The sequence below is a fragment of the Rhineura floridana genome, chromosome 3 (genome assembly GCF_030035675.1).
Source record: "Rhineura floridana isolate rRhiFlo1 chromosome 3, rRhiFlo1.hap2, whole genome shotgun sequence".
Classification (NCBI taxonomy): domain Eukaryota; kingdom Metazoa; phylum Chordata; class Lepidosauria; order Squamata; family Rhineuridae; genus Rhineura; species Rhineura floridana.
In genome coordinates this window covers 68467432-68539520 of record NC_084482.1, presented here as the reverse complement: position 1 = coordinate 68539520, position 72089 = coordinate 68467432, and the positions used below count along the sequence as shown (strand labels likewise).

At 43.6% G+C, this 72089-nt stretch overlaps 1 long non-coding RNA gene and 1 pseudogene across 1 annotated transcript; both read left to right on the top strand.

The window, feature by feature from the left end:
• Window positions 1-11884: 11884 nt before the first annotated feature.
• Window positions 11885-39258, top strand: LOC133382168 (uncharacterized). Its single transcript, XR_009761827.1, has 3 exons — window positions 11885-12085; window positions 38624-38684; window positions 38800-39258. It is a non-coding gene; the product is annotated as an uncharacterized LOC133382168 (long non-coding RNA).
• LOC133382624 (U1 spliceosomal RNA) lies at window positions 29985-30115 on the top strand (annotated as a pseudogene).
• Window positions 39259-72089: the final 32831 nt, after the last annotated feature.

Below are 72089 nucleotides of genomic sequence, written 5' to 3'. Positions count from 1 at the left end.
GCTCAATCTCTTTCTCTGGGGCTAAACTTTGCCAGAAAGATTTTGATTTTAAGAATTCTGAAATGAAGCCAATGGATTTGGGAAACCAAGGTACTTTGCCATGAAGCTCACTTCTGACTTACCATAGGAGTCAATCGGCATGAAAGGGGAAATGTGTGTTAGCGACTGACAAGGGTCTTCTCACTGACTGACTCACCTCCTTTCACTCAGATTGCCTCCAATCAACATAAGATGATGAGGAAGCATGTTGTTAGCCATGTGAGAAGACTCTTCTCAGTGGCCAACATGCTCCCATTTTATGCTGATTAGTTGGTACATAGGGACCCTGTAGGGACCCTGCCTCCAAAAAAGTAAGGAGTCTATGACCTCTCATGACCCTGGCTGACTACGACCCTGTCTAAGAATCCACACAGAAGCAAGGAGCCCTGGGAAATGTAGCCTGTAGGACCCCTGAATATTTAGTAGAACCATCAGGTGCCCTGAAAACTATGTGTCCCACATTGTGCATGAGACATTGTATTGAGCATGCTCAGCAGCATCCAGCTGCAAAAAGTCCTGGGGCATGTAATTTGCAAGGTGCCTGGCTTCCATGCTATGTACTTAGACACCCTAAAATATAACATTCCCAGTGCTGTTTCAGCGTTCAAGCACCAGAGAGAAATGGAGCAGCCTTGTGCTTAAGTTACACCTGCAGGGCAGGATAGAACAGCTCTGAAATCCTCCGGTGCTAAAGGAGCACAGTGGTGTATTAGAGGAAAAAATTAATGACTGCATAGTGATTCCCATGCAGTGGCAGAATGCTACTGCTTACAGAACACTGCCAGTGCATGGAGCAAAAAGTGGATAGAGCAACAGTGTGCCAGAGAGGAAGCAGAGCTATGGAGAAATCCTGTGTTCACCCAGGGCTTGCCCCCACCCCTTAAGACAGCATATCATAACATGTGCAAAAATGGAAGCCAAAGTTAAATGACTTCTATGGCAGTCATAAGATAACTTCAGATGTCTGGTCTCCTACCTGCTTCCTCTCTGCCCCCACAGCAGAATGGAAGATGGGGATATGACCTACTTGAAGGGTGGACACAACCCAGCCAGTGAACCATGATCTCATATATGAAGTACAGGCATGAGGCTACATTGCTTTGTCTGCATATCCATAGAACTTCAACCACACAAGTGGCAACTTGGTGAAAGCACATGCAAAAGGGCATTTTGCACCAATAGTGGTTTACTGCACTTATAGGTTTACTGTTTCAATATAAACACACACCAGGAACCACAATTCCTCAGCGACAATTGCAGCTGCAAGGACAAGGCACTCTATAAGTCAAGGAGGGGGTGGCCAGACCTCAAAGTGGGGCTGCTAAACACCCTCCTGACACCAGTGCGAGCCTCCCAATATCAGTATCGCTGCAATTACCTGGATGGGGATGGGGTGAAGTAGGGTGGCAGTAGGGATGGAAGGATCTGTCCATTTTGGTTTGCTCAGTTTCCCATTTTTCTAGTCTTAAATTCAGTTCTCCACATTTCTGCAGCAATTTGCAATTTCTTTTAAAAAAATCCTCATGAAAATTCTCCAGCATTTTAGTGGAAATTTCTCCTAATAAACACATTTTTGTAGGCAGTTTTGACTAACGTTCACATTTTTGAAAGCCATTTCTCATCATATAATGCATTTTTGCATGTTATTTTCACTCATATATTCATTTTTTGGCACACTTTCCTGTAACACATGCATTTTTGTAAATATTTTTAGGTTGGCGAACTGCATCACAAAATTTGAATAAGTGTGAATTTTGAAGGATGCCTGTGTTTTGGTTCATGTTTTGTCTCGGAAAGTGTGAATTTGATCAATTTGGCTTGAAATGTGAACTGAATTGAAATTCTGGCCCATCCCTAGGTAGCAGTGATATTGGGGCTGTGCAGACACACCAACAGAAGCACCAGACTGGTTCTGCCAGTGCATGTGTGCACCCCAACTTTGTCACCACCCTGCTGCGCCCTGTCCCTGTCCACATCAGCTGCAGTGATACCAGTGTCAGAAGGACAGCTCCATGGCTGTCCCCCACCACATTGGTCACTATTGACCAGTGTGTTACATCTCTTGGAATCCCCTCATACGTAGGACATATGGTGGTTGCACATGGTGATACCATCATGCATCACGGTAAAGCACAGAGTCTCAAACCAAGGACTCTAACAGTTAGACTCAGATGCCTTATCCTTTGCTGAAGGGGCTCTTAGCCTGATCTCTAGTGATTGTGCTGACAACCATAGCCCAGTGTATCTGGTTCAGCAGTTGTCAGGTGTTGGAAAGGGGGAACTAGAGTTCCAGCTAGTCCTATAAAGTCTCAAACTGCAGATGGTAATTGTTCCTCAGTAGGTAGAACAGTGATGTTCAAACGAGGTGGAGTTGGGAGGGTCACAGATGTGGCCTCAGAACTTCCTATACAAATTCAAAAAATGTGTCTCAGCGGCCACATTTGGTAAACCACAAGTTACAACATCCTTTCAGCTGGGAACTATTACCGTAATTCAAAAAATTACCATAAATGTTTGAGGGGACCTCAAATAATTTCAGATACTGCTTTTGCTTAGTTTGTTTTCTTTCATTTTATTTCATTCCAAAGAAAAAATCATCTTCTGGGAGTGTTTAAATCAGTGGAAAACTTGGCTTGGACAAGTTACCTGTATGATAACTTAAAAACAGAGAGAGAGAGAGATTTGATTTGATTTGAGCTGGAATCTACTAGAATAGTGTATTTTACAGAGTAGCCCTCCTGGTAGGTACTGGCCACTGTATCTAATGCACTACATCAAAAGATTTGAATAAGGCCAATAGTTGTGTAATGCCCTTGAGGTAAACATCATCCTGGAAAATATCTAATTTACACAGACAACTCATATTTCAGGCATTTCACAGTATTAACAGGCTCTAGGAGGTAACTTTCACTGTGCCAATAATAAGGGAGTGTAATATAATCTCAAAGAGGCCCAAATAATTTGGGGAAATGATTTGTTCACACTCTCTAACCCCCCCACTCACAATTGTCTTTTATGTGGGTTTGGGATACCATGCAAAATTAAGAAGCTGACCCAGCTGAGGCCTACTCTGAAAAGTGTTGAATCCTCCAGTGCTTTATTCTTGATCGTTCAGCATGAAGCAATCTTCTTCTTTTATGAACAACCCCCCCCCCATCAGAGCTGTGTTAGAGTGCTGTGTGATAAAATTGTGCAAGAGCTACTTGGGAATTCTGCAACAGTTACAAAATTCCAACATGGAAAGCCCTTGTATAGAAATTTCACAACAATTGTCACGATTTAGCCCAGAATTGGAACTGGAGGTTTCCTCAGAGGAAGAGCAGGGGAAGCAGGAGCTTCAGGCAGAAGTGGCCAATGGGAAGGGACAGCAGCACTTACCTGGTCTCCTAGCACTGGCATCACTGCAGCTTAACAGGAGGGGGGGCAGGGTAGTGGAGATGTCAGTGGAAGTGCCAGATTGGCTCCACTGGGATACTCATACCTCCCCACTGCCTCACCCTTCCCCCTCCTAGTAAATTGCAGTGTCACAGCGCAGGGATACCAGGTAAGCATTGCCACACATGCACACACCACCAGTTGCTCCTGGGTTCAGTACCACTGCTGAAGTGCTCAACTAACTGCATGTGAAGCTGCTTCAGAATGCATAAAGTGCCTGCCTGGATCAGGGCTTGGCTGTGAGCCAGGAAGAGGTGGGATCTCCAGTTCCTATATAAGCTCCTAGTCTGAACTGCTTTCCAGCTGAAGCAAGAGCTCCCAGCTCTAGCCTTCCTGGCTCAAGGACCAAGGCAGTTGCATAGTTCAGCACAGCAGCTATATCCATGACTGAGCAATCCTATTCAGGATCCACTCTGCTCGCCCAGTATGGGGAGGGGGCAAGAAAAGGTGCCCTAAACATAGTCTGCCTCATCTCTCTCTCTCACTGGATTACCGTGTGCAGTGGGGTCACCACTTAGCGGTTGCAAAAGACAATTGAATTTTGGAACATGGAATATACGGACATTGCCGGACAATACAGATAGTGAAGGTCCAGAATGCAGGACTGACATCATCACAAGGGAGTTGAGACATTTTCATATTGACATAGCAGCACTCCAAGAAACTCGAAGAGCAGGAGAAGGACAACTGAAGGAATAAAAAGGTTATACCTTCTTCTGGAAAGGACTGCCTGAACAAGAATGATGAATACATGGAGTAGGCTTTGCTATTAAAAATAATCTTGTGAAGCTCTTGTCAGAACTTCCTATTGGAATTAATGAATGACTCTCAACTTTCCGGTTAAAACTTGCCAAAAACCAGCAGGTAACTATTCTAAGTGCTTATGCACCAACATTAGATGCTGATGAAGACATCAAGGAAAAATTTATAACCAGCTGGACACCATCTTATCAGAGATACCTAAGGAGGATAAAATTGTCCTCTTGGGTGATTTCAATGCAAGAGTTGGGTGTGATTTCAATTTATGGCCAGAAACCATTGGGAAAGAAGGAGTTGGCAATAGCAACCTGAATGGAATTCTACTTCTGACTAAATGTGCAGAGCATAATCTTGTTATTACAAACACACTCTTTCACCAGAAAAATAAATTTGAACATCATGGAAGCACCCTCGGTCAAAACGCTGGCATCTCCTGGATTACATAATTGTATGTGCCAGAGATAGTCGTGATGTACTCCTCACTAGGGCCATGATGAGTGCCAATTACTGCTGGACAGATCACCGATTAATTCGATCCACTATGGCCATTAATATTGTTCCTCAATGTAGGCTTCAAGGAAGAAAACCAAGGCGTAAAATGAACATCCATGCCGTTCAAGATCCTATTAAGCGAGCCTGCTTTCAAACAACTCTCAAGAAACATCTACCGACAGAACTTCCTGAAAATGTCAAAGAACACTGGATTAAACTGAAGACATCCATTATTGCAGCATGTGAACAAACTATTGCATACCAAACTAAGAAACATCAGGGTTGGTTTGATGAGAATGATAGTGAGATTGAACATATCATCAACAAGAAAAGGAAAGCCTTCCAGATATGGCAGAAAGACATTAACTGTGCTGCTAAGGAAAAAAATCTATGCCAGTGCAAAGGCTGAGGTCCAAAGAAGAAATAGAGAACTTAAGGACGCCTGGTGGTTAAAGAAAGCTCAAGAAATCCAGCACTTTGCAGATGCTCATGATGCTTTTTTAATACCACAAAACCCATCTATGGACCAACAAATTACGGTACAAATCCCTTACGTTCAATGGATGGTAGCAAACTTCTTAAGGATAAACAGTCTATTGCACTGCCCTGGAAAGAGCATTACCACAACCTCCTTAATTGTAACTCTATTTGGCTGGTGAGGTCTTCTCGCAAATTCCACAACAACAAACTAGAGACGAGCTTGCAGTATCCCCTAATTTGGATGAAGTCAGTAGAGCCATCAATCAAATGAAGAACAACAAAGCTAGTGGACCTGATGGGATTCCTGCTGAAGTCTTTAAAGAAGCCGGGCCTGAATTTACACAACAACTTCATAAGCTCATTGAAAAAATCTGGATGAGGGAGGAGATCCTGGAAGTCTTTAGGGATGCCATAATTATCACCCCTTTTAGGAAGGGTGATAGAACAGATAGTGGGAACTATCGAGGTATCTCTCTTCTTGCTACTGCAGGTAAAATCCTTGTAAGGATCCTTACAAATTGCCTCCTACTGATCTCAGAGGATGTCCTCCCTGAATCTCAAAATGGTTTCCGCCCTTCCAGGGGGACAGTGGACATGATCTTCACTGCACAACAGCTTCAAGAAAAATGTCGGGTGCAGAATCAACCTTTATATATGGTGTTTATTGATCTGACTAAGGCCTTTGATACTGTGAATTGAACCGCTCTCTGGACCATCCTTCTGAAAACGGGATGCGCTGATAAATTGGTGAATATTTTGCGACTCCTTCATGACAACATGACAGCAGCAATTTTGGATAACAATGGCTTTCAGAGCGATCCATTCAGAGTCGGATCAGGCGTAAAACAGAGAAGTGTCATTGCTCCTACCTTATTTGCTATCTTCATTGCTATGATTCTACACCTTATTGAGGGGAAACTTCCTACTGGTGTGGAAATCATATATTGAACAGATGGAAAGCTTTTTAATCTCAGTAGGCTGAAAGCAAAAAGTAAGGTAATGTCAACCTTGTAGAACTTCAATATGCCAATGATAATGTAGTCTCCGCACATTCAGAGAAAGATCTTAAGAACATAAGAACATAAGAAGAGCCTGCTGGATCAGGCCAGTGGCCCATCTAGTCCAGCATCCTGTTCTCACAGAGGCCAACCAGGTGCCTGGGGGAAGCCCGCAAGCAGGACCCAAGTGCAAGAACACTCTCCCCTCCTGAGGCTTCCGGCAACTGGTTTTCAGAAGCATGCTGCCTCTGACTAGGGTGGCACAGCACAGCCATCACGGCTAGTAACCATTGATAGCCCTGTCCTCCATGAATTTGTCTAATCTTCTTTTAAAGCCGTCCAAGCTGGTGGCCATTACTGCATCTTGTGGGAGCAAATTCCATAGTTTAACTATGCGCTGAGTAAAGAAGGACTTTCTTTTGTCTGTCCTGAATCTTCCAACATTCAGCTTCTTGGAATGTCCACGAGTTCTAGTATTATGAGAGAGGGAGAAGAACTTTTCTCTATCCACTTTCTCAATGCCATGCATAATTTTATACACTTCTATCATGTCTCCTCTGACCCGCCTTTTCTCTAAACTAAAAAGCCCCAAATGCTGCAACCTTTCCTCGTAAGGGAGTCGCTCCATCCCCTTGATCATTCTGGTTGCCCTCTTCTGAACCTTTTCCAACTCTAGAATATCCTTTTTGAGATGAGGCGACCAGAACTGTACACAGTATTCCAAATGCGGCCGCACCATAGATTTATACAACGGCATTATGGTATCGGCTGTTTTATTTTCAATACCTTTCCTAATTATCGCTAGCATGGAATTTGCCTTTTTCACAGCTGCCGCACACTGGGTCGACATTTTCATCGTGCTGTCCACTACAACCCCGAGGTCTCTCTCCTGGTAGGTCACCGCCAGTTCAGACCCCATGAGCGTATATGTGAAATTCAGATTTTTTGCTCCCTGCCGGTACCTTTTCTGATCTGCGGTATGCACTCCAGTTGAGCTTCTAATATAGTGTTTTTAAACAACTTCCAAGCATTTTCGAGTGATGTGACCCTCCGGACTTTGTTTTTCAGCTTTCTTTTTACCAATCCCCTCATTTTTGTGAAGTTTCCTCTTTTGAAGTCAAATGTGACTGTGTTGGATTTTCTTGGCAATTGGCCATTTACATGTATGTTTAATTTAATAGCACTGTGGTCACTGCTCCCAATCAGTTCAACAACACTTACATCTCGCACCAGGTCCCGGTCCCCACTGTCTTTGCTCTCACTTAATATTAAAAAAACCAAAGTGCTTCATCAACAGGTGCGAACTAGTCCCTCTGTAGCACCATCAATCCAGCTTAATGGTGTGATGCTGGAGAATGTTGATCACTTCCCCTATCCTGGCAGCCATCTCTGTAAAAGCTGACATCGATGCTGAAATTCAACGTTGTTTGAGCTCTGCTAGTGCCACATTCTCCCGAATGAAGCGTAGCGTGTTCGAGGATCAGGATATTCACAGGGAGACCAAAATGCTTATTTACAAAGCCATTGTACTATCGACCTTACTGTACGCCTGTGAAAGATGGGCCATTTATAAATGCCACTCCCAATTTCTTGAAAGATTCCACCAACGCTGCCTCTGGAAAATTCTGCAAATTTCTTGGGAAAACAGACGGACTAATGTTAGCATTTTGGAAGAAGCCACGACTACCAGTGTTGAAACAATGATCCTTCAACATCAACTTCACTGAACTGGCCATGTTGTTCGAATGTCTGATCACCGTCTTCCAAAGCAGCTACTTTACTCCCAACTTAAGGATGGAAAATGGAATATCAGTGGACAGCAAAAGAGGTTTAAAGATGTTCTCAAAGCTAATCTAAAAAAATGTAACATAAGCATTGAGAACTGGGAAGCCTTGACCCATGAGCGTCCCAATTGGAGATTGGCCATTATCAAAAGTGCTATGGACTTTGAAGAAGCACGAGTACAGGGCGAAAGGGACAAACAAGCTAAGTGGAAGGCACGTCAAGCAAATCCTCATCGTGACCATCTTCCATCTGGAAACCTATGTCCTCACTGTGGGAGGTTGTGTGGATCCAGAATTGGCCTCCACATGATTGAAATGCTGCTGAAGCAAGAGCTCCCAGCTCTAGCCTTCCTGAACCAGAGAAACAGACATCCATATTCAGATCACCACATCTGTGTAGTTAGAGAGTAGGTTTGCTGGAAAGCTGTGACAAATAAGAGCTTTCTGGTGCACATACGGACATTGCAATACAGACATTTACATTTATCACCTGTGTTCTACACGTAGGTTGCACCATAACATGACTTCTTTGTCTTTACTCTTTATTCTCAAATTTCAATATCTGCTTGAGAGGCCCATAAAAGCTAAGGCAAAAACAAAAAATACGACACTTTCAAGGTCCAATGATAGATAGTGCAAGGTAATACATGAAGCTGTAGGAACATGCCTTCCCAGATCAATACACTGGAACTTGTAGTTCAATATTGTCTGCAATGATTAGCAGCAACTCTCTGGGATTTCAGGCAACATCTTTCTCAGCGCTACCTGGAGAGGGACTGAGCCTGAGACATTTTACACACAAAGCATGTACTCTCCCACTGAGGCAAGAGTGGGAAACCTATGGCTAGTGATGGAGGAAAAATACAATTCAGTTCACATTTAAAACCGATTCTATCAAATTCGTACTCACCAAAACAATATGAAAAGCCTAATACAGCCATCTTTCGAAATTCACACTAATCTGAATTTTCCGATGCAGTTCTCCAAATAAAGATTGGTTGCAAAAATGAATATATTATAAAAATGAATATATTCAAGAAAACAACATACAAAAATGGGTTTATTGGGAGAAATTCGGTCTATAATGCTGAAGAATTTTCATGAGGATTGTAAAAAATAGCAAATTACTGCAGAAATGTAGAGACCTGGATTTCAGACTGGGGAAATGAGCATGACCAATACTCAGGGACAGGACTGGCTAGCTGGAGCAGCAGAAGGGTGCTCTGTTGCCATCCTCCCAGCAACGGTGTCACTCCCAAAATGGGGTGGGGCATGGCAACAGAGAGGCCAGGGCTGCATGGGCGCATCAGTGTGCTCACACAGCCCCAATCTCAATTGGGACCTTAAATTGGGCTCCCAGTTGTTCCTTTGGGTGGAGCGAGATACAGTAGCAACTGCTGCTGGGGTAAGCATGGCTTGCTCAAGGAGGGGGAAGCACTTAGTGCAGCAGTGGCAGTAGTGATGGGAAGGGGAGAAATAATTATCTGCTTCCTCACCCCTCCTTCTGCTGCTGCCTCCGCTTTTCCTGTCACTCCTGGGGTGGTGGCAGCAGCAGCAGAGGATGGAATGGAACAAAGGGGAGAAAGAACTCTTCATCCCGTAGTCACTTCCGCCACTGTGGTAAGTGGTGACAGCGGCAGCAGTAAAGAGGGCAGGAACCAGAGAATTATTTCTCCCCTCCTCATTGCCACCAGCGCTGCTGCTGGAGTAAGTGAACTGGGAGGGAGAAGCAGTTTCCATTAAATGGAAACTGCTTTCCCTCCTTAAACAAGGCACGCTCCTACCACCCGACAGCTGATGGGTGATTAGGAACGTGCCTTTGCCCTCATCCCTGTCAAACCACTTGTCAATCATGTGATGTCATAATGATGCTATGTGACTGACAGGTGAACCACCCCTCTCATCTATCAAATATGGCCCATGGGGCCAATCCTGATTTGGATCTGGCCCATGGAGGCAAAAAGGTTCCCCGCCCCCAGCTTACTGGGATGGGAAGGGGAGAGGCAGCTGCAAGGTCAAGAGTGCACAGGTGCAAGGGCAGATTTGGCTCCACTGCTGCATCCACATAGCTCTGACCTCACTGCTGCCTAGCCCTTCTCCTCCTGGTTAGCAGCAATGGTACTGCTGCTGTGAGAGAGTGCTTTGGCTCTTCCTCACTGGGCTAGACCCTGCCAGCACGCATGCTATTGAATCTACTCACACACTGCGCCAACTGAGATGAAGATTGGCAGGGGAGAGATGGAGAGAGACAGAGTGGCATTGCCTTAGAGTTCAACCAAAAAAACCCACAGAAGAATGAAGGGAACCAGGAAGAAACGTTCACCTTTAACAGCTACCTGCATTTCGGTCCAGAGCCCTGCCTTGCACTCTGGCAGAAAGTCACACACTGGCAACACCTTCAGAATTTTCTTATGTTCAAACGCAACCAGCTAGAATTGCGAATGGTCTTTTCTTTCTAGAATAGAACCTAGAAACATTTTTAATATGGCTTCTGCTATAGTATGTACCTGTTTAATTCATCAGTTAGACAGTGGTTAAGGCATGTCTCCAAAGGGAGGGTTGTGTCCATTTCCTCGGAAGTTAACTTCATCTGCCAAAGTTTTTTCATACTTATATCTTCACTTCCCAAGGATACTTCAGAGCAGGCAGGAAGTCTGACATCCCAAAACAGCCTCTCTTAGTTTGACCTCACGCCCTGACATAACCAGAAATCCCATGGTAGTGATATAATTTCCTGTCTAAACAAGCCTCATCATAGGGCGAAAGCACCTGTTTGGAGAGTTGGAACAATTTTGTAATCCACACAATTGTCTCTCACTGATATTAGACATGGGCTGTGACAGAGGAAGAAAACCAGTTGGGGAGGGTATTTGAAAATAAAATTCTAAACAAATTTCAGGGACAATGGTCATACAAATTATAACAATATAAATATCTTCTTAAAAAAGAACTCCAGAAGTCAGCCAGTAATCACCAGCTTTGTGCTATAAAGGTAAAGGTGTCCCTGCACTTGTAGTGCGAGTCATTTCCGACTCTTAGGGTGACGTCTTGCGACGTTTACAAGGCAGAACGTATATATGGGGTGGGATTGCCAGTTCCTTCCCCGGCCTTTCTTTACCCCCCAGCATATTCCGGGTACTCAATTTACCGACCACGGATGGATGGACTTCGACCCCTTTTACCGGAGATTCGACTTCCTCCTTCCGTTGGAATCGAACTCCGGCCGTGAGCAGAGCTTCAGCTGCGTTACCGCCGCTTACCACTCTGCGCCACGGAGGATCTTTGTGCTATATTTGTACAAATTCTAAGGTCCCATAACAACAGAAGCAGAGGTAAAAAGCTTAAATACACATCAAATAAAATCACATTGTGTACCTGACTTCCTTGCCCAATCATGGCTCCCAGTCATATGTTACCTCACATGTTCATACACAGAACAAGCACAGCTGACACATTATTATAGGGTTCAGCTGATGTGATGCCTCCCAGTGGGCTTCCACTTCTCTGGATTGGGGCCATCATGGTTTATTGCTTTTCCACTAGTACTTGAAAAACCTGAAGACTTCATACCAAGCTGGAGGTTTGATACAGCTCTTTATTAAATTCTCATACATAAAAACATAGCCCTGTTGGATCAGCCCCAGGGTCCATCACATCCAGCATCCTCTTCACACAGTGGCTAACCAGATGCCTCTGGGCAGCCCACAAGCAGCACATGAGCACAATAGCACTCTGCCCCTCATGGTCACCATCAACTGGTGTACAGAGACATACCACCTCAAATGCTGGAGGTCAAATACATGGCCATCGTGACAAGTTAACCATTGATAGCTTTATCATCCATGAATTTGTCTAAACCCCTTTTAAAGCCGTTTGGGTTTTTGTTGTGCCACAAGAGGAAAGCTCTGTTGTGGAAGGAGAAGCTGAGCTGTGTGGACCTAAGAAGACATGAAGAACCCTGCTGGATCAGACCGAAGGACTATTTAAGTCCAGCATCCAGTTCTCACTGTGGCCAGCCAGACATCTCTCAGAATGCAACAGTCCTCTCCCCACTTGTGCTCCCCAGTATACTCAGAGGCACTGCCCCTGACAGTGGAGGTATGACATAGCCAATGTACCTAGTAGCCATTGATTGCCTTATCCTCTATAAGTTTGTCTAACCCCCTTTTAAAGTTATCCAAGTTGGTGACCATCGCCAAATCTTGTGGTAGCAAACTATGCACCAGGTGAAGTACTATCTTGTGTCTCTTTTGAATTTTCGAACATTCAGCTTCATTGAATGACCCCTGAGTTCTAGCATTATGAGAGAGGGAGAAAAATGTATAATGAACATCAACCTCCAGCACGGACAAATTCAGTTTCTGCTGAAGTTACTCTGGAAGTTGCTCTGGAATGCTCTTCCTCCTATGATCAGGCAGGTTCAACTAAGAAAGGTGGAGGGGGGTGCATGATTGCATGTGAAATAGTAAGGACCCTCCAGACATCCTTTTTATTGTCCATTCATGATGATTTGTGCTCATGACGGAATTGGGTGTTACACGCAATCCCACTTCCAATATTGTTTGTGTTTGCAAATGTTTTGGGGCAAACACAATGCTTTCTTTCCAATCAGTGCATGTCCCATCCCTTCCTGTTGAAACCTTGTAACTTTTTATACCACAAATGTTCCTGTTTATTTTATTTTTTTGGTCCCACTTTTGTTGCATTGTGCAAGAGTGACCCTCCAGACAGCAATAATGCAATAACATTGAAGATGTATCTCAGAATAACTAATTCAGTAGAATGATTTGTGGACAGTTCAGTATAAATCCTCCGCTGATGCACTTTTATTGAGTCAATGACATGCAGAATACACCGACAAAATGAAAATTAAAAAACAGTCTCAAGGGGTTCTGAGTAACAACGAATGCCAAAAAAATTATTTCATGTATAAAGGTTCCTCCCTTCCCCTCACCCAAAAAAAGTCAAGACATAGGGAGAAGAAAATAATCACTCATCTTTTCCTGCATTTCTCCTCAGCTCCCTTCTCTCTTCTGATGGAGTCAGTCATGGAAGAAGGTAGCCCCTCTAAGCTTCACATCAGAAGAAGAACTGACAGTTCATACAAAGACCTTGATAAATATAAGGCTTGGTGGGATGGGCTGAGTGGCAGATCAGCCTCAAGCCCCCTGCCTCATTGATCAAGCTCTTTGAACTGGGAACTGAAATTAGTTTGACTTGCAAAAGAACCCTGCCCTAGTATTCAGTGCTGCCTCCCCAGGAGGATAATTACCCAGCATTCAGAGGGTTAACACTCTCTCCTTAGCCCCATTAAGCCAGCCCCACAATAACACAGACTGCCACTGAATTAGCCCATAATCGGATTAGGATAAATTGCTTTAAACTGACATTCAGAAGCAAAGGCTCCTGTCATCTTTCTACAGATGTGAGGTGAGACTTCCCAGCTTACCTTTCTCTCCCTTGCATCAAGCTTCTTTTTTAAGAAGACTTTTTCTAACTAGCAGTATTATTCTCTTAATCATGAGGATGGGAGGTAGCATCAGGTTTGTAATTCCTAGTGGAGAAGCCCATTAGGTAAGAAAGATGGCCATGACTAGCTTAGGTTTATTAATTTCAGTGAGATTACTCTGAGTAGGATTTAGCTGAATCCAACCCCCAGGAAAAAAACCATGACCTCCGACTGCATGGAGGGAGCCTATTTATGAACAAATTTCACACCTACAGGCTCAATGCACAAAGGTTAAAGAGGGGCCAAGGACGTGCTCCCACACTCCCTTTATCTATTCAGCGCTAGAAAACCATGTTCGTGTTCGTTTATTATTTCTTTAAAATATTTATATTTGCTTTTCTATCCTTATGTCCAAAGCAGTTTACAATCAATTCGTCATAAAAGAAAAATAAGAACATAGCAGCATAAGAATCTGTCTGCTGGATCAGGCCCAGGGCCCTCCTAGTCCAACATCCTGTTCTCACAGTGGCCAGCCAGTTGCCCGTGGGAAGCCCACAAGCAGGACTGGAGTGCAACAGCATTCTTCCCACCGGTGATTCCCAGCAACTGGTCTGCAGAGGCAGTGGAGATAGAACGTAGTTATAAGCAGCAGTAAATTATAAGCAGCAATAGTTATTAGCAACAATAAGAAGCGGTCTAAGATGAAGATAACATTTGAGTGTGGAGAGGAGGGGAATAGGCCAATAAACGCAACAGCCGTTGATTACCTATTTAAAAATTTGGGGAATGCAAAGGTTTTAACCTGTTTAAACAATAGAAAAACTGTTGTCTTCTGAGCCTGTCATTTGCATCAGTCATCAAGGGCAGCCCTACAGTGACTTCCTCCACCATTTGATATGTGTCAAGTGGGCATGTAAGACAGGGGCTTTTCTGCACCCAGACTGTGGGGCTCTTTTCCTAGGGAGACCCATCTTGGACCCATCTTTGCCTTTAGAAGATTAAAACTATGTGGTTAAAATGTAGTTTGCAGTAAAGGAGAAATGTCTGTATTTGCTTTAGGATTTTTCATTTTTTGAAAAACATTTTTTTATTTGTTTCTGTTTATTTTTCAACTTTTGGCTGCAGTTAGTTTTTTTTACTTTTGCTTTCATTGCTGTATTGGAATTTTGCTTTTTTATGATTGTTGTTCACCATCCCATTGAAGATTCTGCGGGGAACAAAAAGCTGAGAGATTAACAACTGTAATACATTGTAATACCAGAGATTGATGATTGCTATGTTAGAAGTACATTAACAGAAAATGACAATTTGAGAGATTCCCTTTTGGACTGAACAGGACACAGAATGGTTGTTGGTCTCTTATTGCCAATGTCACCTTCGCAGACAAGTGGGGGAGGCAAAATACTTGTGTAATGTGTATATTATGGGGGTGCATATTATGCTCTCTTTCAAGCATGAGCAGATAACAGTATCCCCAGTGGTATGGGATCAAGATGTTATGACTACCTACAAAGGCTTGTGTCAATGGATCATTACAGGAAGGGGTCAAGGGTTGCTTCCCTGAACATGATCTCTCCTTTTGGAATTAGAAGGTTTATTTGTTCTAAGATAAAGGAGAGTGCCCTGCCTCCTCCTGCTTAGATCAACCTGACGTCTGGTTCAGAAATGTTATGAAACACTCTGTGAAGCTGCCAAGCCTTTGAATGTTATGATATTTGAACCAAGATGCGTTCCCAGTGACCTTCCACCTCAATATGAAAGCCTGAGGGTCAAAAAGTGAAAGGCAGATCACGCCAGCGAGCCTTTCATTGGGTCAGGCCTTTCCCTGACACTGGCTGCTGAAGAATGATTGCAGATGGCATTACTGGAGATAGGAAAGGGAGGAAGGAGGGAAGGAAGGAAGAATATCACCTGTCATGAAATTTCACCCCCTAGTGAACATTCATTTGTTAGAAGATCATAAATCATTCTGCTTTGATGAAGCCACTGAACGGTTTCTGATTTTAAGATGGAGGAAAGTTTGCACTTGATAGACAACTATACACAGTGCTGTGTGGCTTCTTGTTTTTAAAACTACAGGTGATTATGGCATTTGGTCCAGAATGTGGGGTGGCACACAGCCATCTACCCGACAATACTCACTCACTGACTCTTATCCACAGCCACAGAACTGCAAGGGCAAAGAGCTGAGCTGTATGCCCAAGAGAATCACATGGTGCGTCTCCTGCAGGAAGGTGCTACTTTCATTCTTTTCCCCTGAGAAAATGTCCTGCACATGGACAATGTGCATGGTCACTAGCCTATCTTTCTAGGGTAGCCTTCAAACACTGACGCGGCTCACTGGGTTGATTCTGTAACATGGGGATCTGTAGGCTTCTTTCAATTTGGTATACATGGACTGAGCCAGAATAGGGAACAAATTTCCAATATGAAAACTTCCTTCGGTGGACTGTGTGACATTGTGAACACTCAGGTGCCACCAGCAAGCAAGGCACAATAAGGTATGAAGGAGAAGTTGCTAAATCCCTGACACAGGAATAACAGTTTTCCCCCACCATTTCATAGATTAGCTGTGTGAGGGCCACCAGCTGAAAAGCTTGCTCCAGTGCCTGCCAGTACCTACCCACAGCATGAAAGGCAATTGGCCTGAGTGTCTTAGGAAGCTGATTTATCCCAGCTCAGACTTTTTGTCCATTAAGCCCAACATCGTCTGTTTTGACTGATATGAGCACTCCAAAGTCCTGCCAATCCGAGTAGAGAATAACAGCCTTTTGGAGCTAGCCATGTCTATTAACTTCATTGGGTCTGTTCTGAGTAGAGCTAGCATCTACCTCTAAGCCATGGTCCCTCACCTGCACATAGCAAGGTGAGCTCCACAGGGGCATCCAGTGCCAAGGTCATACAGCTCTGTGCAGTTACTCCCACTGGGCTACATATTTTGCCCTGGGCCTCTCCGAATGTCTGGGTGGCCCAGCCCACAAACACAGAAGCTGCAAATACCAGATGAGGCTAAGTAATAAGAACTGTACCACTAAACTGAGTAGGGCACCAGATGTATATAGCAAGGATCTAAAACACATTCTCAACAAAACTCTGTGGGCATGCAGTCACTAGCAAAGTGGGATGTCTAAGACAATTATAGGTTTCTTATTGAAAGTGCCCAAGAATGTTTTTTATAGAATACTTGGTGCTTCCAGCCACTACAATGAAGATGGTCTGCCCCCAGAGATTAATGGAATCTGCTGAATTCCTGAATGACCAATGGGGGGGTCCAGTAGATAGAGCAGGCGATCCTATTGAAGCCCTTGTCACACTGTGGAAAGGTGAAATGTGTCGGGCTCTTGACACAGTTGCCCTTGAGCGCCCTCTCCAGCATTGCAGAGTCCGTTTCACACCTTGGTACACCAGTGAACTAAAGGCGATGAAACAGGCTGGATGACGACTAAAGGGCAAGTGGCGAAAGACGTGCTGTGAGGCTGACTGGGCATGAGTGAAACAATATAATCATGCCTACTGTGTGAGTTGAGGGCGGTGAAGAAGGCCCACTATTCTGCTTCCATTTCATCTTCAAGTAGCCGTTCAGTGGAGCTTTTTTGTATTGTCTGGGGTCTGTTAACATCTACTCCAGAAAATGGCGTTTTAGGCCCTTCAGAGGCCCACTGTGAATTGTTTGCAAGGCACTTTGAGGGTAAAGTTGCTCACCCCCATAGCAATCTTGATGCCCCATACTTATCTACTGTTGTCCCCATTGAGGTGTCCAGTGCAATGTCTGCTGCAAATTCTGGGGATCAATCTCAGTTAATGTGGCCTGATGACATGGATAAAGTGCTTGCAGCTATATGGCCAGCAACATGTCTTCTCAACACTTCCTTGGCTTATTAAAGCTTGCCAAGGGGGTATGATTGAGTGGACCTAGGGTGTGGCCAATGCAGGAGGGAGTCATCCCAGCTGCCCTGAAAGAGGCAGTGATCCAACCGCTCCTGAAAAAGCCCACTCTGGACCCATTGATTTGTGACAACTACTACCCTGTCACAAATACCTCATTTCTAGGAAGGTGTTCAAGAGGGTTGTGGTGCAGCAATTGAAAGTACTCTTGGATGAAACAGATTATCTTGATCCATTCCAATCTGGGTTCAGGCCTGGTTATGGGACTGAATCGGTCTTGGTTGCCCTGATGGTTGACCTTTACCAGGAGGACAGGAGGAGTGTGACCCTGTTCTTGTTCTATCAGCAGCTTTTGATACCATTGACCATGGTACCCTTCTGAGCTGACTTGGTGAGATGGGTATTGGAGGAACTGTTTTACAGTGGTTCTGATCCTATCTCCAGGGTCAGTTTCAGAGACCAGCATTGGGTGATTGTCTTTCAGTTCCCTGGCAGTTGTGCTGTGGGGTGCCACAGGCTACTATCTTGTTCCCAATGTTGTTTAACATCTATATGAAGCCATTGGGAGTGGTCATTAGGAGATTTGGGGCGAGTGGTCAGCAGTATGCTGATAATACCCAGCTCAATTGCACATAACATCTGAATTGGGAGAAGCTGTGCAAGCCCTGGATCAGTGACTGGACTCATTAGTGGGCTGGATGAGGGCCAATAAATTGACTCTGAATCCTAGTAAGAGAGAGGCACTGTAGGTAGGTGATTCCCAAGTCCAGATAACTGGTCAATTGCCTGCTTTTGATGGGGTCATCCTCCCTCTGAAAGACCAGATTCATAGCCTGGGGATGTTCCTAGATCCATCTTTCTCAATAGAGGCCCTGGTGATGTCAGCGGCGAGGAGCTCCTTTTACCAGCTTTAGCTGGTAAAACAGTTGCAGCCATTTTTGGATTGAGATAGCCTGTCCGTGCATTGGTAATCTCCAGGCTGGATTACTGTAATGTGCTTTATGTGGGTCTGCCCTTGAGATTGGTCCAGAAGCTGCAGCTGGTACAAAATGCAGCAATGCAACTGCTCACTAGGGCATGACATAGCCAGCATGTTACCCTGCTGCTGAAAGAATTGCAATGGCTGCTCATTAGCTGCCAGGCCAAGTTCAAGGTCCTGGTTTTAGTGTACCATCTCCTATACAACTTGGGATCAAGATATTTGAAAGATTGTCTGACCCCTTATATACCCAGTTGGTCACTGCACTCTGCAAGTAAGTGCCTCCTGCAGGTACGATCTTAGCAGGAGGTCTGTTCTGCATAACAAAAGAAGTGGAACTTAGTGTTGTGGCACCAGCACTTTGGAATTCCCTCCCCTTAAATATTAAATGGGCAACACCTCTGTTGTCTTTTCGGTGCCTACTGAAGGCCTTCCTCTTTCAACAAGCCTTTTAAGTAGAGACCGTATCCCAATCTGCGTCTGTGTTGGAATTGCTTTTTAAGATATTTTAAAGATTTTCTTTTTAAAAAATGTTTTTAAGATGTTTTGTTTTAAAGATGTTTTTAGTGTTTTACTGCTTTCTTGCTGCTCTGAGGTCCTTTTAGGAGGAAGGGTGGAATATAAATTTAATAAATAAATAAATAAAATTAGACCTCCACTTCTACCTGATGTCTACATTTTTTAAAAGTTGCCCTTCTTTTGGGGAGATACATATAAGCCCAATAGGTAGAGGAGAAAAAGGTGACTCCTATAAATGTTTTATGACTTGTTGCACTTTAAGAAACCACCTGATTAATGTCTCCATAAATGCATGCAACCAATTTTTTTTTTAAATTAAGATTCACAGGGTATGTGGGTCTTTTTTTAAAAAAAAATGAAAACAACTACAGTATAATGTGTTCATTCATTCCAGCACAGCCTTCTCCAGCCCTCTAATCTCTAAAATGCAATAACAACTTTTCTGTTCACCCTGCTTCTTCCACTGGGAAGCAGGGGGTACCAAGTCACTTTTTAAAACCTCAGTCATGTAAGCAAATGCATAGAAAGGACTATTCTTTGACTTTCAGATATTGTCCTTCTGGTGGAGTCACCAGGAAAACGTGCACAGTGTGAAAGTCTGCAAACAGATGTCCCCAAAGAGGTTTTAATATGCAACCATGTCTCCCCCTCATGTTTATCTGGTGTTATTTTTAATGAACAAGGCACCCAGCATGTGCTCTGGGGAAACTGGAGTGCATGTAAATTACAAGGGCAACAGAGTGTGTTTTTCTTCTGCAAGCTGTAAAATAAATGCTGGCGCTTGACTTCTCTTTCCATTGCTTCCTAAATGTTAAGGGTGAAGGGATGATTCTGAGAAGGATTAACAGTTCAGCTTCATTAGAGAGCTAAAGCTGCAAAACAGTTTGAGATCCAACTTCACTCTGCGGAAAATGTGCACAGCATTTCTACCTGCTGACCCTTGTCCTAAGTATGTGGCATGGAAGCAAGGCCTCATTTGCCACTGGTGACTTCTTTCTTCACACATGATTTTCCTGAACATAAAGAAAAGTTAGATGAAAGGTAGTTTACCCCTCAGCACCCTTAAAAAACTATAATTCCCAGGATTCTTTGGGGGAAATAACATACTTTCAATGCACTTTAAATATATGGTGTGTACCCAGCCTAAGTGTGAAGCCCACCTGCAGTTCCTTTGAAATCAATGGCAAGTATTACTGTTTTAGGATCCGAGTATAAAATACACATTGAGGTCTCTCTCCCAGATTTCCTTTTCCGAAAAGAGGACATTCCTACAATAATTGTGCTCCTGCCTTCCACAATATAATCAAAGTTTTATGCTATCCTGGACCACCAACACCCTGCCAGTCACTCATACCACTGAATCACACTGCAAACCCCTCTCATAAAAGAAGTTAATACAAGGGAATAGAACGCACAAAACATTGTCTGAAAAAAGACTGTGCACTTTCTGCCTCCTGTTGCAGTGTAAAAAGAAAAGGCTACAATAATTCTTAACGCTGGCTGACCTTTGACAGTTGATTATATGCACACTTAAAATATTTGTGATAACTGCAAAAGCATCATGGAAGTATCAGAGCCATGATTTTCGTGACGAGGTACTGTTATCTTTTCGGTGCCAGGTCAAGACTTTCCTCTTCTCCCAGGCATTTTAGCATGTGTTTTAAATTGTTTTAAATTTTTAAATTGTGTTTTAAATTGTTTTTAAAAGATGTGTTTTTAAATTTGTATATTTGTTTTAATGTTTTTAGTTACTGTAAACCACCCAGAGAGCTTCGGCTATGGGGTGGTATATAAGTACAATGAATGAATGAATGAATGAATGAATGTTTAGCATGGGAGAAGACAAAATCTCCTTTAAAGACAACTAACAACATGATCCTGTGCATGTCTGCTCAGAAATAAGTGCCAGTGACTTCAACAGGACTTACTTCCAAGTAAGTGGGTATAAGATCACAACCTAAGGCTGCAGTCCTAACCACCTTTACAAAGCAGCAGGGATGTAAGCTGACACTGTTTTCCATGCTGCCCTGTATTCATCACATGCAGCACTGTCTCCATCCCATTGCAGTTCATCTTCCGCCAAACTGGGTTATTTGTCTCACTATCTGCTGTGGCAAAATTATGTAATTTACATAATTTGTCATGTTGTCATTTATGTTATTCCACCTCATTCATTTTAGTGCAAAGGAAACACAATGCAAAGTGTGTGTGTGCACACATAAGTGTAAATGTAATCATTTACGCATCAGTTGCAGATTGAAAGCTACAGTGAATACCAATCATATGTGCTGGTTTGATTTATGTTCCAAATGGATGAATAAGCAAACATCGACAATTTCCACTGGCTGCATATTTCTAAGTGGCTACTTTCCAGGAATATGCATAGCAAGAGTAAACAGGAAATTAGGTCCAAAGCTGCTAGGGCCCCAGTGCCCCCAGAAGAATCCATTGCTGATGCCAGCCCTGCTCCTTCTCACTCTCATTTTAAACCATTTTTCCAGTGATTACTGCTTGTCAGCTATCAGTTTCACTTCCAAGGTATCTGCCTGCTGCGGATACTATCTTATCAGGAGGTCCACTCTGCACAATATAGGAAGCCAACCTTTAGTGCTGTGGCATCTACCCTTTGGAATTCCCTTCCCTTAAATATTAGGCAGGCACCATCTCTGTTATCTTTTTCATGCCTCCTGAAGACCTTCCTCTTTCAACAAGCCTTTTAAGTAGAGACCTTATCCCAGTCTGCTTCTGTGTTGGATTTGCTTTTTAAGATGTTTTTAATTCCGTTTTTTAAAAAGTTTTTAGATATGTTCTGTTTTAATATGTTTTAAAGTTTTTTGTTTTTAAGGTGTTTTAGAGTTTTTTTAGTGCGTTTGATTGCCACCCTGGGCTCCTTCTGGGAGGAGGGGCAGGATAGATAGATAGACAGACAGACAGACAGACAGACAGACAAGATTAGATTAGATTAGATTAGATAGAATGCCCTTGAACGATGCTACATCAGAGGCATTGGTGGAAATTAAAATGGTGGTCTCCCCACATCACCAACTGGGAGAACACCAGTGCCAGGTGAAGGGTAGGGAGGGATGAATCTTGAACCACCACCCTGTCTATTTCTGGACCATTTCACTTTCACACATATTCATTCATAGTCCATTTCTACATTATTCTGCCTCTTTTTTCTAAACCTGCATGAATATTTGCAATTAAATATATATATTTAAATTTATTTTCTCTCAAAACACACATACCTAGACATGTTTTCTCTCAAAATACACATTTTAAAATGCATTTTCATATATACATATATATGCCAAGAACTTTATCACAACATTCAGAGATGTGCAAAATTCAGTGGATAGCTACGTTATGATACAAACCTTAGTCCTGGAGGTGAAGATCATAAGAACATAGAAAGGGCCCTTGTGGATCACACCAAAGGACAATCTGGTCCAGTACTCTGTTCTCACAAGGCTAACCAGATGCCTATTGGAAGCTAGAGTACCACAGCACTCTTTCTACTTGTGATTCCCAGCAGCTGGTATTCAAAGGCATACTGCTTCCAACAGTGGAAAGAGAACATAACCATTGTGGCTAGTAGCCACTGATAGCCTCGTCCTCCACGAATTTGTGGGGGGCACAAAAAATCCTAATTAGTCATCATGCCATATTTAAATATGTGCTGTCAAGAAGTACTTCCTTTTCTGTCCTGAATCTCCCACCATTTAGCTTCAGGTTCTAGTATTATGAGAGGGAGAAAAATGTCTCTCTATCCACTTTCTCCATGCCATGCATACTTTTATATATCTCTATCATGTCCCCACCCCTGTTACTTGCCTTCCCCCTCCCAAACTAGGAAGCCCCAGAAGTGCTCAGGGCAGTTCATACCAGAATTCTCAAAACTCAAATTCCTCAAGAATCTCTGGTAGAGGAAGAGCCACAGGAGCATTATGCCAACAGCCCAATGAAGGCTGGAGCCAGTCCTGGAGGAAGTGAAGTACGAAAGAGATACCAACATTAGGCCTCTTTTGTCACTCCTTTTTTGTGCCATCCACTCTGATGCTGCCAGTCTGCCCATACAAGCAACTGTCAACATGAATAGCCCCTGTACTGCATGCAGGTCTCAGGCATCACATTTCAAAATAGAAAATATGGGTTTTAAGGCCAAAGTTCGTCTTTTTGGGGAGAGGGGGGACCCTCATGTGTAAAATCCAGTTATGAAAATAGGTATTTGACTAGAAGATGATGTCACCAATACTGGCTCACTGAAGTTTCTCTGGAGCCACATTATTTATTATCGACGGTATTGATATAGCCTGAGCTGGAACAGGTTTCTCAGAGAGTCTCATACCACTATCTGACAATAAAGATTCTGAGGTGGTTTTGAAATATATACATTAAAGCTGGAGCCAAATAAAAGGAGGAAAATCTCTGAGGCATGAAAAAGGACACTTTGAGATTATGTTCTGGTTATTTAACAATTGGCAGGCTTCCAGTGCTACATTCACTACTTTTATTCATGCTTCTGGTGAAATATCAGGATTCTAAACCTGGGGATATGAAGCTCTTTATCAAAACTTAAATAAGGGAGGAGGGAGGGGAAATATGTGAAAGTCTCCTGCAGGTGTGATTTGTGTAAAGGAAGCCAAGCAAGAGGAAAGAAAAGTTGTGTGTGCAGCCAAGTTGAACACCACATCACAAAGTCCAGGGCAGGCTCTGTTGGGATCCATAAACCCACATTTGGGAGCTGTGAGGGACACATTAAATCCTAATTGTGTCTTGTTTAACTGGCTACTTAAATAGCTAAGTGTATAAAGAAAAAAAATACTTGGCTGGTTTTGAGAATCTTACACCTTAATGATGTTAGCTGCCCCCACCCGTCCCACAAAAACTCCTGGGAAGCTTTCTTATTGGGGCATATTGACCAACCTTAATCAAAACGGTCATATTGCTGTAGTTGTTTTATGTAAATAAATGTGACACAGAGCAATCCTATTCCCCGATCTGCACAGCTGTAAGGGTTAGGATTTTGCAGAACTATCTTTTCACTGACAGGGAGGCTCTGCCAATGTGCAGGCCTCACTGCATTCACTGAAAATGTGGCAGAGCACACACCACCACTGGTGGTGAGGAGTCTATCAGCAGTAGCTGGTGTAAGGACTGAAAATACTCTGGGGCAGGGTATGGTAGAAGCAAGGCTGTGATCTATCCAGCGGTGATGGATCTGCTGGATCCAAACCATAAGAACACAAGAGCAGCTTGGCTTCATCAGGCCAAGGGCCCATCTAGTCTAGGATCCTGTTTTCACAATAGCCAACCAGATGCCTATGGGAAGCCTGCAAGCAGGACCTGAGTGCAATAACACTCTCCCCACTTGCGATTCCCAACAACTGGTATTCAGAGACTAGTGGCCATTGATAGCCTTATCTTCCATGAATTTGTCTAACCCTCTTCTAAAGCCATCCAAGTTGGTGGCCATCCAGTCTGTTTACTGGAGAGGGATCCATTCTGGGCCTCTATGCTTTGCCAGCCTGGAGTTGGTGCAGCAAAATAGTTTGCAAAACTGCTCCCTCCGTAGCCAGCAGGAGCTGGCAGACTGCAGATGCAGCTGAGATCCTACCGCTACATCCGAGCTCAGTTAGGATTGCTCTATTAGGGACACTATGATGGTAGGGAAACACACTGGATGTTCTTGGAGAAGATGCTTGATCCCATGCCTTGGGTTGTGGTGCATGGGTGCAAGTATCCATTTGTGCCATATTGCCTTCTACGAGTCAGACCACTGGTCCATTTAGCCCAGTGTTGTCTATTCTGATTTCCAATGGATCTCCAAGTTTTCAGTTCTGCTACTGGAGATCTTTTAACTGAAAGCACAGCGTATTGAACACAGGACCTTAAAACAGAAAGTGTATGCTCTGTCACTGAGCTATAGCCCCACTCTGCAATCCAGAGTGTGAAGCCAGTATAGCAGAGTCACACTCTCATGTTATCTTCTATAGGTCCTGCAGATCCAAACATCCCACAGGAGAACAGATAGCATTTCTATGGCAATTAATTCCTACACAATGTACTTGTGTTGCAGCTAGCAGAGGCCAGGGCAAGAGTGAGGACCAAAACAGGAGTCCTCACTGGTTCCTACTGCCTGCTGCCCCAGTAGTGCAGCTTGTAATCTGTCAGGCTGGAAGTCACCCCTTCTGACCTCTTTTACAACTTTCTTTCCTTTTGGCCTTGCTATGATATTCATTCGCCTCCATTCATCTCTGCTTCATGCTGCATTCCTCCCTGTGCTTTTGAATCTCTACCTTCCAGCTCGCCATTCACTTACATCAGGGTTCCTGCCCCCAAGGAGGGATGGGGGAGAAATGCTATTCAGTTTGCTTTTAAAACCAACTCTATCAACTTTGCACTTTCCGAAACAATATGAGAACCAAACCATAGTCATCCTTCCAAATTCGCTCTTATCCGAATTTTGTGATGCAGTTCTGAGACCAACCTATGTTTACATAAATGCATATATTAAGGGAAAGTGTGCATTAAAATGAATATATTAGTGAAAATAAGATATAAAATGCATTATATTAAGAGAAATTGCTTGCAAAACTGTGAACATCAGTCAAAACGTCATACAAAATGTGTTTATCAGGAGAAATTCACACAGAAATGCTGAAGAACTTACATGAGGATTTTTTTTAAAAAAAATCACAAACTGTTGCAGAAATGTAGAGAACTGAATTTAAGATTTAAAAAATAAGAAAGTTAGAGAACCGAAATAGAAAGATCTTTTCCATCCCTATCCCCAAATCTATACTCCTTGCACTTTTTTGCACATATAATTAATATGACCTTTCCTTTCTGTTTCTATCAGCTAATCAGAACCTGAATGAGACTAAGGCAGCTTTCACACTTAGGGCTGATTGCATTAGTTTAACGGATTAAAAAGGTAGCACTTCTGAACACAGCGACGTATAATGCTACCCCCTTTTACTCCAAAATTTCAGAAGTTGCAGCCTGAGCATGTTTTACCTTGAAATCAGCTTCACACAGACTTCAAAACTGATTGGCCATCAGCCCCGTTGCCACTCCAGGTGTGTCCAATGAAAATGCTTTGCTGTAGGCTCAGGCACACACAGTAATTGACACAATGTTTTCCTATGGGCAGTCCTAATCAGCAGTGGGGAAGGGAGATGTGTCCAGCTATGGCCAGAGTTTATTTCAAAATTCAGTCAGGGAAAACGGTCTGGCTACTTTTGAAGCAACTTGTGTGTCTGCAACCCATATTATCAAGATGGTAGCTGATGACAGTTAACTTTAAGACCCAGTTGTGAAGCACATTGCAGAAGCGTCCATGTAGCATCCTATTATAGGAAATTGTGTCTTACTGTGAAGTGTATTAAACCAGATTCAACTGTCTCTTTCAAGCTATTAAGCAGAGCTTGGAAAAGTTACTTTTTTGAACTACAACTCCCATCAGCCCAATCCAGTGGTCATGCTGGCTGGGGCTGATGGGAGTTGTAGTTCAAAAAAGTAACTTTTCCAAGCTCTGCTATTAAGATACACAAAGTAGCAAATCGTTTGGAAACTTGAGAGAAAATGGACAAGCCACCAATAGTAATTCTATAACAGCTTCCTGTTGTTAAAAGGAGAAAAAACAGATACCACTTTTTATTTTGGCACAGGAGCTATCTTGAAGCAGTTCTGTATTCATACAGGGCCTATGCTATTCGTTATTTATCATTTCAGTAACTCGGGGGGGAGCATATTTTCTACATTCTCAACAAAATCCTGTGAAATTGGTTGCACTGTTTGTTCCTAGTTTGCAGATGTGGGAACGGATGCTAAAAGACAGTTGCTCAAGTGAGTCATACAATGAATAAGCTCATAGCTGAGCAGGGATTTGGATCCTAGACTGCCCCAGATGAGTGAAATAGCAATCTACAGGGCCATCTATTGCTTTTTCAGGACTACAGAAAAACATTGTCTCCCTGATTGGTGAGTTGGTGTCAACAACGCTGTGGAAAATTCAACCTTGCACCCCCAACTTCAGCAGCTAGATGCTTACCAACTAACAGTGCAATCCTAACAATGTTTTCTCAGAAATAAGTCCTAATAAATTCAGTGGGGTTTACTTCAAGGTAAGTAGGGCTAGGATTGCAGCCTGAGCCATCAGATCTTACAAGTTCTCAAACAAGAGGCTTCATTTTCTCTTGGCTTTCCCTGTTTGTGGCCCTCCTAATTGGCTACAGGGGACCTCGCTCAAAAGAAAAGTTTGGAGATCACCCTTGTGCTCAAACTCTTCCCAGTGCATGTTCCCATCCTACCTGCCGCTGGCCTTAGACTACTCTTTAGCCTTGGACTACCCTTTATTCCCCAGTCCCTTCTTCCCGCTTCTTTGGACAGGCTCTCCAGCTGTAATCTTGGTTCACTTCAACTCTGAGTCTGATTCGCCCTTCCTTTGTTTACAGTGATTGGATGGTCCTTCAGGCTCCCAAACCTTCCCCTTGATGATAACGCACATGTCCTATGGCCATCCTCCTCTTCTAGCTGGAACCTTCCAGATTCGTGGCCATGTGTCATATTAGAATGTAACCCTTCTGCAACACTCAGGAGCTCACAGTGCATAGGGCTGGGAGACTTGGAAGGTGGGAAGAATTGTCCACTGACTCTAATGTTAAATATCTACCAACCACAGATACATAACAATGTGCCTATTTTCTCTGGCTCCACTTGCCGTTCTTTAACTTTTTACCTTGCTTTTAACACTCTCTCTCTCACACTCTCTCTCTTAGGTAGCTGTCATTGTGCTACTTCTTCTGACAAACCTATAGATCTGTGGAAACAAATGAATGTTGTTTACATTTCACTAAGACCATGAGGAACCCACCGATTCATAGCTATTATCACTTAGCCTTCCATGCTTGACTCAGCATCTCACTCAAATATTAGCCTTGGCTTCACTCCAAAATTAAAATTCTGGCCTGGGGGGAGAAGGAGCGGAATAATCCCTAAGAAGCACCCCTTGGGTGGGCAAAGCTCTTTCTTGTGTTTATTTCCCCTGTCCCTTCTTTTTTGAAGCTTGTTGTTTGGAAGATGGGGAGAACTTTTTCCAGGCTGTGTTTTTATTCTCTGTTTCTTCTTCACAAAAGCCAAGAGGCCAAGGCAAGCATGCCTCAAAGAATGATCATCATCATTACTAACGCTCTCTTAAAATGGCAAATATCTACACTGCTCTCTGCATAGGGTTACTGTGTTGTGAATCTGTGCACAGGGAACCCACAGAAAGTATAGACACCAGGATATGGGAGTTCTAAAGAAGGATACAAGAATAGTATTCCGAGAGTGTCTTCTGACCAGGCAACCAAGTAGAAGGTATAGGGTACACTTACCTACAAATAGATCTTCTTGAATCCTGCCTAGGGTCAAGGAATGAATGCATCATTAAAACACTAGTATAAATGGCTGGGCATGAGAGCTATTTCATTTTGACCATCCACACTTTCCTCTCATCAACAATGCGATGTTCCTGCCACTGTGATTCCACCATTTGGGGACTTTAAAGCCCATGCATCCATATATACAGCTGCCAAAACAGGTGTCTTATAAACACACACACACACAATCCAAGTAAAGAATGGAATGATACATATACAGCAATGAAATGAAGACACAGTCATTGACACTAGGGGGACTCTTAAATTCCAAAGGATTAAAACTGAAATGGCAAAGCACTTAACAAACATTAAGTGCATACATTTGGGAAAGGACCATAGCTCAGTGTAGAGCATCTGCCTTGCATGCAAAAGGTCCCAGGTTCAATTCCTGGTGTTTCCAGATAAGGCAGGGAAAAGCTCCTTACTGAAACCTTGGAGACCCACTGCCGGTCACAGTAGACAATAGTTGGGGCAATGACTTGACTCAATATAAGATAGCTTCTTATGTGCGTTGGAACAGGAGTGGGTACTTGGACCATCTGAGGGGGGACACTCTTCCCTTTGTCTGACGTACGGAAATAAGATCAGAAGACTCAGAGGCTCTTTTAATCTTAACTTCCCTTGAAATATCTTCAAAGGACATGCCAGCCCATGCCGCAATCCCTTTTTCAAAGCCCTCACTATCTAACAGAAGAAAATATGCACACTTGTTTCCCACTTCAAGCACAAGGAATTTATAAAGAGTGAGCCCTTTCTTTCACAAAGTCTGGAGGAATTTTCCACCAAATAATGTTGGGAAATGTTCACTTTTTAAAAAACTCCTTAAAGCCTAGAAGGCACAACTGTGTGTATCACAAACCTTACTTCAAAAATATTCCAAGTTTCAAAATACAGTCTCACTAGTAAGGTGGGGAGATGCTGTTTGCATGATGCTGTATGCCAATCAAAAGAAAATGTAGAATTGCCCAGACTACTCCAATATTCCAAAATAGGTACAAATCCAGTACATGGCAGCAACTTATTCATTTATATTTATATATAAACATATTTAGAATCATAGAATAGCAGAGTTGGATACCGCTATTTCATTTCAAAAAACATCAAAGCGGCTTACAACAAATTAAAACCATATAATAAAAACCATTAGAAATACAGTAAAAACAAGGCCAGCTATTGCCAGCTTGTACATATAAGGGGAAAACAGAAGCGCTGTGTCCATTAAATGGGCACTGTGTGCTTTTGGAGTGAAGGAGGGCAGTGCCTGCTCCACTTATTTGGGGGATTAAGGCAGGATGACAATCTCTCTGCCATTGAGCTACAAGCATTTATGCCCTCCCCTGCGTATCCTTCCTCTGTGTATGTGCCTAAAGGTCTAATAGAGAGGAGGAGGGAACTTGACATGATTAAGTTGCCAGCTCTAAGCTAAGCGCTTTCAAGTGGGACCCCTGCTGAGCAAAAACACTTGAAACCTTCCTGGGCATACTGACCACATGAGCAGCCATCATCAGCTTTTGTGAATGGAAAGGGAAATTGTCGGAGCATTTGTCAGGAGGCGCACTCAACCCACTGGAAATAAGGTGTTTAGTGGAAGCAGTGGAGGAAGAAGAGCCTCAGGGAAGATTTTTATTCTGGCCAGGAAAGAGCTGGTGAGCCTTTATTGCAGGACAGCTATTAGAAAGAGTCCAGGAGATGATGTGGCCACTCTGTAAAAGTAGTGTGATATTCTGGCAATTTGCCCAAACAATGGGCTGGCAGGAGAGATACCTTGATCACAAAAGAGGTTTTCCCAGGGTGAGGCTCATCCATTGCACTCTGGGTGTGCTGACCACTGCGATTTCCCCAAATGTGGGAAACTCAACTGCATAATTCCCCAAATGCAGGAAACTTGACTGCATAATGAAAGAATTTTGTCTATTAATATATGCATACCCCTCTGGTTTAATCTCTGACCATCTCTTTTTAGGTGGCAATCTCTCTCAGGGCTGCTTCCCATTGTATGTGTATAAGTGTACACCTAACATGTTTTAAGCATACACCTAAATAAGGGAGTATGGATGTAAGTCACACTCAGGGGCAAAGTGCATGTAACATAGAAATATGTGCAATGGTGGCCTGATGGACTCCTGTTAAGAAAAGCAGCTTCGGGAGTCTGTGAAGCATAATACTAATACTTACTACTACTACTACTACTACTACTAATAATAATAATAATATAATGAAGCACCATCATTGTGCACGAGTACAAGAAAACAGGTCCCTGGCCCACAGTCTAAAATTCAGCACAGGGAAAACGACAGAAGGTAAGGGAAATGAAGGCAGGAGAAGACTGGCAAAGAATATGTGATTTTGTCAGTGACATACTTTGGCTTGTTTACAGGATTAGTTGTAACAGGGCATGGGAAATAAGAAATTCAAGGAAGATTATTAATTGTTGTTGTTGCTGCTGCTGCTATTGTAATATTATTACCCAAAGGGGCCTGAAGTGGTGAACAGCATATGAAAACAATATTAAACAATATGTTAAACAGTGTATTATTAATAATATTGTTGTTGTTGTTGTTGTTTAAATGTATCACCCGCCCTTCACCCAAAGGTCCCAGGATGGGTTACAACAGTTTTAAAATACAGCATTAAAAACAGTTAAAAACAGTCTAAAATCACATCACAAAAAAATCCAGTGGGTTCAGTATTTATATACTTCTTTTCAGCCCAAAGCAGTGGATATCATATTAAAACAAAACATACAACCGAGTACATGAAAATGCTATGGATCAAGCAGCAAAACAGTAACACCCAACAAAAGCACAGCATGGGAGGGCCAGAGAAAAGCTTTCCCAAGCTAGGAGACTAACAAGTGCTCTCACCAACCCTATACTCCACATCCACACACTTAGGGACTAGAAACCTGAACAGACAATGAGAAATACTTTTTTTAGAAAAAGGTAAGCTGACACCAACTAGAAGAATTAAGGGTGCTTCTCTCTATGCCTATCAATAGCTTTTAGCCATGCTAGCTAAATAGAGCCTCCATGTTCATACGCTGTCTGCTTATGAATATCAGTTACTTGGGGAGCACACAAAGGGGAGAAGCTGTATTCTTCATCCCCTGCACCATGCTTTCGCTGTGAGAAGTAGGATGCTGGATTAAATGGACTTTGGGTCAGATCCTGCAAGGGTCTTCTTATTTAATGAATTACCTGCATCTAGATAAATGGATGTAGCTTTAAAAAAGTATCACCTACGTATATGGCACCGATGAAAGAAGCCTTGTAGTTCACTGCACCTGACTTTTGGAACTCTCAACAGCTAAGCCATGCCTCATCTTTCTACGTGTTGTGTTATGTTTGTGCACATGGCTGCTGTCACGCCTGCCAGTCAGTGGAGGCTGTTCCATTAGGGCAAGTGGGGCGCTGCTCCACCAACCTCAGCTGCACTCACTTGCCTGCCTTTCTACTTACAACAGTCCAGGGGGTGGCACAGCCTCCCAGCTTCCTCATCCGCAGTCTCAGTGTTGCCCTTGTAGAACTCAGCCGGGAGGAGGATGGGGACAAAACTAGAATGAGTTGACTCTGCCTGCCATTGGCTCTGGCTCCATCGGCTGCTCGGCTCCCTGCCTTCCGCCTTACCAGTCCCAATGGGCACCAGTCACCACTGCTGCCACTAACTTCATACTACTCTTTATTCTCTAACCTCATTTTCTCACATCCCTGGACAGACTTGCCACCTGTATACTTGGTTCCCCTCAACTCTGGCTTTGATTCACCCTTCTTACTTTAACTATGATTGGATAGTTTTCCAAGCTCCCAAAACCACAGGAAGGAGAAACACAGGCTCTATATGTTGTCTTACATTTGTTGGAAGTGGGGGGAGAGCAACTCCTGTTTTGTTATTTTGTTTATGCTCCAGAAGGGAGATAGAGCTAGGGTCCTGCAGATGGATAGGCTTGTTTACCTTTACCTGTGATGCTCTGACTGACTTCCTTCTGTTGCTAGACTGTGACGTCTTTAGGGAAGCTTACCTGCCCCTCCTCCTCCTGCCCTTTCCACTTCTCTTCTTCTCCAACTGTCCAGGAGAAAGGAGACATCCCTTTGTCTCTGCTCTCTCCAAGCCATGAGGCTAACTCCTACACCTGGGTGTTACACCTCCAACTTAGTTAGTTAGAACTAGGTTTGTCTTTCTATCTACTATGTATTTCTATAAATAAAGTAGCTTTTCTTATTTTACTAAGTCTCAAGTCTCAGTGATCCTGATGCAGGGTAAAAGCCTGCTTTCTTAGGCAAAACGCACGCACATGCTGGCACACTCGCATTTCAACATCTGCTGTTACTCTGCTGCTGTGGTGCTGCATTAAATGAAATTAAGCAACACAAATTACACACAGCCAACAACATTCGTGCATCATGTCATACCTGTTCAAAACGCTGAATGGAAGAGGCAAGGAGAGACACGAAACAGGAGGTAATTTCTGTACAACGCGTCGATAAAGTCTCCACACTGCAGAGAAATGCATCTTGCGCTGGTGCATAGCAGATTCTGTGTAATCATTCACAACAGTCCTATGATGGGTGGATTTTTGTGGCTTTCTCCACTCCGCACACCACCAAGGGAGTGTTGTGTGGGCCCCTATAGCAATTCCATCTGTTTTTGAGGAATTTGCGAGTAGGTAATATAGTTCCAGACTAAAGCAAAGCAGACTTTGCTGGAACTGGGCTAGGTAAAGGCACATCTCAGTGCCGAATCCACAAATTGGATGTGTGCCCAGATTGGCACCTACCTGAAGTAAATGCATAGCACAGATGCAGCCTGAGGGGCCTTCCTCTGCCAGACAGTATCAGTTGTGAACCCCTGGAAAATTCAATACTCAATTTAGGCTACATTCTTTATTGAAAATCCAGACCATTTGTCGACCTGTGTCCTCCTCGCTGTTAACCGTGGCAAAAGCACGTTTTCCATATTAAAGACTAACTATCAGAAGCATCTCGAGACAGATGCAGTCTTAGGTGGACTGTTCATTTTTATGAAGTGTTTAGTATCCTCTGACAATAGCCTGTCTGCTCCAGACGTGGACAGGCCCAGGTGCCTGATCTCTGTAACAGATACTCCTTCCTGTACGGCCCTCTCCCTGCTGGAAATAAGCTTCCAGACAGTTAATTATTCAGCTGAGGAAGAAAAAATAACAATGAAATAGGGAGAAAGACTGCTACTACAAATAGATCCTGGTATGGGTGATCCCGAATGCCAAGCACTCTGCCTCTAAATGCAGAAGTGTTACAGACATCTTGAGGTTGCATTGTTATTTAAACAAACATAGTAATGGGCCAGGGGATTTCATTTAGGATCAGATGATGTATATCAGGAATTGCCAATGTGGCACCCATGGGTGCCAGTGTACCTGCCAGTGCCTCTTATGGCACCCACAAAAGGTCTCAGTAAATATCCTAAAAATCCATAATACATGAGAAACTGTTTGTTCTTCCTGCTGAGTTCCTATGTGCACTGGCTCAGCCTCTCCTATCTTGAACATACCCTCTTAAACATGGCCACATTTCATTGGATGCCAGGATTGGACACCCACCCACCCTCCCATCTGTTTTGAACAGAGAAAAAGGTGCAAAGAGGTTCTCTCTCTGAGAAAGCATGGCAGTTAACTGAGGTAGGTGCCTTCCCCCCATTGATAGAGAGGCTTGCTGGCACTGCTGCGTGAGCCCATCCTGTTGTTGTGGATGTGGCAGCCATTATGGCACAACCCCACAGCAACCATTTTGTGTTCCGCGATGCCCCCCAGCAGCCATTTGTTTTGGTGTGCTAATGCTGCTCATGTACAAACCCACAATCTGGTGTAAATATTGTTGCGCGCCTCCCCAATCTCAGAGCGGTGAGATCTCAGTGGTCCCTGCACTCATCCAGGGTTTGGTTTCCTTTGGGAAGAAGGTCACCGGAGACTGTGGTGTCTTTATGAAATATGGTTTATTTATTTACACACATTCCAACCTGAGCTTAGGATAGAGGGGTTCAAGGCATCAGCAGTCCAATATCCAGCTTTTTCATCTGGGTTGCAGGAGGCATCCTAAAGCCATTGTGCGGAGGGATAGCCTCTCTTCCTGCCTGCAGCCCCAGCCATTCTCTAGACCAGCCTTTCCCAACCTTTCGGTTCCCAGATGTTGCTGGACTAGAGTTTCCAAAATTCCTGACCATTGACCATGTTGGCTGGGGCTGATGGGAGTTGCAGAGCAGCAACATCTGGGGACCCAAAGGTTGGGAAAGACTGCTCTAGACCATTCTCAAAACACTCCAAACACAAACCTCTGCTAGCGGCCAGGAAGGGGGGGAAGGCTCTCCTGAAGAGTTTCAATGACAAAAGGATCTTCCTGGCCCATTCATCAGTTGCTGGGCAACTGAAAGATCCATTGTTCTACCTGGCCACTCTATTTGTTTAACAAAAGAAATTCATCTGGCCAGCAGAGCCAGCCCCAAGGCACAGGATTCCAAATCAGAGGCTGGAAAGGGGACCCACAGGAATCATCCATTCCAACCCCCATGCTCATAACACTATGATGCTGAGCACATAGTGTGTCATAGAAGGAAGGGTTTTTGTTCAGTTTTGTTTTTATACAGTATATCCATCCCATCTTTAAATCAGCCCTTAAAGAGAAGCAAACTGGTGGCAAAGACCACACATGACAGAGCAAATATTGTGCAACATACTTTTTAACAGAAGGGAAAGAAATGTATATAGTTAAAACTCTAAATGTAAAACTAATTTAATACACACTGTGACTTTAATCTACTCTCTGTGTGAGTGTGGGGTGTGTGTGTTTGACAGTTTGCAATAAAGCTACTCTACATCTCCGGCAAAAAGCACGGTTCACTGCTGTTGCTCAATGTTCTTATCACACTTCTGATGAGAAAACTACATTACTACATTGATAGGTAGGGTTTCTTTTCACATTCATAGAAACTCTGGGAAAATCAGAGACATTTTACATGTAAGAGTGAGAAATAGTTTATAACCCAAGAACATGCTTACAGTAAGGATTTTAACCCAACTCTAAGCATTCTACCTTTTGGACCACATTGGGTCTCACACCATGACACATCGATGGGGCAGGGCTGTAGCTCAGTGGTAGAGCATCTGCTTTGCATGCAGAAGGCCCCAGGTTCAATTCATAGCATCTCCAGGAATGGCTGGGAATGCCCCCAGTCTGAAATCCTGAAGAGCTGCTGCCAGTCAGCTAGACAATACTGAGCCAGATGGACCAGTGGTCTAGCTTGGTATCAGGCAGCATCCTATGCTCCTGTGTTATCAAAATGCAGTATTTGATGGATTTGGTGCTGTCCTCACATTCACCAGCAACTGCCAACTGATCCCCACCTTCTCTCCAGTGCCTTCTGGCCAAAGTGTATATTTTTAGGACCCACCCTGTTTTTGTGATGTTTGTAAGTTGTTTTAAATTGTTTTTAATGATGTATTTTAAACTGTTGTAACCAGCCCTGGGACCTCAGGGTGAAGGGTGAATAATACATTTAAAATCATCATCATCCCACATCCCAATTCTGGAAGTTCAAACCTAAATCTTACCCTCCCATAAACACCCCATGCATGATTCTAGCAATCTGCTTTACTATCTCATGGCACTTAATCCTTACAAGATGCATTAAATATCTTTGAAAGTGGGTACACCATATGAAAATAAGGGTTGGGGAACCTCTGTCCTGTCAGGCCTCCCCATTTGACCTGCAAGGCCATTTTGGCCAAGCAATGTCCTCCTGTCCTACACTTGATGTCATATATGATATCAGGTATGGGGCAGGTAAAGAGAAGGTTGGGCCAAACAGGGTTTGCAAGCACAGCTATATCCAGCCCCCACCCCTAGAATTCATCTTCTCTGCACACCTCCTGAGTCTTTTAGCCAATATATATGGAGTGTGTAGCCATTCTTTTTTGGAAAGAAAATCTTATTTCTTTGTGCAACAAATATTCTGAGGGCCCTTCCCAACTTCATGATTAGTTGTGCTCATATTGGTATTGGGGTGATTCTCCGTGATCTGACTTTCAATACAGTTTGCACCTGCAAAAGTTTCAGGACAGACATGCTGTTTCATTTCTAATCCAACTCAACTCCAGCTGAAATATGTCATGTGCCCAGTGGCTGGAGGAGTAAATTCCACAGCTGTGCCACATCTTTAGGTACAGCAGTGACTATAATAACTTGGCTGATAAGGCAGGAGTCACAGGTGGGCAGGTGTGCGGCAATGCACCCTGGCTGGGGGATGGCGATGGCGAGGAGAGGATAGAACCAGAAGGCCGGGCCAGGTAGGGAAGGGGTTGGGCCGTGAGGGAGGGGGAAAGACACGTGTGCCACATGTGGCTGGGAATGCCTTCCCTGGTTTTCCCAGGGCCATCCCGGGCTTTCCCGTCTGGCGCCCCCTCAGCTGGGCGCTTGGAGGGGAGAGGCTGAGAAGAGGCTCCGCGTCCACCCAGAGCGCAGCAGGCAATTCTGAGTGTGATTTAGTTGCTATTTCCCAGGTAGCTCAGGTGGCACACACCAGATGTTGTGGGAATAGAGTTCCGCCAGACCTCCTCGAAGTGCCCCCCCCACGGTGCAGCTGCAGCCAACACAGCATGGAGCGCATGGAGGGGCCACCTCCCCTCCTTCCATAGAATGGGGGGAGTGTGAGAAGGAGAGCTGCAGGCACGCACGCCTGGAGGCGCTTTTTCTTCTCAGGTTGAGGGGAGGTTTTTGGTGGCTAACTGCCCCAAAATTGTTTAGCTTGCATCATAATTGGTTCTTCAATGAGAATCTGGTTACTTTATGAGCCAAAAGGGGCCATTTTTCATTGTCAGGGTGAGAAAAGGAGTTTCTTTGTCGCCAAGAAGCCCCCAAATTTTCAGCTGCCATCCTAACGGGGTGTGGGTAGAATCTGGTTCCTTTCTGGGCCAATTGGGCAGTTTTTATTGTCAGAGTGAGGGGGAAAGCAGGTTGTTTGTGGGAAACTGGCTGAAAATTGTTTGGCTTGCATCATATTTGGTTCTGGGTTGAGAATCTGTTCCTTCATGGGCCAAATGGGCATTTTTTATTGTCAGGGTGAGGAAAAGAGGAGATTCTTGGTGGCTAACTGCCCCCAAAATGTTTGGCTACCATCCTAACGGGGTGGTGGTAGAATCTGGGTCCTTCATGGGCCAGAGTGGGCATTTTTTATTGTCAGGGTGAGTAGAAGAGGAGATTCCTGATAGCACCTCAGTGCGTGCCTTGGTGTCACGCAAAGTGTGATGCTAAGTGTGCACTTAGCGTTGCACTTTGAGTCATCTTGGGGTCTGGAATCCATCGCCTGCCAAGAAAAATCATTGCTGCAAGTGCTGGGAGAGAAGGCAAACCAACGAGCTGTTGTGCTTGAAAGCCTGCCCTTTGTTAGGGTGAACATTTGGAATTTGAATCGTTTTTGTTCCTCAGTTGAGAGATGAGGGAAGTGTTATTGTCTACTATGTTGGAAAACGTGGTTTCTGTACCCCCATGGTGAGAGCCTGGTGGGCATAGTTTCTGCCCCCTTGAGTGAGAGACAAGGGGGAGTATCTGCTATGAGAGTTTGGTATGAATATTGTACTTAGAATATTTGTGTGCATTACCTGGCTGTATGAAGATTTGAGTGGCTGTCATGGGTGTACATGTGAGTATGCTGTTTTTAGGATGTGTGGTTAAATTATGTGAGTGCTTGTAGAGTGTGATTTGAGGTAAGTGTGAATGTGTTGGCTTTGATTGTAAATATGTTTAAACATGAATGTGCTCATCTTGTAAGGCTGTGGTTTAGTAAACTAATTTTTCCCCCCAACGGTAGAAAGACAAAATTCTGATATAATGGGGACCGATTGTTTTAATTGTTTTGCTTTTTTATTATACAGTGATTAAGAAATTTGATTTGTTTAATCTATTATATTTTAAAATAAGCTTGTTTTAACTGGTTTGTTTTTCCTTGAAATGTAGGGAATATTTTGTTTAGTCTGTTATGTATATTATGTTTTTTTCCTTGTACTTTTATATGCAATGTTTATATTACGATGATACTAAAGAGGATGTTTTGTTCAGTTAACTGTATTTTATTGTTTTTTTGTAGTTCTTGCTTTAAGATGTTGGACTTGTTGTACACAAAATTATGGTAAACCGCCTAGAGAGCTTCGGCTATGGGGCGGTATACAAATGTAATAAAATAAATAAATAAATAATAGCAGAATGAATGCATAGTGTTGGTAAAATCCTTGTTACTATTTTTAGAAATATATGAACAGGAGAAAATGGTATGTACCAATGGTAAAATCTTTGCTTTATTAATTATTCTTATTATTGCATTTTATTAAATTCTAATTTTAAATTATTTTTATGCAGAGATGCTGACATTTTGAACTGCCAATGTATCAGCCCTTATCAATGAGAGTAACATATAAGGGTAAGTGGGTTTACAGTATCCTCCTCCAACAATCAGCTGTTTGGTTTTTTTTAAAAAATCCACTCACCATTAGTAATTAACATCTCCACATATTTTTATCTTTTGCCCTTTATAGTGTATGCCTAATAAGTCAGAAGGCCACTGAAGATTCTTTGTCGAAATGCGTTTGGCTGCACTTTGCTTTTGTATTGGCTGCACTTTGCTTTTGCATCTCATCTTGCATTAGCATTGATTTATTACAGCTGCAGGATTTTATGGCTTTTATATTCTGTTTCTTGTATTTTATCTTATATGGGCATTGATTCAATACCACATGCAGAATTCTAGCAGTGATTTTATGTTGGTTTAACTATATATGTGCATTAAATATTTATATTTTATTTGATGTTTCATATGTGCACCTTAACTCCTGTTTGAGCATCATTTCTAATTCATACATGCCCTGTAACTTTTGCTGAAATCCTGTAATTTTTTATACCATAAATGTTCCCGGGAGGGGGTGTCCTGCTTTTGTTGGGCTGTAGTGTAAGAGTGCCCTTCCAAATGGCAATAATGCAGTAACATTGGGGATGCATCACAGAACAACTAATAAATAAATAAAGCAGAATGATGTGCAATGCTCTAGTATACATCCACCACTAATGCACTATTATTGTGTCAATCACTTGTTGCAAACACACACACACACAAAAACCCCCACCTTTCTGGAGGAGCCCTGAATCTGTTTCATCTTCATTTTGTTTGCTGAATTTCACTGTCTTTGGGTTGTGCTGTGTCTTCACAAACATGATGGGGAAACTGCAAAAACTCCTTTTCATGAACCTCAGCTCCTTTCAAATTTCTCATCATTACAGAGGTTATTCTCATCTCTCCGTTCAGTTCCTCACTTCATTTTCACACTGTATAGAGGACAATGAAGTAGCAAGATCAAACCTTTGGATGGATTGCTCATTAGACCAGCAGGAGGAATGGATACCGCATCATACTGCCGAATGGGCTCCTACTGGGAGAAAGGGCGGGGTATAAATCTAATAAATAAATAAAATAAAAAATAAAATCTAGGGCAAAGGGGTTAGGGGGAAGAAGAGGGCTGCTTTTATTTTATGGCAGAAAGTCTAATCCCCCACTAAAAGAATCACATGAGACAAATAACACTCTCTCCTCCATATGATTCTGCTGACCCCCAACTTGATTTAGAGAGTGTAATATCATCCCAGGAGAGAAATCTGTGTGGGCATGTAACTTCTTGATAAAGGCAATAAAATGGAGGGGGTAGGATGGTAGAAAAAGAGCAGTGGGCGGAGGAAGACAAGCAAATAATACCCTTTGTAACAGAAAAGCACTCAGCCTTTCATAAAGTGCAATGTAGAGCCATTCATGATGAGTAAGAGCCAGCTGCCACACTCTATTTATATGCCTGCAGATCCACAATCACATATGAAAACCACAACTATTGTTATCCGGAGTAGTAAGAATGAAGGCAATGTCATTTTTTTATCCAATACATGTGCTGCAAACAAAGCTTTCCTTCTCTATATGGTGTATCAGAATGATATCTTACTGTCAGATGCAACCAGCTCTTACATATCTGATTCTGGGGTTCGATAAAAGAACTTCCACTGTTCAGCATCCTGAGGATCCCAACTTTCCTATATAAAAAAAGCAAGTTTCTAGTCCTTGTGGCCACAGAGGTAAGTATGAAAACTTGTGTGCCCTGTCATTGAGCTCTCCTTCCTTTTCCATGGCTAAAGGAAGCATGCCAAGTTTTTTTAAAAAAAGCAAACATAGGCAAATTCTTCAATTTGAACAAATAATTGACTGCTGACTTTTATTGGAGTGCAATCTGCATTTTATTTTAATATGGTGGAGATTATTCCTGACCATGACTTCCAAAAAGAACTGAGCTTTATATTTCCTCATTTTCTAAATTAAGCAAGCATTGATAGGTATATTGACTGAGGTTTTATACAACTGCAGTGTAGAGGAGAAACTAACAAGAGTTTTCCATAGTATTGAGCTGAGCCCATTTCCATCATACGGTGGTCCCCTCTGATGGAGCACTCTTGCTTAGTAAAGACACTCAGTACTAACCATAGGCCTTGTATTATGGTGTCAGACACTCCAACATGACACTCTCAGTGGTAATCATAGGTTGGAGATAGGATGCAACTTCCTATTCAGATGTTTGCCTGAATCTTTGTGTGGGGTTAAGGATGTGTATCTAAGGTCCGTCCCCAACAACCTTGTGTGTGCCAATTCCACTTGAGACCTTCCTGCATTGAGAGGGAAGGTCTGAACCAAACATGCCTTAAAATCAAGTGAAGACACTGAAAATCATCCTCACTGTGAGAACCTGGATGGTCAGGGCCCCAGTAAAAGGGAGGATTCTAAGTGTATTCAGCTGAATGCAATGAGAATGTCCCTGCTTAGAATTTCCCTACTTAGAAGTGGAGCTGATGTACACAGAGACTTTGAGAGGGGTTTTGTGCATGTCTTTGCCCCTTCCCCACTTTTAGCAGATATGGTCAGATGAATGTTTCCATAGGTCTTTAGAGTGAGTGCTGATCATCTACAATACATGTGCAATATCGCCTGAAGAAAAACCCACAGCTTATTATTCACCACACTAAGCATTTTAGTAGTTGTTGGTAATTTAAATATCCTATTAGCATTTTATTTTATTGTTCTTATTATTTTTAGATTTATATCCTACCTTTTCTCCAAGGACATCAAGGTGGTGTACATGACTCTCTTTTCCCTGTTCTGTCTTCACAACAACCCTGTGAGGTAGGCTAGGCTAACAGATAGTGACTGGCCAAGGTTACCCAGTGAACTTCACTGCTGTAGGGTTGCCAGGTTCTTGGCCTGAGACTGATCCTGTATCTTTAGGAGAAGAGAAAGTCAGCCAAGTGCAGGTGTTCTTGCAACCCCTTTCCCCTTGCACAACTTTTAATGATACAGAAGACCTCTTGGTTGCCAGGCCTGACCTCCAAGAGGTCTTCTGTATCTTTAAAAGTTGTGCAGGGGGAAGGGAGAATTCCTCCTTGTGGTTTTTCCCATTACAGAGTTGCAAGAACACCTGCACTTGGCTGACTTTCTCTTCTTCTAAAGATACAGGATCAGTCTCAGGCCATGGACCTGGCAACCCTACATGCTGAGCAGTAATGGAAACTCTGGTCTTGCAGGTTCTAGCCCAACACCCTAACGGCCTAACCACTACCCCAGACTGGCTGGTTTGGATGCTGGGAACATATTTTCACATTGCTGTGAGGAAACAGACTGATATCAAACCTTATTCCAAAATATAGCATCACTGGTTTTAATAAGCTGAGGAATTTTTTTAACCCACAAGAAATGTAATTTTTTTTTAAAAAAATCCCATAAATACTAATTAACTGCAGTTCTTTGAGTCGTGCATATAAATACCTGGTCATGCAAAATGCCTGCTAAAGAAACAGCTGCCTCCAAGGATAAAGTCACAGATTTTTCAAGATTCTCTACTCCAGGTGTAAAAGGGCAAACCAAACTTTGGGGAATTCCTGCTCTATGGCCAAGAGCAGTGATTGGCTTGACACACAGCCAGGGCACATTCTTGCCCTCACCCTGAAGCTGTAGCCTGCTCTGCTGGCCACCTGTCCAAAAGGAGCAGTCACAACAACAAAGCCCTAATAATTAAAAGAAATTGTACAGATTAATCACTCCAGCCACCTGCCACAGAGCTATAAAGAGGTCTGAGGCCTAGATATTTGTGAATTAACAGCTGAAGATGAACGATAGAAACAGCCACTAATTCCTTTACTGTGCCCTTTTCTCAGTCCCCAGCCTTTCTAGCAGACTTCTTAATAGTAAGTTCATTTTTCTGTTGGCCCAGTTAGGTGGATGTAATTACAAGCACAGAGAGAGTTAATCCATTATGGTTACACCACAATGCAAAGGTGTTGACTTCCAGCAGACTCTCTCTCCTAAATGTTCTGTGCACTGTTCTGGAACACAGCCTTTGACTGCTTCAGCTGGTGTACTTGGAGGAGCAGAATGATGGGGGGGGGGAAATATCACAGTGCACTTTGCTGTTATGGGGGGGGTCCAGAGGGAGATGAGCACAATGGGGCTTTCCTGGCTCCTCCCTCCCCCCACTACAACCTCCTCCACTCTCCAAAAAGCTGCTCCCAAGAGTCAAGGGACCCTCTGAAATGGCATTTGATGTTGCACAGAGGACAGCAATTGGACAGGGAAACTAAGAGATTTAAGTGGAACTGTCTTCCGCTCATACAAGACATCTCTCAATCCAAGGCACAGTCTATATGATTTTAAATTACTACACATACCCTTTTCTAAGTAGTATAGGGCCAAAACATTAGCAAAGGCTTACATGTCCTCAGAACACAGCTTCCCAAATTTCTCAGGGCAAAACTCAATGATATATTGAGGAATAAATAATGTTTTATTTAAGCCGGAGGTGTGGGACCCGATGCCCTCTAGATGCTGCTGGACTTCAATTCCCATCAGCCCCAACCAACAAGGTCAATGGCCAGGGATAATGGGAGCTGCAGTCCAACAAATATGGAGGGCCACAGCTTCCCCCCTCCTAATTTAGGGAAATGTGAAAAGAAGATGAAATCAAGCATATAAAAACAAAAGAGAAATGCTAATTTTCCATCATAGCTGAATTGTTAAAAGATCAAGGAGTAGGATACCTTTATTGGAACTACCAGCTAGCCCATCGTTAGGTAGGGTGGACCTGTGTCCTATTTTACAGAGGACAGCCCCCTTTTGGAGAAGTCTTCTATTTGAAAGGCTATGTTCGTTCCAAGATAAAGAACCATAAGAAGACACAGCAGTTACCCATCAGCTATGGAGAGCAGACTGAGCAGGCACATAGGCCACCTGGTCATAGTATTGTATTTCTATTCAAATTTAAATTATAGTGATTATTTCTAAATTTGCAGCTATACTTGTAAATCAGCATATGCAAATTTGATGCAAATCTGTGTCCTCTTTTGTTCTCTTTTTTGATGATGCATTTCCTCTTTTTTGGTGATGCATAAGTGGCCACCCTATCATTAGGTAGGCCTTTCTCCCTCTCCATCATGGACACATGATGGACCTTCCAAGGATATGCAAGGCTGAAAGAGATGGGAAAAAAGAAACAGCAAAGTACCCATTTTCTTGTGCTCTGAAATTTCATTTCTGTACTTTTACACTTAAAACACTGATGCTGATACTCAAACTTTGGTTTTAAATCTTCCAGAACTGAAACTGAAAAAAATGGCAAGTTCTTTATTTGCAAAGCTTCCACAAAATATACATTCATTTATTTTACATCCTGTTTACTCCCCAGCACTGACCATACTCAGGGCAGATGTGATGTGGGCCAGGATGTGATCTGTACATCCCACGCCTTTCATATCCAAACCATACTAGAAGTATAACAGGGGAAAGAACCCAAATCAGAGTCAACTTTGTTAAATGAAATCAGAATTGCAAAGCCTTTGGGCACACCAAAAGGTGTGCCTGAGAAAATATTCACAATCATCATCATTGTGGCGAGTTTCTCTGGTTTCTAGTTCTCTTGTGCATAACTATTGCGGGAAGGGTACAGGCAGCATTACTCAAGTAATGTAAACATGCATTTTAATTATTCCGAATATCAAGCTGCCCTTCTCCCTTTTTGCCTTCCCCCCCCTCTTTGAAAGAGCCACTGAAGATATCCATGAAATTATGAGAGATGCAAATCCTTTATCAACAGCTTGCAGTTGTTGACATGCAAGACCCTTCATATGTAAATAAATCAGAATGCTGGCTTCCAGAAAGAAAAAAAATTAAAATGCCAAAACAGCATTTTCTTGGCAGATAAACAGCAGTGACGTAGTCTTTGGAAAGCTCCCAGTAATAGGTTTGCTCAACTGGGGCATTCTTTGATACACACTTCTTTAAGTTTAGATGAGGCAGAGGAAAAGAACTGAGACTATGGTGGGTGCAACACCAGGAAAGAATGGCAATGACCCCCTTGCAATTTCTACAAACTATGTCCGTTAATCATGAATTAACATCAGACCAGGCAACAAGCAAAGGAGTCTCTTCCAAAAGGTTCATGAAAGCAGCATATCTATGAAGGACCTGTGTGCAAGAAAAGAAAAGAAAAAGCCTCTTATTCTCAAAGTCTGAGTTTCACCAAAAAAGAAAAAAAAATAAAGGGGAAGAGACCCTGATCCCTAGAAATGTTCCTGTCTGCTGTTTCCTAAAGATAAAGAAGTGATATTTCACTGTTTGACACTAATCATATTTGGGAATATTAAATAAGGATGGTCCAGAGGCTTTAAGCAGCAGGCATATTCCAAGTTCAAAGCAAGAGCTCATCACTCGGTTTTTAAAAATCCTCTTAACTCAGAAATATGAGACAAAGAAGAAAAGAAGAAAGCACTTGCGGGGGAGGGGGAGCAGTGGAGGGAGAGAAGAAGTGGCAGCATCCTTATTTTGTTCTCTCAATCCAAGTTTGTCAGAGAGGTTTGGTGGAATGGTTTATAGGTCGCTGAAGAGGTAGGGTGAGAAATCACCCACCCAAAGTGAGGCTTTTTGCAATGCAACATTCTTTGTAGGTGCTTTTGTGTCTTCCAATTCACCATCCCTTATTAAATAAGAGAAAACATAATCGGTTTAAGAAGGAGCCATTAAGGAAACAGTGTTCGATTGCATCAGTTGAAGATCAAGAACGAGTAGTAAAGCTGTCCCAGTGCTGATGCTTGGCTATTCCATTTTCCAGGAGCTGGGAAAACTTTTCAGTAAATCTAGAAACCATGGAATATGGAGACACTTTTATTTATTTATTTAATGCATTTTTTTTACCCCATCCCACTATCAAAGCGGGCCCCCTAGACGCTTGCAAAGATCAGTAATGAGACACTAAGGGCTAGCTCACACTTTAAGGCTACAATCCTATACATGCTCACTCAGGAGTAACCCATTTAACTGGATGGGATTTAGTGCTGAGTAAACCTGTAAACCCATTTTATGGGTGTCTGCTTTGGATATTTTCAGTGTACACCTAAAAATGTAACACATGTTGTTGGCATGTGTGCGTTGTTGTGTGAAACAGCATACATTACGTTGGAGTTAAGTTGAGCAAGAAACTTCTTCAGAGCATGTTAAGAGTCTTTATTGAAAGACATTAAGGCCAGAGGCTTAAGAGTAAATACATGTAGAGATTCTTCAGTCACCCCCCTCCTGGTACATCTCTCTCCATAGATAAACACAAAAGACAGCCTCTCAGCTCAGAGGCATAATTCAGAAGACGACAACACATAGACTCTGTTAGAACTTTCCCAGTCGCTATCAGATGGCTACCATAGCAACGGCCCTGGCAGTCCGTTCCCAGACAGGGCATAGACATAACTCCCCCTTAACCACAGTTACGTCTTCAAACTTGCAGGCTTCATGGAAAACAACTAGAGACAGTAATGCCTACTGGTCACCAGCCCAACAGTCTCCCCTTTTTCCATTAAGACTGCAAAATATACATGAAATACATCTCCATAATACATAGTCATACAGTCATACATTTCTACAATACCTCTTGCAATACATTTCAGTACATTGCATCATACATTTTCAGTTCAGTACAGTTCAAAATTACATCTCAGTACAGTTCAAAAACTTTATTCACTCAAACTTTGGTTCATTCCAAGCCTTGTCACCAGTTTGCCAAATTTCTCCTCACACAAAGGCTTGGTCATTATGTCAGCCACCATGTTATTAGTGTCACAAAATGTTAGGTTAACAAACCCCTGCTGCACACAATCCCTTACGTGAAAGTATCTGACACTAATATGTTTTGTTCTCTTGGTATGAGCTTCTGATGTGGCTATCTTAATGCAGGTCTGATTGTCTTCATATACAGTAATCGGAAATTGCATATCAATGCCTATCTCCTGCATGAGCATTGCGAACCATTGTAGCTCATTACAGGCCTGTGATAGGGCCACATACTCGGCTTCTGCACTTGATGTTGCAACCACATTTTGTTTCTTGCTGCTCCAGTCAATGCATGACCCGTGCCACATCACAACTATGCCAGAGGTTGACTTACGACTGCTCAGCTCCCCTGCATGATCTGCATCCACAAAACATTCAAGACCTCCTGTCTTTGCTCCTGACAAAACCAGACTCTTTGTCTTCGTGCCTTTCAGATAACGCACTATCCTTTTAATCCCTTGCCAGTCAGCCTCTGAAGGATGCTCTACCTTCCAGCTTAAAATACTGACTGCATTACATATGTCTGGGCGAGACACCTTCACCAAATATTGCAATTTCCCTATTATGTGCCTGTACTTCTCAGGATCTGTACAAGGCGTCTCCTGCACATTCTGTTGGAAAGCCACAACCATTGGAGTCTTCACAACATTGCATTCTGTCATGTTGCATTCTTCTATGATCTGATTTATTTTACTTTCCTGACTCAATGTTATGCTTCCATCTTCTGCACGCACAATATTCGTGCCTAAATAGTGTGTGACAGGCCCCAAATTCTTTGTGTCCACCTGCCTGCCCAGTTGCTCATTAAATTCTTGTTCCTCTTGCTGCTCATGATAAAAATACATGATGTCATCAACGTAAACTGCACAGAACGTGGTTTTCATCCCCTGTCTCTTTATATACACACATGGATCTGCCTTGCATCTTTGGAATCCCATTCCATGCAACACTCTGTCCAATTTCTCATTCCAGCAGCGTGCATTTTGCCGCAGTCCATATATTGATTTATGCAGTTTACACACGAACCCTTCCTTTGACACAGAACCCGGAGGCAGTTCCATATATAACTCCTCTCTTAAATCACCATGTAGGAATGCCGTCCCTATATCGTAGTGATTTACACTCATGTTCTGCATCGCTGCCAGCTTCAGCAGCACACGAATGGACTCATGTTTCACAACTGGGGCGAAAACAGCATCATAATCTGTCCCATGCTGCTGGGTGAATCCCTTGGCAACCAAACGTGCCCTGTACCTCTGTACTTCCCCGGAACTTGCTTTCTTCTTCTTAAACACCCATCTGCAACCTATGGCCTTTTTACCCATGGGTAACTTTACTAACGTCCATGTGCCATTCTTTTGCATGGCTTGTAATTCTTCCTGCATGGCCTGCTGCCATTTGTGCTGCTCTGCCTCAGGCATCAGCCTGATTGCTTGAAATGATGCTGGCTCTTCTAGTTCTCTGTGAACTTCCTCCATCTGGGCAGTGAATACCGACGGCATGCCTCTTACGGCTGTCTGTTTACAGCCCTGACCGTCATTCCCTTTCCGCCCCATTGAACTCAAGGCATCAGCACACTTCACACCCATGGACATTTTAAACTGTGAATCATTAAGGCTTCCCTGCAAACACACTTGATCTCCCCTCATTACAAAGCATTGGTCTTCGTGGAACAAAATTGAATAATTACAACTCACCAGTTTTCTAACTGATAAAATATTATGAGCCAATTCCAGAACAAACAAACAGTCTGACATTAGTCCAAGTTTGTCAAATTTCATCAGACCACGGGCTTCAACGTTCTTACGCGATCCATCAGCAAGTAAAACAAAGTCTTTCACTTCTTCTGAAACGTAAAACAAACGTCTGTCTTTAATTAATATATGGCTTGCTCCGCTGTCAAGAATAAAGTTAATTTGTTCCAAGTCTTTAGACTTCTGTTTACAAACAAAGTTCACACTTCCCTGCTTCAAGCCTCCGTCCCTGGAGTTTCGCTTGATTGCACAATCTTTATGAAGATGCCCATGGGCCCCACAGGCAAAACAAGACTTCAGCCGCTGCTGCTCCCGCTTGTTTTCCTGTCTGCTTTCGGCAGCCTGCTCCGGTTCGGCACTTTTCTCCTCCTTGCTTCTGACAGCCTCCACCGGCTGGGCTCTCTGCGCCTCCTGCCTCCGCTGCCATTCCTGGGACAAATCCTGCAACGCGTCCCACATCTGTTTAGCCGACGGCTCATCTCTCACACACATCAGTTGAGAATCTGATAGAGCCAAGATTATAAACGCCTGTGCCCTCTGGTCTCGACGCTTCCAGACCGCGGTCAGTACCGCCGGGGTTTTTTCCTTAATCACGTCCCATAAATCCTCTGTTATCAGCAAAGCCCTCATCCTCGGCTTCCAGCTGCCATAATTCTTTTCATTAAGCCATTCCATCGGCAAGCCTCCCCCAGACAGGTTTACAGCCATGTTGCTCACCTCTGTCTGGTACAATCAATCAAGCTGCCCTCTCTGGAACTCCGTCTGCCATTCAGACCAGCAACTTACTCCCGTGTAATGCGCTGTGGAGCGCAACCATTCTCTGCTACCACTGTTGGCATGTGTGCGTTGTTGTGTGAAACAGCATACATTACGTTGGAGTTAAGTTGAGCAAGAAACTTCTTCAGAGCATGTTAAGAGTCTTTATTGAAAGACATTAAGGCCAGAGGCTTAAGAGTAAATACATGTAGAGATTCTTCAGTCACCCCCCTTCTGGTACATCTCTCTTCATAGATAAACACAAAAGACAGCCTCTCAGCTCAGAGGCATAATTCAGAAGACGACAACACATAGACTCTGTTAGAACTTTCCCAGTCGCTATCAGATGGCTACCATAGCAACGGCCCTGGCAGTCTGTTCCCAGACAGGGCATAGACATAACTCCCCCTTAACCACAGTTACGTCTTCAAACTTGCAGGCTTCATGGAAAACAACTAGAGACAGTAATGCCTACTGGTCACCAGCCCAACATATGTCTCTTGAGGAAACACATGGCGCCAGTACTTTGGAACACTGTTATTACTGAAATTAGATGGACACCTAAAATTCTGATGTTTCATCTGTTGAAAATTCATCTTGTTTCATCAAGCATTTTTAGAGAATCACTCATTCTGTGCATTGTTGACAATTTGTTCCTGTATTTTATTATTTAATCATTATACGTATTGTACTTTTTGGCATATAATAAATATTTTATTTATTATACTTTTTAGCATACACTGCCATGATATTTTTCTTATAAGTTACAAGTTTATAAAAACTCGTATAAACAAACAAATAAATATCAGTATGCTTATCAGGCAGCTGGTTGCATAATATATGAGAAGGCCCTAAGGAATGAGACAAGAGCTGGGTTTTAAGAGCCGGAATGCAACTTTGAGAAGGACCTTTCTGTTTTACAGCAGAACTTTGGCCTTCCAAAATACCCCTTTGACTTGATTCACCAAGAATAGTAAACAAGACCATCTCTGCATGGAGAGAAACTCTGTTAGCCAAAACAGAAGCACTATTCAACAAAATATGGAGCCAATGCACTCACCAGCACTGCAATGGCAGGCATGGAATTGACTCAGAATTTCCTTGAAAAAGGTCATTCCTTTTTTCTTTCTTTCTTTTTTGATGATGCAATTAAGCATTGTCTTATATATATATATTCTACTGCCTTCAAGTCGATCCCGACTTATGGCAACCCTATGAATAGGGTTTTCATGGTAAGCGGTATTCAGAGGGTGTTTACCATTGCCTTCCTCTGAGGCTGAGAGGCAGTGACTGGCCCAAGGTCACCCAGTGAGCTTCATGGCTGTGTGGGGAACCTTCAGTCAATGGGCCAAATGTGGTCTTCCATGCATCTCTATCTGACCTTTGGGATTCTCCCCAACCACACCCCTCACTGGCCCTTCCCTGCACATTCCTCAAGTGTTTTTGCCTGCTGGAATGTGTTCATGAACTGTGAGACCTCTTGCTTGCCTGGATGAACAACAGAAAAGTGTTGGTGGGGAGGTACAGAAACCTTTCGCTTTTGCAAGGCATGAATGTAGCCTATAGCCTTCCCCAACCTTTGGGTCCCCAGATATTTCTGAACCACAACTCCCATCAGCCCCAGACAGCATGGCCAATGGTCAGGAATGATGGGAATTGTAGTCCAGCAACATCTGGGGGCCCAAAGGTTGGGAAAGGCTGAAAAAATCCCACCAAACCCACCATTGGCATACAACCACTGGGAATCTAGCCCTTAGGTTGAAATATATTCCCCATCCCTGTTTAAAAGGAGGTATCAATGCAGTGAAGGTATTGTTTTTTTGGAGGCTATGGTTACGATTTAGGTTTGATTTGCTCTTCATTAAATGGAGATATAATACTTTGCCTGAAATGGTGCTGACCACCACATCCAACTTTTTAGTACCATGTTTTCATACTAGAGACTATATTGGGGCATACCAGTAGACTGTTTGAGATTTGCATGTGCATCACCAAGCTACCATTGGAAACAATGCTGTCTTTATAAACTGGTTATACAGAACCAATTACAATCCAGGTTTGGTTAAGAAACATACTTTGCCCATAGGCAAATTAACTGCCAGTAGGAGATATATATTGATCATGATACAGTCATGGGTATTTCTTTAAACTAAATTCCTCTATGGCCTCCAAATCTAGATAAGCATCATGCATTCTGTGGTAGCCAACAGACAAATAATATTTATTTTGCTTTTGGAAGTTCTTGAATGTTATTTTAATCTCATCATGGAAACTGTATGCCAATTGACAACAAACAATACTTCTGCATGTGCACACATTTCTAGGTGACATTGCAGTGGTCCCCAAGATCACAGAAAAGCAATCAGAAGTGGAATTTGTGAATTTCACAAATTCTTTCTGAAATTGGCCCTGATTTTAGGAAACATAAGAAGCTGCTTTATATTCAGACCTTTGGTCCATCTACACTGAATGGCAGCAGCTTTCCAGAGTATCAGGCAGGGAATATTTCCCAGCCTTACTTACAGATGCCAGGCATTGAACCTGGGACTTTATGCACGCAAAGCAGATGCTCTGCCACTGAGCTACAGCCTTTTTAATGATCATAGTTAAGGCATGGTAGACAGAGACTTTCCATGATAGATAGAATGAAACATGTCCTGCTAAAATAGTGCCTTCCCAAACCTATATCAAAATAGCATTTGGGTAGCAGACCAATGAAATTGTTTATACATCCAATCTAGAGTGAATTTCACTTCCCGTCAACCAGCTATGGATATATTCTGGTCCTGTGAGGCTGTCACATGTTTCTAACACATATGGCTCAGAGTCCATTTCACTTGTGTTTAAGAACCAGGTTAAACAGGACTGAACTATGTTTTCTAAGTACCCTTTTGAGGGGAGGGATAGACTGCTGCTTCCATGAATATTCAGTGCTCTCTCTATAGATCCATTTCTTCAGTTGCAGACCCTCCATATACATGGGATATCCTGCATTGGCTCTTTGAATATCTTACAAGCCTACCCGTAGAGTAGAAAATTGGATTTACCAAAGCCCCTGCCTACAGCAAACTGGAATGTTAGGAATGGGATTAAAATGGATTATGTATTACTCTCCTAGTAATGAGGATTGGTAGCAGTCACAGGCTCTGCCTCAACACTCTTGTTTTTTTAAATAATTATGTAAACCCTCTGTCATCTCTCCCTCCTAGACATTCCTGCCAACTTCTCAGAAAGTAGAGGCTCTAGGGATAAGCCATTTGCCACCCAATTAACATTTTATGTCAATTTCTTATAATATGAGATGTCCCTTTGATGTCTGCTTGTTTCTATCATCTGCCTTTCTGCACAGGGAGTCTATGGTGGGTGGGAGCACATATACATGAAGCACAGGATAATGGGGGTGGGATAGAAGAGAGAGAAGTGTGCCACTCTCATATAGCCTTTGTTGTAAGGCACATCCCACCTTTTGTAAATCATTCTTTGCTTTATTGGCGATGCTAAGCAAGTCAGAATCGTCAAGCCATTCAGCAAAAGTGGGCCAGCCCTTTTACAATGCAAAAAAAGGAAGATGAAAAAGAAGCAGGCTGTCATAGGGATGGGCAAGACATTTGATTCAGTTTGCATTTCAAGCTGAATCTATCAAATTTGCACTTTCTGATACAATATGAGTACCAAAACACAACCATCCTTCAAAATTTGCACTTATTTGAATTTTGCAGTGCAGTTTGCCAGCCAAACAAAGTTTACAAAAATGCATATGTTAGGGGAAAATGTGCATAAAAATAATATATGAGTGAAAATAACATAAAAATGCATTATTTGATGAGAAATTGATTGCAAAAATGTGTACATTAGTAAAAACTGCCTACAAAATGTGTTTATTGGGAAAAATTCACACTAAAATGCTGGAAAAATGTATGAGGGTTTTTTTAAAAAAAAACACAGATTGCTGCAGAAATGTGAGCTGAATTTAACAGTGGAAAAATGAGAACCTGAGAGAACCAAAACTGACACATATTTCCATCCCTAATTTCTGTCATGAAGAAACACACCCTGGAAACACAGTTGGCTGAAAACTATCAGGATGTGATATAAGACCAGTGCAGAGAAGAGGAGATTCCCTCCAAACCCTCACAAAACTGGTTTTCATCATGAAATGTTCAAAGTCTTATATATGAAAAACGAACTTCAGAAACTCCAAATATTTACATTATTCGTATTTGGGTCATACATATATGGAACTTAAATCATGACATGTCAGACTCCAGCAGCCCAACCCTAGAAGCTACTACACCAACAGAGCATGTCATAGGAAGACTAGGCTTGAGAAAGGACTGGGTGATTTTGGCCTGCTTGCAAAACTTAAGGTGCTTGTTCACCTTAAATCAAATCAAAGAGGATTTATAGGTGTTGGCAGCAACACTGACTTGGGAAATGTTCCTACTGCTAAGTCAGGGATGGGGAGCCTGTGGCCCTTCAGATGTTGGGGGATTATATTAATCAGTGGCTCTTATCGGGGCCCATGCACACCACGCCAATGAGAATACAATGAGGGATGGTGCAGGCCAGAGTTTGGCATGATGAACCCTGATACGGTCTACTGATTAACAGATTACAACTCCCATCATCCTTGACCATTAGCCATTCTATTGGGGGCTGATGGGAGTTGGAGGCCAACAATATCTGGAGGACACCAGGTTAACCCCTACTGATTTAAACCATGTTTTCTGATTTGTTCTGCAGCACCGGAGAGCATAAATCCTACTGTTATAGCTGAACATTTCCTTTCTTCTTCCTAAATAATAGATTATTAGAAAGAATAAATAGATTCTTCCTAAACAAGTTTGTTCGTTTCCTTCTTCCTAAAGAATGGATTGCTAGAGCTACAATTATGCTACGTGTTTTAATTTTTGTTGTTGTTGCTGAATGCAAGTGCTTTCCAACTCTCAGTCTAATATTTCTCTAGTAAATTACCATATTTTGTGGCTAAAATCCTTCACAGTAGATTAGTTAACATTATGTTTTTATTAAAGCCTAAATTAATATCCTAATTCCCTAGAGAGGGCTTCTGAGGATTTAGTGCACTTTTTCTTTCTTCTCTGAGACCTTATCTGCAACTGGAAAAACATCCAACCATAGCTGAAAGGTTTATAGGCCCTCCTATGATTTAACCCTTTGGTGGGCCATTCAGCATGCAAATATTGCAATCCCATTGTTAGTGAGTCTTTGGTCTCAACAGTTGTGTATCTTGTTCCTGAGGATAGGAAATTCTCAATGCCTGTAAGGCTGCAGTCCTGCACACACTTACCTAGGAGCAAGCATCACTGAGCTCTGCTTCTAAGTAGACATGTTTAGGATTGCACTGTAGGGTAGGTTTAAGGTGCAGAGCTTGGAAAAGTTACTTTTTTGAACTACAACTCCCATCAGCCCAATCCAGTGGCCATGCTGGCTGGGACTGATGAGAGTTGTAGTTCAAAAAAGTAACTCTTCCAAGCTCTGGGTTTAAGGACCGTCAAATGTAAACAAAACAAGTACCAGTACTTGAATTGTACTGGCAGCCTGAAAGTCACATATACCCGGCCTGTAAGATCTTTTCTCTTAATCCCAGGTGTCAGCAGCAGGTTGCAGTTACTCAGTGGTCAGAGAAAAGCACTCTGCACATTCTGACAGATGCTCTCTTTTTCTTCATGTTTCCTGTAGCATTGAAAATACCTTCTGAGGCTAAGCCTTGTTGAGGACCTACATTTAAATTTATACTCTATGATAGAGTTAGTGTTGTGGTTTTTTTAATCTAATCTTTCCAGATTTAAAACAAAATCTACAAACTGGTGCCTCTGTCTAACTTTCAATCCTGTCAATCTTGCATGAACATAATATTGGTTGGATTCTGCCCTCACTGTCTTAATATCTAAATATTAACGTGAAGGTACAACTTCTCCATCAGCAGCCATCCCACCTGGCTGCATCAGAACAAGGGGCGAGACAGTCAAGCCCATTCTATCCATCAGCCTCTCTAGGACCAACTACTATTTGGCTTCTCCATTCACAGAGGCTATTTCCATCAACAGCTTCTGTGCTTGGTCATCCTGTAACTTCAGTATGTAGCAGTATGAACGAATTGGCACCTGAAATTTTATTTTTCTCTTCCCTCCCCATTCCTTTTTCCTTTTGTGTCATGTGTCTCAAACAGAAAGGCATTACAGTAAACTCTAAACCATTTTGACTGTTTCAGCAGAAAGGTGGAATATAATATGTAGTAGATAAAATAAATCCTATTTAAGACAAAGGTGCATAAAACCCAGAAAGGGCTATTCATTCAAGAGATGGTCGGGCTAGTACACTGAATTGCTGAGTGCCACTGTTCTTCTAAGCCACTTGAAAATGAGATACCTACCCAAAGGTTTTCATTGCTTCATGAATCTCTCTTAGGTTTTTCCAAACTTGCAGCTGTGGCTGTTCATATATTGGCTGTTGTGGAAATAATCAAGGAAAAGACCAACCAAGTTGGGTCTCCAACGCGTTGTGCTGCTAATGTTACTGGCACCTCTCTTTCCAGTCAGGCAGCACAGTGCTTCAAAACTATCCAGTGAGGAGAAACTTTCACCCTGCCAGCCTTTTGCTGCCCACCAACTCCAACCCCCATGCAAGACTTAGAGGTGACCTGGAAGTTTTGGTTGGTTTTTTTTAATAAGCAGTGCTGGATCACCCAGGTCCAATGGGAGAAGCCAGGATGGAGCCTCACTCAAACCATGAAGATGAATAGAACTCCCTTGCTGATCTCTGCTTATTGCTGATTGCGGCTTATCAGAAAACCTAGATTGGGAATAGAGGTGTACTGGATAGTACTGTTTGATTGTTAGATTCTTAGTTTGAGTCTAGCCATCAAGTCCTAACACTGGCTCCTCCTCCTGTATTTCTGCTGTGTTTATTGACTTTTCAAAAAGAACTCCCGCTCTGCAAGGTACTTACCGTCGCGGTGTGAGATTTGCGGCCCGGGAGTGAAGCCCTAGCCGCCATGGTGAGGAAGGGCAGGCGTGCCAAGGATGACATGACGTCATCAAGGCTCACCGCGGATGACGGGCGGCCGAGCTTATTTAAGCCCGCGACAGCCCCTCAGCCACCTCTTCTTGCTTTGGCAGCCTGAGCATCGTAGGAGGGAGCATCAGGCTGCAGATCGCGGATGCCATTTTGAAATGGCGCGATCGCGGCGTGGCGGGCGCCATTTTGGTTTGGTTTTTTGTACCGGGTTTCCCTTGCGAGGTCCAGCCGTTAGCCGGGCAGAGGCGGCTGCCTCGGCCTTCCTCAGGGCCCAGCCCGAGTAGGCCAGTGCCCATTATTTCTCCTCATCAGGGAGCACTTTACAGGGCCTGGAGCACTTTACGCGGCCCGGCCCGAGTAGGCCTTTTTCCTAGGCCTCCCAGTCATTTTCATTGCGTGACGGCCCGGCCCGAGTAGCCCCCCCCTTTTACTAGGCCTCCCAGTCATTTCTCATTGCGTGACTGCTTCGGTTTGACAGGGCATTTTATAGCAATGCCACCCAAAAAGGGACAAGGGGGGCCAAAAGGAAAGGGCAGGGCCCCTAGAAGGGATGTTGCCCCCCCAGGGCTGACAGTGCGGGGGGTGGAGAGCCACCTTGGGCTGCCATCCTGGCACGCCTGGAGGCATTGGAAGGGGGTCCCTCACGGAGTCTTGCCACAACTCATGTTCCCCCTGCAAAGCGAGCTAGGGGGAGGGGTCCACAACGGGCTGGGGGGAGGGCCACAAAGGTGCAACGTGGATCTTAATGCCCATCCCCCCTCGGCTTCTTCCTCTCATCAAACTACTTCCATTAGGGTGGCTACTGCCGGGGCTCACAACCCATATGCCAAACAGTTTACCAACAGACGGCAGCAGAATGTGACCCCTGCAGCTGCTGCTGGTCAGGCTACCCCCATCACCAAGCGTGTTAGGGAGCAGGGTCAACAGCAGCCGAGCTTAGGAGTCACTGACCATTCGGCTTCTGCAGAGGATGCCACTAACCAGGCTTTGAATTTGATTCTAGCCCATTTGGATGCCCTCGAGGCGGGACCCAGCTGGCTGGCTGGGGTGGCAGCTCATGCTAACCAAGCTGGGGCTGCGGCTCAGCAGTCGTCGCGGGATGCTGGATCTGGGGACAGTTCGGGTGAGTACGCCACGACTAGCTCACAAGGCCCAAGTTCCGCGTGGGGTTGGCCTACATGGGGCTACCCATATTGGGGGCCAGGGCAAGCTTGGCCCTTTGCAGCACCAGTTCGGGGTGTAGATGAGAGCCAACAACCCACCCCTATGCAGGCTTGTGAACAGGTGTGGGGATCCTCACCTGTTGAACTGGCGACAGAGGAATTAAATCCTTTGCGTCCCACGCCCCCGCCTGGAGTCAGCCCTATGGCGGCTTCAACCGACCCCCTGGGGCAGATTAGCGAAGGAGCCCTTCCTTTTGGAGATACTTCTGCCCCCTTAGGATTTCACTTACTGCCAGCAACCAGGCAGGAGACTACATCGATTTGTTTTCCCTGCTGTACAGGGAGCCTATGAAGAAGGAAAAGGAGAAAGGGGATGAAGAAGGGGACAAGCCAAAAAGGCGCAGAGTAGAGCGTAACTGGGCCAACTGGCTGCCTGCTTTCTTAACTTATCTGGGAGTAGTATTACAAAAACAACCCCAGAAGTGCTCTGTCATGATTAAATATCTTGACATCATTTATAGAGCATACACAGAGTTCCAGGGTACGGCCTGGCTTTCGTACGATGAAGCTTTTCGTATGAGGGCCGCATATGACACTTCCCTCCCCTGGGACAGTAAGGAGGCTGACCTGTGGCTGCAGTTCATGTCTCATGCGAGGCCATCACCCGGTGACAGATCAGATAGTGGCCACCTTCTGACCAGACAATCATCTTTCCCCCCTGCCCGCGGGACTGCGGGCCAGGGGGTTCAATCCCGCCTACTCTGCTGGGAATTCAGCTCCCGTGGTTCCTGCAGTCACAGCTCATGCTGTTTTAGACACGAATGTTCTATGTGTGGCGGACAGCATGCCTGCACGGCCTGCCCCAGGAGACATTTCTTTAGGGGTGGGAATAGAGATCCCCCCGGCCCCAGGAGACAAGGGCATCAAGGGGCAACTCAAGGAAAAGGGCCCCAGCCCAGTTAAGTTAGCGGAGTTACGACGCTTGTTAACGTTTTACCCCTTAGTTAAAGATGTTCGGTTTCTTTTAGAGGGTTTTACTTCAGGGTTTCGGATCCCTTACACTGGACCTAGGCGCGCATTCCGGTCCAGGAATCTTAAGTCTGTCTTAGGCATGGAACAAGTAGTCCAAGAAAAGATAGATAAAGAAAGGAAGGCGGGCAGGGTTTTAGGCCCCTTCCTTTTACCACCCACTGCCTCCCTACGTGTCTCTCCTCTGGGCATCGTTCCAAAGAAAACGCCTGGTGAGTTCCGTCTAATCCATCATCTTTCCTATCCCCACGGCCAGTCCATAAATGATTTTATCCCGCACCACCTCTGTTCGGTGCGATACACCCCATTTGACTGTGCAGTTACCATGGTCAGGGGCTGTGGCATCGGGGCCTTGATGGGAAAGTGTGATATAAAATCAGCTTTCCGACTCCTCCCTGTCCATCCTGAGGACTTCGAATTGTTAGGTTTTGCTTTTGCAAACAAATTTTATGTAGTCCGAGCATTGCCCATGGGCTGTTCGATTTCTTGCTCAGTATTTGAGCGTTTCAGTTCTTTCCTGGAATGGGCGGTCAAGAGGCGGTCTGGTTCTGAATCAGTGATTCATTATTTAGATGATTTTCTGTTTGCTGGCCGTGCATACACTGGCGATTGTAAGGATCTTATGGATCATTTCGCTGGGTTATCTGATGACTTAGGAGTCCCATTGGCGGAAGAGAAAACCGAGGGCCCATCCCCTATTATTACCTTTTTAGGTATTGAAATAGATACCTTAGCTCAATGCTGCAGGCTCCCATTGGAGAAGTTAGACTTACTAAAAAGAAAGGTGGCACAAGTTATTACATGCAAAAAGGCAAGTCTACTTTCTCTGCAGGAGCTTGCAGGTTCATTGAATTTCACTTGCAGAATGGTAGCGCCTGGTCGCGCCTTCCTTCGAAGGGTGTATGAGGCCATGTCAGGGCTTTCTCACCCCCGCCACCACGTTAGGGTCTCAGCAGCCCTAAAAGCAGACCTTACAATCTGGTCTACGTTTTTACACGAGTTTAACGGGGTTTCTTTTTGGAGACAGGACCGCCTCCTGGAGGCCGAATTACAGGTACATTCGGATGCCTCTGGGTCTTTTGGATTTGGGGTTATTTTTAATGAATTATGGTGCCATGGTAGCTGGCCACAGACCTGGGTACAAGAGGGTTTGGTTAGGGATCTGACCCTCCTGGAATTCTTCCCAATAGTGGCGGCAGTGTATCTTTGGCCGGATAGGTTTCAGAATACCACAGTCCACTTTTGGTGTGATAACTTGGCCACGGTACACGTTATCAATTCACTGTCATCAAAGAATCCAAGGGTCATGCACCTAGTACGCGCTTTTGTTTTACACTGTCTCCGATTTAATATATTGTTCCTGGCACGCCACGTCCCCGGTATTGATAATAGTATTGCTGATGCTCTGTCACGGAATCAGATGGAGAGATTTCGACAGCTGGCACCGTGGGCCAGGGCTCAGCCAGACGTGGTACCGCCGGAACTATGGGAGATTGGCGTCTCGAATCTGAACAGGCAATAAGCCTATCCATTGCGCCCAGCACTATGGCCAGCTACCAAAGATCAGGTAGGGAGTTATTGTCTTTCCGGGCTGAAAGGGGATATATACAGCAATGGCCTATCCCCGTGGAACACCTCATTGAGTTTTGTGTGGAAGGTAAGAGGAAGGGCCTTGCAATCAAGACTATTAGAGGTAAGCTTTCCGGCCTTTCCTTTTTAGCCAAGTCACAGGGGTTTCAGAATTTCTCGAACGACTTCCACATACGCAGGATGTTGGAAGGTTGGGCACGGGGGCACACAGTGGCTCCAGATGCCCGTTCACCCACTCACCCGGAAGTCCTTCAAGGACTTCGGCTACAGTGGGAGGTACTATGTGCTTCCACTTATGAAGCACAGTTATTTCACGCTGCCACACTTACCCTTTTCTTTGGAGCATTCCGGATCAGCGAGGTAGTGGCTGGGTCCAAGGCTGATTCGTCCTTCAGGGCTCTGTTGATAGCTGACCTCAGCTGGAGTAATGAGCAAGCCTTAATACGACTACGATGGTCAAAAACTGACCAGTGTAAAAAGGGACGGGTGGTTTTGCTTTCTCCAACACGGGATCGTGGTATTTGTCCAGTGGCTGCCTTACGGAATTTTGTGGCCATGAGGGGCCAACACCATGGATATCTGTTCGTTCATCAGGATGGCACACCTCTCTCTAAATTCCAATTCTGGACACTAACCAGGAGGGCCCTTGCTATTTTGGGGCTTGACCCTAGGTTATTTGGGACTCACTCCTTCCGTATTGGCGCGGCTTCCACAGCCACATGCCTGGGCTTTTCACAAGAGCAACTGCAGGCACTGGGGAGGTGGCGTTCCAATTCTTACAGATCTTACGTTAGGCCATTCCAAGGGATTCGACACACCCAGCCTTAAAAATTTTGTTGTTGTTTACATGTTCTGCTGTTTGTTTTGGCAGGCCACTGGAGGGGAGACGGAAGAGCACGCATCCTTCTTTGTGGCCATAGTATGGTCTTTTGGGCAGGCCGTCGGGCAGCGAACTCACGTGTTGGCACACAGCTGGGGCTGAGCCAGTGGGCCACAGTGCAGTGGTTGGGCCGCCGAGGGATGCGATGGGACGGGCTCCTCCCTACGCTTTTCCGTTCTGCAGTGGTTCATGAGGTACCACACTTTTTGGTCATTCACCTGGGCGGCAATGACCTGGGGATGCTGAGAGGCAGGGCTCTTATTGAGCAGGCGTGCGCTGACTTCCGGGCCATCGAAGGACGCTGGCCGGGAGTGCGCTTGGTGTGGTCTGATATTATACCCCGTAGGCAATGGAATTGCATAGGTGACCCTAGGGGCATAAATAGGACCCGCAAGAAAGTCAATAGGCAGCTCAGGCTGGCTCTTTTGGGCTCTGGTGGGTCAGTCATACACCATCCAGAGATAAGACACATTAGGTTGGAACTATATAGGTCAGATGGAGTCCATATGACAGATATGGGTAATGACATCCTTTTGGGGGACCTGCAGGGGGGTTTACGTGAGTTGCTCGGCTGTGGGTAAGTGGGGACTAAACCGAGTTTGTCCCCTCTTTGGTGGCAGGGAAGTGCGGGAAAGGTTAAAGGTGAAGGGCAGCTAGGTGACACCTTTAGGCACCTTTGGAGGTGATTGGCGGTCCCGGAGGCCTGCAGCTCCGGGTTTCACGGCCTGAGGGCAGGATACGGGTCGCCTTTGGGGCCAACGTGTCTCATCCACTCGGAGTTTCAGGGCACCGAGGGCAGGCGATGATGCAGGTTGGCCTTCCTACACACCCTATGGGTGTGGTCAGGGCAAGTGGTTGGCAGATTGGCAGCCCCTTGCCTGGCAGGGGTTGAATCGCCCCAACAGCTGCAAGCAGGCTTTGCCTGACTCACCAGAGAATCCCGCACTTGTGTCCCCCTCTGCAGGTTCATTATACAATGTGAATTTGGTTAATAAAGTGGCCCGTTATTTAACCCAAATATATATTGTGTCTGTGTCTTATTTCACCCCTTGGGCCGCAAACTCAGGGAGCAGGATACTGTTCAGCTTTGTGCATGAGACCTTATTGCTGTGAACATTGCATTTTCACATGACTTTTTGCAGTGAAGCTCACATTGTACGTATTTTTTCCTCTGGATCCCTGAAACTATAAATCAGAGAACTGGCCAGAGCCCACATCTTCTTGACTTTTTCCAGTGTTGACCTGCTCCTGCACTACATTTTTAATTAACCTTGGAACAGCAAAGAAGGGTATTTTCTCCAAATTCAAACCATATTTTATGGGAATGACGACAAGCTAATTAAGTTAATTCTTAAGAAACCTCTTTGCAAGATGAGGATAAGGTTGGCTTCCTCTTCAGTGTGCAGTGATGGACTGATTAAAAAATAATTACTACATTGCCAAGGACAAGAACATGAAGTTAATTAAAAGAATGAGGTGTAACCTTAATGAAACTCATTGGATTGTACTTTACAGTCAAATCCCTGCCTCAAAACTTAAATTTATTTATTATTTATTATTTAATTTGTATCCTGCCCTTCCTCCCAGCAGGAGCCCAGGGTGGCAAACAAAGCGCTAAAAACACTTTAAAACATCATAAAAACACATCTTAAAATACATTAAAACAGAACAGCGTTAAAAACATTTTTTAAAAAAAACAACTTTAAAAAAGTGTTAAAAACATTACAAAACATATTAAGCAATTCTAACACAGACGCAGACTGGGTAGGTTTCAACCTAAAAGGCTTGTTGAAAGAGGAAAGTCTTCAAAAGGCACCAAAAAGATAGCAGAGATGGTGCCTGCCTAATATTCAAAGGGAGGGAATTCCACAGGGTAGGTGCCACCACACTAAAGGTCCATTTCCTATGTTGTGCAGAACGAACCTCCTGATAAGATGGTATCTGCAGGAGGCGCTCACCTGCAGGGCGCAGTGATCAACCGGGTATATAAGGGGTAAGATAGTCTTTCAGGTATCTTGGTCCTGAGCTGCATAGGGCTTTGTACACCAAAACTAGAATCTTGAACTTGGCCCGGTAGCAAATGGGCAGCCAGTGCAATTCTTTCAGCAGCAGGGTGACATGTTGGAGATATCCTGTCCCAGTGAGCAGTCTCACCACTGCATTTTGCACCAGCTGCAGCTTCCGGACCAACCTCAAGGGCGGCTCCACATAGAGCGCATTACAGTAATCCAGCCTGGAGGTTACCAGTATGTGGACAACAGTGGTCAGGCTAGCCCGGTCCAGAAACAGCCGCAGCTGTCTTACCAACTGAAGCTAGTAAAAGGCACTCCTAGCCACTGAGGGCACCTAGGCCTCTAGCAACAAAGATGGATCCAGGAGCACCTCCAGTCTACAGACCTGCTCTTTCAGAGGGAGTAACTGACCAATTATCCGAACTCGGGAACCACCATCCCACAGTGCCTCCGTCTTGCTAGGATTCAGACTCAGTTTATTGGCCCTCATCCAGCCCACCACAGAGTCCAGGCACTGGTCCAGGGCTTGCACGGCCTCTCCCGATTCAGATGTTATGGAGAAATAGAGCTGGGTATCGTCAACATACTGCTGACACCTCACCCCAAAGCTCTTGATGACTGCTCCCAAGGGCTTCATATAGATGGTAACAGCATGGGGGACAAGATGGTACCCTGCGGCATCCCACTGAACAGCTGCCAGGGAGCTGAAAGACAGTCACCCAATGCTATTATCTGAGAGCGACCCTGGGGATAGGATCGGAACCACTGTAATACAGTGCCTCCAATACCCAGCTCACCAAGTCGGCCCAGAAGGATACCATGGTTAATGGTATCAAAAGCCACTGAGAGATCAAGTAAGAATAACAGGGTTGCACTCCCCGTCCTTCTCCCAATAAAGGTCATCCATCAGGGCGACCAAGGCCAATTCAGTCCCATAACCAGGCCTGAACCCAGAGTGGGATGGGTCAAGATGATCTGTTTCAGCCAAGAGTACTTGCAGTTGCTGCACCACAACCCTCTCAATCACCTTCCCTAGGAAGGGGGTATTTGCAACCAGTCGGTAGTTGTCACAAACCAATGGGTCCAGGGTGGGCTTTTTCAGGAGTAGTCAGATCACTGCCTCTTTCAAGGCAACTGGAACCACTCCCTCCCGCAATGATGCGTTGACCACACCCTGGATCCAAATTCAATTTGTCATTTTCTTTATACATATTTGGAAATTACACATACAACATTTGAAGTTGCTCTTTCTTTTTTCTTTTGTCAACACAGAGAAGCAACAGAGGCAAACCTTGACATGCATTGTGGGCTGTTAGTTTTCAGAAGAACTTAATTGAGAATGCAAATGTCCATGGGCAGTACACATTTATGAAATATGTTGCCATAAAACAGTGGTGGAGAACCTGTAGCCCTCCAGATATTGTTGGACTCCCACTCCCAGACAGCCAGCATGACCAATGGTTAGGGATGGTGGGAGTTGTAGTCCAACAACATATGGAGGGCCACAAGTTCCCTGCCCTACAATAAAAGTATTGACTGTAGATCACCACTCTTTGCTTGGGTAAACAAGATGAAAGGGTGTCCTATCTTTTGATTTCATTGGAGAACACCAATCTTTCTCCTATTAGTCTCTGTGATCATATGGGGCACTTTTGTTCTCTGTTTGGTTTTATTAGTCTGGTCATATAGAACAATCTATTTAGAATGTTTGTGACTGTAGCCTCTTTCATTTGTGTAGGAGGGCTACTAGCTTTACAAAAGAATCCCCTTGCCAGCTGGTTTCTCATCCCACATGGAAAAACAGAACTATGGATTCCACTGTTGAAGGAGATATTTAAGTTGTGTCATCTTGCTGTAAATGCATATGAACATAACATGAGAACGTAAGAAGAGCCCTGCTGAATCATATCAAAAGTCCGTCTAGTCCAGCACTCAGTTCTCACGGTGGTCTACCAGATGCCCAAGGGGAGTCTATGAACAGGACTTGAGCACAAGAGCACTCTTCACATACTGACACAACGACATTGGTTACAGATAAAGTACTCCTGGGCTCTTGTGCAACTCCCAGTCATTTATTATTATATTATTATTATTATTATTATTATTATTATTATTATTATTATTATTATTATTATTATTATTATTATTATTTGATTTATATCCCACCCTTCCTCCCAGCAGGAGCCCAGGGTGGCAAACAAAAGCACTAAAAACATTAAAACATCATAAAAATAAACTTTAAAATACATTAAAACAAAACATCTTCAAAAATGTTACTTTCAAAAAGCTATGAAAACATCTTCTAAGATTAAAAACATTTAAAAAAAGAAAGTTTAAGAACATATTAAAAAGCAATTCCAACAAAGATGTAGACTGGGATAGGTCTCAACTTAAAAGGCTTGTTGAAAGAGGAAAGTCTTCAATAGGCGCTGAAAAGATAACAGAGATGGTGCCTGACTAATATTTAAGGGGAGAAAATTTCACAGGGTGGGTGTCGCCACACTAAAGGTCCGTTTCCTATGATGTGCGGAATAGACCCCCTGATGAGATGGTATCTGCAGGAGGCCCTCACCTGCAGACAGCAGTGATCGACTGGGTATATAAATAAATAGTATTGTTATGAGTATGGGGTTGGAATGGATGATCCCTGTGGGTCCCCTTTCCAGCCTCTGATTTGGAATCCTGTGCCTTGGAATGAGGAACTCACTCTGCTGGTCAGATGAGTCTCTCTTTTGTTAAGCTAATAGAGTGACCAAGTAGGAGAATGGGGCTATCAGTTGCCCAGCAACTGGTGAATGAGCCAAGAAGACCCTTTGGTCATTGAAACTCTTCAGGAGAGCCTATCCCCCCCCCTCCTGGCTGCTAGGAGAGGCTTGTGTATTCAGTCATGAGCAAGAATTGCTGGGGTCTGGAGGTAGGCAGAGAGGCTGGCTCTCTGCATCATGGCTATAGGATGCCTCCTGTAACACCGATGGAAAAACTGGATATTGGGCTGCTACTGCCTTGAACCCCTCCATCCTAAGCTCAGGTTGGAATGTGTGTAAATAAATAAACCATATTTCATAAAGACACCACAGTCTCTGCTGACCTTCTTCCCAAAGGAAATCAAACCCTGGATGAGTGCAGGGACCCCTGAAATCTCACCACTTGGAGATTGAGGAGGCACGCAGCAGTATTGATGAAGAAGAAACATTAAATGAATTGTGCTCCTTTGGTTTTTATCATATCTGCTCACTAAATGCACTCTTATATTTTGCTTGCAACAAATAGATTGATTGTTCCAGTGCCAATGGAGAAACATTAATGAACCAGTCAGTTTACTGGACAACTGTGAAAAGTCAGCTCACTGCCTGTTAACTGGCTATTTGTGATGTGCTCATTGCAGCAATAGACTGCATTTTGGGGCTCTTCCAGCCAACCTGTTTATTGAGCATTCATCTTGATTTGTTTGCAGGGAAATTAGACTATGTTATTTAATGAGCATTCATTCTGATTTATTTGGGGGAGGTTAGGTGACATTGCATCAAAGCAAGTGTTATCCAAACACTTTCTGGTTCATTTTCCTTATTGCAGAAAAGTCTGATCTTTTGGAGAAGTGGGTTTATTGTGCAAGACCTCCCAAGCAGCTATAATTGTGCAACTTGAATTTGCCAGTATGTGATTGAATCCCACTCACAAATATTGACAGACTGGAAGCATCCTTCATTTCTGAGCAGCTTGCATTCTCGCCTTCCTTTGGAAGCTGCATTGCCCAATGCCCAGAGAGCAAGATCAGCCTGTCATCAGGAAAGCTACTTTCTTCTCCTGGCATGACCAAATCTGTTATTTCATGGACGCTCTGGTAAGGTATGCCATGCACAAGAGAGATGGAGGGCATGCTGCACAAAGAAAAGGAGGTATCCTTTCCCACTGTCATTGGCAATAGATACCTATCGGAAGACTGCCACGGCCTTGATTTGGATGGAAGCAATGCATCTCTGGGGTGCTGCTATTTCTTCCCAGTGATGCATTGCTTCCCTTTCTGCTTCAAGCTGGATTTCCTAGTGTGCATGCAACCTGTATCATTGGGAGAGAAACAGGTGCTGGAAGATATTTTCAATTGCTATAGCATGTCAGCAGCATCTTGACACTGGCAGTGGGGAAAATGTGAAAGCCACCCTCTTACTCTGCCCTGATACTGATACTGAGGAGCTGCTTGTCGACAGAATGGAGAGTAGGGATGGAATGATCTTTCCGTTTCGGTTCACTCAGTTTTTCATTTTTCTGATTTTAAATTCAGTTCTCCACATTTCTGCAGCAATGTGCATTTTTTAAAAAAAAAAATCCTCGTGAAAATTCTTCAGCATTTTAGTACGAATTTCTCCTAATAAATACATTTTTGTATGTAGTTTTGACTAATGTACACATTTTTGCAAGCAATTTATCCTAACAGAATGCATTTTTGTATGTTATTTTCACCAATATTTTCATTTTGTGCACACTTTTCCCTAGTATATACACTTTTGTAAACATTGCTTGGTTGGAGAACTGCATTGCAAAATTCATGTAAGTGCGAATTGTGAAGGATGGATGTGTTTCACTTCTCATATTGTTTTGGAAAATGTGAATTTGATAAATTTGGCTTTAAATGTGAACTAAATCAAATTTCTCCCCCATCCCTAATGGAGAAACAAACATACTGCATGACAGAGACAAAGAGTTTATTTTCCAAGGTTTGAAGAAAAGAATGCCTCATCAGCATAATATTCTGACTTCATTCATCAAAAACTTGGCACAAGTAGCTGTCTTATTGTTACTTTGGATTCAGTGAATGCTTGCAGGGCTGTCCCAAGACAAAAGACAGGATGGTGCCTTTGCATGGCACATACAGAAACTAACCCGACTGACAGATGACAACTTTCATACTGGTGGCATAGCACAGCATTGTTCACTGTAACTCAGGTCACCAGGCTAGCCTAAGGAATGAAGAGAAGGCTGTGTGGCACTCACAACTCTGTCCTTCAACATCTCACCACCATTCCATCACATTACTGCCCGCCTGCCCCAGCATCTGCCACCAGAGGTCAGTGCCTCACTCTGCCTGATGGTAGGGCCGGAATGCTTGGCACAGTTTTGCTAATAATAATAATTGGCTGGTCAGTTTAATCTCTCTTATTTTTTTTACCATGTCAAATGCCCAGCCCTATAGTGGAAGATGAGGGGCCTGGGAGAGCACAAGTGACAAGAAAAAGCCAAAAACCTGAAACACACAAACAGCATGAGCCTGGAGCAGTCTGACTGATGTCAATGGAACTATTCTAAAGTAAGCTTCTAGGGCTTGCAGCCATAATTATATGAGCTCCTACCAGCCTCAGCCCTGCTCAGTAGGTATAGAAGCAAGAAGTAATCAAACTCTTCCACCCTCCGTCATCTTCTCCTCATCACTGGGTTCTTGGTGTCTGCAGCTCAAAGGCTACAATGCAGCTGCTGACAGGTATCACACCCAAAGGATACTATCAAAGACTCTCCATCCAGCCTAAGCTTCTTGGCAATTATTGAGGATAAAAGGATTTCATCCCTGTTCACCACTGGGGAGCAGGTGCAGCTCTCTGCAGGCCCCAGCAGGCATCTTTCCGCTGCCTTTGAATGTGTGTGGGCCCCACCCTTGCACCTTGGGGAGATCAGATAGGGCCTCTTGCTGGAGAGGTTTGTGTTACAATAGTTGGGTTGTCCAGTTAATTGACATCATCACAAAGGGGAAGAATACATTACAATTCATTACAGGATCTATTAGGCTGTGGTCACTGAGACTAGCACAGTTCTGACGGGTCTGTCATCTACAAGACATGCCAAGCATGTTGTCCTGCTGAGAGCAGCTCCTACAGTTCCTCCTGTAGCACCCAGCAGCCACCGGCCATTCAGGCCTCAGCTGCAATGGGATGTGACAAGGATGAGTCACTAGATGGGGTGTCGGCTTAATTGGAAAAACATCCAGTACCCAGCTGGCATATACAACCCGCTTTTCCAACACATGATAACTTTTGAGTGTCACACTATACCCCACCCCACCCCCCTATCTCTCACACAGAAATACACACACACTGCCCACCTTCATTATGAGTTTCCAGATCTTGGCTGAAAAAATTGCCAGTGCCAATCCTGGTATCAGATAATGGAAAAATGAGAGCCGGGCAGTACAAATTGGCATTACTGTAAAGATGTCTGGCTTGTTTGAAAAGTACAGTAGATCAAAAATATCAACAGCACAGATTAGCAGCCAAATGGATAGATTACGCGCGAAGCCCACAGTCAGAGGCAAAACGTGTTAGTGATCATCTCCAAAGTTCATCTGTATAAGAGATGGTGCAAGACTTTGAGTGTGGTGACCTCAATATGCAAAGGCCCCCAACTCAAAAAGTCTGAACTCATTTTGAGTCAGGTCCAAACCCCTTTGGAGAAAAGCCTGACTCAAAGTGGAGTTTGCACCCAGCTCCTGCCTCTACCCAGCCCTCTTCCCCTCCCCATCGGCCATGATAAAGCTTTTTTGCTTAGGGAAGGAAAGTGTCAAGGAAGGAAGGCCTGCTACTAGGCCTTTTTGAGGCTTCCTATCAAACTCTTGAAAATAAAAGAAAAATATTGAGAGTTTGAAAGAGATCACCAAAAAAGACCAAATGGGCTTTTGCAGGGGGTGAACTGAGGGGAAGGGTAACACATTACTACTATATATTACATTTAACACGGATCCTCAGCCAAAAATAGTTCATGTCAGGACCTGGAGTTAGTGATCCTGCATATTGTTGGGAGGACAAACAATCGAGTTGTTCCACTTTGACTAGAACATGCTATTCCATTCTTAGTATTTCCTGTGCTAGTGCCACAACAGATTTATTATTATTTTTATCCCATGACCTAATTTGAAATGTTTGTGTTACATTCTCCTCTTTAAATACTTCAGAGCAAAATACATACAAAGAGAAACAGGATAGCCTATTTGCAGTTCAACGTACTTTTGCTGCCGCAGGTTCACTGCACTTCCTGATCTGAACCTCCACTTGGGCTCCTTGCCATCTCTGTTTCTGGGGTCCCATGAGGAATCAGATCCCCTGATTCTGCAGGATCCTTAAGTGGGGTGTCTTCCCGGGGGACAATCTCAGGGTATTTATCAGAATCTGCTGGTTCCCCTTGGCCCTCATGCATGCTGGGGGAAGCAGTGAGAGTTTCCTCCAAGAAGGAAAACTCTTCCTGTTCTGGCTCTAGGCTGGTCTTGATAGAACGATGGCAGGGCAAATCACCTGAATCCATATACAATACATATACAAAAAGTGTACACAAAGACATGCACAGGTTCTTTACATCACACAGGCACCTATCAATCCACAGATATATTCTCATGCATATGCGCATACTGGCATTAAGTGAAGATATCTATGGACATGTGCACGTAAGGCACTGGGTCGGATAATGTATGCATAGGATTATTATTTTTAAAGATATAATGGTATCTTTTATTAGAATGCCACCAGATAGAATAGTAACACGACTTTAATTTTATAAAGCTGTTATTGAGATGTTAAAATTAATGTTGAAGTACTGGACTGTATCTTATGTATTTTAACCTATTTTAATGCTGTCTTGTGTTTTTATTTACTGTTTACAGTTGTATTGTGAGCTGCCCTGAATGCCCCATTGTGGGGTAGAAGGGCAGCATAGAAATATTTTAAATAAATAAATATGTACTCAACGAGATTAGTGAATAATACAAATGCTTTCAGTCCCATTGTTCTCACAGTATCATAATTGCAGGCCCCTAACACATAGAACAGCTGCTGGTGTTAGTTTAACTAGCAGGTGATCTCAAACTGCAACAATATTATACAAGAAACTGGAAATTTCATAAAACTTGCTATTTATGGAATTCAGCATAGCAGGTTTATAAACATTAGTTCCCATACATGCTTTTCTACAAGTCCCCTTCTAGGGCACAGACCTAATTTGTGTGATCATATTAGGTAAAGTATTCACTTCCTTGGGTTGTGCTTTTCTGTATGGTGCTGAATAACAATAAATTGGCTCTTGTGTGATACAGTGGAATCCTATAATGCCAATTCAGAAGTAAGTTCCCCGGGCTTACACCTAGGCCAACTGGTATAGGACTGCAGCTAGGACTGAACAGCTCTGTGAACCCCTAAAATTTGCAAGGAAACGTCTCCTATTAGGGACAAACATGGCAATATACAACTTTCTATGCCAATCTACTTATGTACATACAGGGATTTTTTCAGTCCAACAGAGCATGTCAGTGTTAATCACAATTAAAACACAAAGAGATTATGGTTTTTGTTTCAAGTTAAATAATTTCTTTAAAACACATGCACTCCAGACCTCAGCCCTGTGTACTCCAACACATGGCTGGGGAATATGTGGCCCTCTAGATATTGTTGGAACTGCAACTCACAGCATCCCTGACCATTGGCAATACTGGTTGGAACTGATAGGAACTAGAGTCCAACAACATCTGGAGGGCCACACTTTCCCCATCTCTGATCTAATGCATACAGCAAGTCCCTTGTGCTTGGAGTTCTCCATTCATTCTAATGGAGGGAACAGATATATGTGCAAAAATGGGAAGGAACCTCACAGCTTTCCAATGTGGAAAAAAATCATTTTGATTGGGTTGAACTCTGGGCAAACAAAGACCCAAGTTATGTCACAAACACATTATTTGTAATAATGGAAGAGGACAAAGGGAAGGACCATACCTACGCACTACGTCTGAGGTATGGATGAAAGAAAAATAAGTATTTTGAAACTTTGCCACAATATCTATGTGCTAATGGAAAATAGGAGACTTTCTAGATGGGCCTGTGTGGCCTCATTCAGTCCCAGAGAGATTCATATTAATCAGTGGTACCCAAACTGCAGTCCGTCAACCACCAGTGGTCTGCGAGCTTCATTCATGCGGTCCACGGCACTGTGGTTGAAGAATGAAGACAATACATCCATCACATTAAATATTTATATTGATTTTTAATTGTATTTTATTGCTTCTTTTATTGTATTTTATAGTGTTACAATCTAAATTCTATGGAATTCAAATTGTAATACAATATAAGAAAAAAGAATAAATTAAGAAATAATGAAACAATTAAAAATCATACAGCATCTAGTACTGTGCATTACAATTGCAAGAAAACAGGCAGAAAAATCATTAAGTGGTCCACCAAGATTCTCAACAATTTTCAAGTGGTCCATGGAGGAAAAACATTGGGAACCAGTGATAATAGATTTCAGTCAAGCTGGTTATATGTATGCAGCAGCATGAGGTGGAATGAGGTGATAAAATTCAGCAGTAGTAGAATGGACTGTACATCTTAAGACTTACAAGTAAAAAAATCATATTTTTAAAGTCTCCTTCATATGAAAACTCCTTCAAGAACAAAAGTGGCAAACTGCAT